The 69,225-nt window shown below is 40.1% G+C and overlaps 2 protein-coding genes and 1 pseudogene across 8 annotated transcripts in view; 1 reads left to right on the top strand and 2 right to left on the bottom strand.

Moving 5' to 3' along the window:
• Nucleotides 1-8,522: 8,522 nt before the first annotated feature.
• Nucleotides 8,523-21,404, bottom strand: LOC127181646 (interferon-inducible GTPase 5). 5 transcript variants are annotated; one of them, XM_051136476.1, is made up of 4 exons: nucleotides 21,382-21,404; nucleotides 16,563-16,619; nucleotides 15,769-16,336; nucleotides 12,840-15,539 (listed from the first exon to the last, which is right to left on the bottom strand). In XM_051136476.1, the coding sequence occupies exons 3-4, from the start codon at nucleotides 16,334-16,336 to the stop codon at nucleotides 14,911-14,913; spliced, it is 1,197 nt and encodes a 398-aa protein (XP_050992433.1). In that variant the 5' UTR covers nucleotides 16,563-16,619; nucleotides 21,382-21,404; the 3' UTR covers nucleotides 12,840-14,910. The 5 variants fall into 5 exon arrangements, with proteins under 5 accessions (XP_050992431.1, XP_050992430.1, XP_050992433.1 ...); XM_051136475.1 differs by lacking the exon at nucleotides 21,382-21,404 and adding an exon at nucleotides 19,253-19,418; XM_051136477.1 differs by lacking the exons at nucleotides 16,563-16,619; nucleotides 21,382-21,404 and adding an exon at nucleotides 19,253-19,418.
• A 6,070-nt stretch (nucleotides 21,405-27,474) lies between these two features.
• On the bottom strand, nucleotides 27,475-38,756 carry LOC127181645 (interferon-inducible GTPase 5-like; annotated as a pseudogene).
• A 15,969-nt stretch (nucleotides 38,757-54,725) lies between these two features.
• The window catches only part of grb10a (growth factor receptor-bound protein 10a), a 71,425-nt gene continuing 56,925 nt past the window's right edge, over nucleotides 54,726-69,225 (top strand). Inside the window, exons 1-4 of one of the 3 annotated variants that reach the window (XM_051136349.1) lie at nucleotides 54,726-54,912; nucleotides 58,290-58,366; nucleotides 59,273-59,371; nucleotides 67,454-67,566. In XM_051136349.1, the coding sequence (XP_050992306.1) occupies nucleotides 67,516-67,566 (51 nt within the window). In that variant the 5' untranslated portion in view covers nucleotides 54,726-54,912; nucleotides 58,290-58,366; nucleotides 59,273-59,371; nucleotides 67,454-67,515. Of the gene's footprint in view, nucleotides 54,913-58,289; nucleotides 58,367-59,240; nucleotides 59,372-67,453; nucleotides 67,567-69,225 lie in introns of those variants that run through there. The other 2 variants (XM_051136348.1, XM_051136350.1) reach the window with 2 other exon arrangements.

The raw sequence follows: 69,225 nt of genomic DNA, 5'->3' as shown, positions 1-69,225 counted from the left end.
ACTTGTATGCTAGACCCTATTCCATCTAGGCTACTAAAAGACTTGCTTCCAGATCTCATAGATCCTCTGCTAAATATTATTAATTCATCACTGTCATTAGGATATGTCCCCAAAACCTTTAAACTGGCTGCTATTAAGCCTCTCATTAAAACAATCACTAAAACCATCACTGTCCGTGCCAGTCAAAAACCATGGATGACAGGGGAGGTCTACAGGCTGCTGAAAGCTCGGAACGTTGCCTTCAGAGCTGGAGATGAGGCGAGCCTGAAGACAGCTAGGGCCAACCTGTCCCGTGGCATCAGAAAGGCTAAGAGACAGTACTCCAGGGGAATATCACATCGCTTCAAAGACAGCAGAGACACACGGAGCCTGTGGCGGGGCATACAGACCATCACAGATTACAAGCCCCCACCACAGACCTGTGATAGCACCATCTCCCTGCTGAACAAGCTGAACACCTTCTTCGCTCGCTTTGAAGTGCAAAACACCACCACTGCACAAAAGACCCCACCCCCTCCTGGTGACCAGGTGATGACTCTGTCCCCAGACAGACGAGATCCCTCAGCAGGATCAACGCACGCAAAGCTCCAGGTCCTGACAACATTCCTGGACGCGTACTGAGAGACTGTGCAGTGGAACTCACTGATGTCTTCACAGACATCTTCAACATTTCTCTCAACCAGGCTGTCGTCCCGACTTGTTTCAAAGCCACCACCATCATTCCGGTCCCTAAAAAGTCATCTCCCTCCTGCTTTAATGACTACCGTCCTATTGCACTTACTCCCATCTTCATGAAGTGCTTTGAATGGCTAGTCATGCAGCGCATTAAGACTGTCCTGCCCCCCTCCCTGGACCCCTTCCAGTTTGCGTATCGGCCCAACGGCTCGACCGATGACGCCATCTCCACTGCACTCCATTCAGCACTCACACATCTGGACAAAAAAGACTATACGTCCGAATGCTGTTCATAGACTTCAGTTCAGCAATTAACACTATAATCCCCCAACAGCTCACTCAAAAACTGGTCCAGCTGGGGCTCAACACCTCACTGTGTAACTGGCTGTTGGACTTCCTCACCGGAAGACCACAAGTAGTACGGGTCGGCAGTAACACATCCAGCACCATCATTCTTAACACGGGGGCCCCTCAGGGATGTGTGCTGAGCCCCCTCCTCTTCACTCTGCTGACCCACGACTGCACACCATCACACAGCTCCAACCTCTTCATTAAGTTTGCAGACGACACGACTGTGATGGGTCTCATTAGCAAAAGGGATGAGACCGACTACAGAAGCGAGGTGAGCCACCTGGCTGCGTGGTGCAGAGACAACAGTCTCTCTCTGAACGTGGAGAAAACGAAGGAGATTATTGTTGACTTCAGGAGAGCGCACACTCAGCATGCTCCTCTGACCATCAACGGTGCGTCTGTGGAGAGAGTGAGCAGCACCAAGTTCCTGGGTGTGCACATCACTGAGGATCTCTCCTGGACGAACAACACCACTGCGTCTCTACTTCCTCCGCAAACTGAGAAGAGCAAGAGCACCGGCCCCCATCATGTACACCTTCTACAGAGGCACCATCGAGAGCATCCTGACGAGCTGCATCACTGTGTGGTTTGGAGCCTGCAATGCGTCCTGCCGAAAAACTCTCCAACGCATAGCGAGAGCAGCTGAGAGGATCATCAGTGTTCCTCTCCCCTCCCTCCAGGACATCTACAGCACCCGTCTCACCAAAAAAGCCCTCTGCATAGCAGCTGATCCCTCCCACCCTATGAAAAGCTTCTTCAGCCTGCTGCCATCAGGGAGGAGACTGCGGAGTCTCCAGGCCAGGACCAGCAGACTGAAGGACAGCTTCACCCATCAGGCTGTCAGGAAGCTAAACTCTCTCCCGGCTCTGCCCCCACTACCTTCTTCTGCCCCACGAACTTCCAGAACTGTGTCACACACACACACAAAAACACTCACGCACTAACACTTACACACACACCCACCGACCGGCACCAGTCACTTTGTGTAGTATTGGTGCTCTGCTAACTACCTCTTACTACCCTCAGACTACCTCTAAAGACTTTTGTCTGTTATTACTATGTCACTTTATTACACTCATAAGCTCTTTTTGCACAATATTTGTATTTTTTTATATACTGTATATATATGCATGTATAATTGTATTTATTTGCATTTCTAATTCTACCTTGTATTTAATGTTACGTGTATGCACCTAGGGTCTGAGAGTAACGAAATTTCAATTCTCTGTATGTCCGGCACATATGGCAGATTTGACAATAAAGTTGACTTTGACTTTGACTTTGACTTAAAAAACCACAACTTGACCCCAACAAATTAATTAATTACAGACCTATTTCGAATCTCCCATTTCTGTCTAAGATACTAGAAAAGGTTGTATTCTCACAATTATCTTCCTTCCTACAGAAAAATGATATCTGTGAGGATTTCCAGTCAGGTTTTAGACCATACCATAGTACTGAGACTGCTCTTATTAGAGTTACAAATGATCTGCTCCTATCATCCGATCGAGGTTGTATCTCTCTGTTAGTGCTGCTGGATCTTAGTGCTGCGTTCTGCATTTTTCCATCTCAAAAATATATCTGAAACATTAATTAATGCGTTTATGACCTCAAGATTAGATTACTGTAATGCTTTATTGGGTGGTTGTTCTGCTCACTTAATAAACAAACTCCAGCTGGGCCAAAATGCGGCAGCTAGAGTTCTTACTAAAACCAAAAAGTATGATCACATTAGCCCGGTTCTGTCAACACTGCACTGGCTCCCTATTAAACATCGTACAGATTTTAAAATCCTGCTAATTACTTATAAAGCCCTGAATGGTTTAGCTCCTCAGTACCTGAGCGAGCTCTTATCGCATTATAGTCCCTCACGTCCGCTGCGTTCTCAAAACTCTGGCATTTTGATAATACCTAGAATATCCAAATCAACCACGGGCGGCAGATCATTTTCTTATTTAGCACCCAAACTTTGGAACAATCTACCCAACACTGTTCGGGACGCAGACACACTCTGTCAGTTTAAATCTAGATTAAAGACCCATCTCTTTAACCTTGCTTACACATAACACATTAACACATTTCTATAATTCAAATCCGTTAAAGGATTGTTAGGCTGCACTAATTAGGTCAACCGGAACCGGGAACACTTCCCATAACACCCGATGTACTCAGTGCATCGTCAGGAGAATGGCATCTACGCTAATATTAGTCTGTTTCTTTCTTATGCCGAGGTCACCTTAACCACCAGATCCAGTCCGTATCCAGATCAGATGGTCACTTCAGTCCTCTGGATGCAGTCCGTTCCCAGCCCAGATGGTGGATCAGCACCTAGAGACGACCTCTACAGTCCTGAATGTCAGCGGAGACCACATCGACGATGAGCCCCAGAGACGGATCCCTAGTGAAGACCTCGTCACCTAGACGGCTGTCGGCACATGCAGGACCACGGGACCTGGCGAGTCCTCTGTGTCTGGCCAGAAGAGAACTGGCCCCCCCGACTGAGCCTGGTTTCTCCCAAGGTTTTTTTCTCAATTAATTATAGATTATTAATTTGAGTCAGTACATAACGAAAACAATACCTTTAATAAATGACACTAATAAATTACAAATTAATAAAGTACACTGGAGGACAGTGGCGGTTCTACACTGAATTGCTCCCTGGGCGAGACTCCCTCCGTCCCCCCTCCCCCTCAAAAAAAACCAAGACAAAACTTCACATTTTGTACACACCACACGTTTTATTGTAGTAATACTATCCCGTAACAGACCAATTTTTGCAAAAAAAAAAAAACAAAAAAAAAATGCTCATAACTTAAATAAATATACTGTGTACAAACAAATATTATTTAAGAAAAAATATTTTAAATTATTAAGAATAATATACAAATAAAATATAGAATAAATATAGAATAAATCACACTAAAGGAAATTAAATTATTTATTTCACTGCAGAACAGAAAACACAAACTGAAACTAAAATCTGACATTTCTGGCCTTTCTAGATGCAAAGTCATCAATAATGGCATCATATGAGATATGCTCCCCTACTGAATGATTAATGCTTATGACAGCAAGGCCAGTAAGCCGTTCCTGAGACATGGTTGACCTCAGGTATGTCTTGATTACCTTTAGTTTGGAAAAACTCCTCTCTGCTTGAGCTACAGTCACTGGCAGTGTAAGTGCAATCCTGAGAGCAGTCCAAAAGTTGGGGTAGATCTCAGATAGATCCTTATCGTGCATAAAAGTGATAAGCTCAAGGAGGCTCATGGTTTTTGATGGCAGGTGAGGGAAGTTCTTGATTTCCTGCAAAAGCTCTCTACTGTCCAAATCAGAATGCCCTTCAAAGTGCAGTGTGGTACCTAGTGCAAGACTTGGGAATTTTGTCAAAACCCCAAATTTGTTTTCCACATTTTCCAATGTGGTAAATCTCTCCGTGATGGCTGACAGGGCTGCATCAAGAACAACACTGAAGAATCCAATCTCCAAAATCCTAAGGGCATCACAGAAAGGCTCATCATGTGATTCATATGAGAAGTTGCGCTTTGTGGACCTTAGCCTTTTTTGTTTCAAAACAGCCTCCACATTCATTTCTTCCCAAATGTCTTTGGCCGCCATCTGTGCAGTCACAAAGCCACTTGCCCTGTAGCTCTGGAGACCTTGCTCAGTCTTCTTCAAAAGATTCACAGCTAGGTCGACATGCATATTTGGAGACTGCATGAATTTGCTGACATGCTGTATTGCAGATAGCACGTCATACCAAACAACCGTGCAGATGCTGAAGCGGTATGACCCCACCTCCTCAGACAAAGACTGGGCCACAGCTGCCCTGTGGACTCCTCTGCCTTCAAAAATCCCATAAAATGTTCCCTGATATGGGGCTTCTCCATCAGTGACACCACTCTAATGACCACTGACAACTGTTCTGTGTGGCTTATAACTGGAGAGCAGTCCGGAATTATTGAAAAAAACTTTGCCTGCTTGATGTCATCCACTATATCAGATATGATTTTGCTGCTCAACAAATCAATCAGCTCATTCTGCACATGATGCCCTAGGTAGAAGCAGAGGCAAAGATGTCTTCATCCTCAATATTAGATGTTTGTGGAGACATATGACTTGCTGAGGACACAGATGGTAGCTCATCTGAAGAGCAGAGACCATTCCAGCAGAGTCCTGTGTAGTGGGGGAGGTAGGTGCCTCATCCTGACAAGTGGCAGAGGATGCTCCAAAATATTTTAGAAGTGCCCCTGAAACAGGACGCAGTTGAAATTGACATCAAAAGACTGTTGGCTACAATATTACTCTTAAAAATTGCAAATTTAAATAAACATGCCCTAACATGCTAAATGTCTGTCATTAGACACTTTATTAATCTAATATAATCTAATCTAAGGGAGGAACAATTAGCTCCTTGGTTAATTTACTGCCTCAAATTATATGCTTTGTCACGTAACAGAGTTATAGCAAATGGAAAATGTTTGTCTTTTAAACTATCTACACATATGTAAATTACACTGGCTATTTACAGTATACTGTAAATATATTGTAAATATATTGGCTATAGCCAACATTAACATAAACAATGGAAATAAATAACTGTACTTGCAACAGTTTTGTTGCAAAGCATAATTGTGTGGTTAAATTTAATTAGATCTCATGTTGTATACACTGCTGAAAAAACAATAGAACCCTGCCCAAAAATAATAGAAAATGTGTCTGCTGGTATATGATGGATTCTATTGGTGGGTGGGATGGTAAATCCTATTGAAAAAGTGTCCAAAACACACTACAATAAGGAATTTTGTAGTAGTTTCACTGGAAAAAGTTAATGGTTCATAATGCTATTTAATAGAAACCATTAGAATTTCAGTGATGGTTTGTATATTAGGCTTTTATTGTGTTTTTTTAGCAAGGTAAGCATAGCAAGCATCATAAGCAAGAAGGCTAACAAACCTAAGAGTTAACGTTATACCACTAATTAACATAATGACATGAATACCTTAATCATACAGAGAGAACATTGTTGCATACCTTTATCTTTTGCCCCTTTCTCCTCATCTTCTTTTCTTTTTTTCCTAAATTAGGCAGCTGACAGCTTTGGCCTTTTTCTCTCCATCGCTGTGTTTATTTTGTAATCGACAGTCAACAGATTTCCCACCCCCAACGCTGTCACGACCAGAAGTCAAGACTAAACCAATTCACCTCCACATCATAATCGTTTTTTATTACCTATTTTTATTAGCAATTTGACACAATTAAACAAATAAAAAAGTGCAACTTATTGATCTGTGTTTATAATTTTTTTCTCTTTTTTTCCAAAGTAATATTTTGAATGAAATGTGCGTTATTTGTAATAAAGTCAGGTGTCACTGACATAGTTTAGCCCACTTCCTTGTCCGCTTCATTTGGGAGAGGTGAACTGTACCCTGTACAGCTCAGAATATGAATTAAGATAGGCTTATATGTTAAGCGTTTTCTCAGAAAATGCAGATCGTAGTTTCATATGTATCATGTCTGTGAGGTATGTATTCGCTGAGTTTCCGTTAATTTTTGTGAAGCGCTCCTGTTGAGGCAACAGAATGCGCATCATGTTTGTTTTCTTTATTTAATAAAAGCACCGTTTGCAGCGTTTTGTTGATATTGTGAGTGCACACAAACAAAAGACCCTTAACAGTTCCGAATGATGTATTATTATTATTACCTTTACGAGCAAAAATGACGGAACATTTTAAATTGTTTCCACTGAAAAAAATGCAAGTAATCGCGCTGGCGCCTCCATTTCCTACAATTGGGCTTTAGCTTCCACTCTCCGCACAAAGGATTGGGTATGCGTCTAATACCGCACATTTATCTGTTTAACGTTGAAACTAACATTGTTTCATACTTGAAATCTTTTAGGCCTATATCTATAGATCTTATTTTAGGCAAGTCGTGATTTGAGAAGGCAAAATTGATCAAACAGACTGTGCGTGTTTGATCAATGTGTCGGATCAGTCTTTCGATGACCACCTGGTCATTACTTTAAAAAACAAAAACTTAGCTTATATTTAATGAACAAAAATGCTCCAAATGTTTTTCTAAATTAACTTAACAAAAGAATGAAACGAAATATAATCAATTTGCCATTAAAACTGAACTATTTCAATAGATGAAACAGTAGTATAAGGTGTTTTGGGTGAAGACGGGCTCGGGCCGAGAATTCTGTCTGACAAGGGCTGGGCTAGGGCATATATGAGGCCCGTGCTGGGCTATAATGAACATTTATCCCAATACTTAAGTTATTATTTAATGTTTGCAACAAAGAAATGTAGCCTATACCTATACTGCTCGTGAAGCTTGTTTAAACATAAAGCTTAACTTACATGGCCAGAGCTCTCTCTGGATCAGCGGTGTCATCGGATCATTCCGATGTGATTGCGATTTCAAATGTTTTATAGACATGGCGAAGTCATCATCATAGCAATAAGATTGTGTGTGTTTGAATCGAGATCGCGAACTTTTAATGAATAATCCATATGGGTCTATAGCCTATGTATGTCATAATTTGTACCAGACCTCAAAAGTTACCCGGGCCCAGGCCTGGGCGGCCCCCCCGCTTCCGCGATCCATGAAAACACTGACATAAAAATGACTTTTGGTATGCAGTTTACTAATAAAATATTCTACGAACGGGAAAGCAGATAAGTTCAGGATATGAACGCAACGCGCATATCGAGGCAAACTATGGCAGAAAACAAAGACAATGGAACAAAGCAAAACCATGGCAAATAACAAAAAACAAGGCAATGAAAACAGGGAAACGCTTAGAGTCCGCTAGAGCAAAACAATACTTCGCAGCTTCCTCTTTGAAAATGGCCTCCTTTTATGGCCACCAAACAGGAAGTAACAAACGAAGCAGCAGAGGGAGCAGCAACAGTCAGTCTGTGGGTGAGGGCTCCCTCTGCTGGCGTGGCGTTACAGAATCCCCCCCCCGCCAGGAGCGACCCCTGGCGCTCAAACAACAACAACAGTCCAGGAGGGTGGGGGAACAGAGGCAAAACAGGGGGTGGGACGGAGGGCCAGGTCCATGTAGAGGAGGTGGGCCTGGATTGTGGAGCAGGGACAGACAGTGAAGCACTGGAGGACCTGGACCATGGAGCAGTGGCAGACAGTGAAGCACTGGAGGACCTGGACCGTGGATCAGTGGCAGACAGTGGAACCCTTGAAGACCTGGACTGTGGAGCTGTGGCAGACAGTGGAACCTTGGAGGACCTTGGCCGTGGAGCTGTGGCAGACAGTGGAACCTTGGAGGACCTGGGCCGTGGAGCTGTGGCAGACAGTGGAACCTTGGAGGACCTGGACTGTGGAGCTGTGGCGGACAGTGGAACACTGGAGGTCCTGGGCCGTGGAGCAATAGCAGACTGTGGAACCTTGGAGGACCTGGGCCGTGGAGCAGTAGCAGACCGTGAAACACTGGAGGGCCTGGGCCGTGGAGCAATGGCAGAGTAGGAATCAAATCAAATCAAATCACCTTTATTTATATACCGCCTTTAACAATACAGAATTGTGACAAGGCGGCTGTACAGTATTAAATAGGAAATAGTACATCAACAATGCAAAAGGCAACAGTAAACACTCAATTCTCAGGTAAAGGTAGTTAATCAAATACAACAAAATAAAATACAATATTGTGTGACGATAAAGTGAAGATAAAGTGTCCCCAACTAAGCAAGCCAAAGGCGACAGCGGCAAGGAACCAAAACTCCATCGGTGACAAATGGAGAAAAAAACCTTGGGAGAAACCAGGCTCAGTTGGGGGGCCAGTTCTCCTCTGGCCAGACACAGAGGACTCGCCAGCTCCCGTGGTCCTGTGCCGATAGCCGTCTAGGTGATGAGGTCTTCACTGGGGATCCGTCTCTGGGGCTCATCTAGTCGATGTGGTCTCCGCTGACATTCAGGGCTGTAGAGGTCGTCTCTAGGTGCTGATCCACCATCTGGGCTGGGTACGGACTGCATCCAGAGGACTGCAGTGACCATCTGATCTGGATACGGACTGGATCTGGTGGTTAAGGTGACCTCGGCATAAGAAAGAAACAGACTAATATTAGCGTAGATGCCATTCTTCTGACAATGCACTGAGTACATCGGGTGTTATGGGAAGTGTTCCCGGTTACGGTTGACCTAATTAGTGCAGCCTAACAATCCTTTAACGGATTTGAATAATAGAAATGTGTTAATGTGTTATGTGTAAGCAAGGTTAAAGAGATGGGTCTTTAATCTAGATTTAAACTGACAGAGTGTGTCTGGAAGCCATGGTGGAGTAGGTAGAGCAGGGAGCCATGGCGAGGCAGGCAGAGCAGGCATAACAGGGAGCCATTGCAGGGCAGGCAGAGCAGACAGGAGCAGAGATATCCACAGGGGAACTAGTAACATCCATAGCAGAGCGGTGTATTCCTGGACGATTTCCTTGGCCATGGCATAACAGGTAGAGAGTTCATTATTGGCCTTCTTGATCGTGACATGGCGATCAAGAGTCCATGATAGGCCTTCGTGGCTGTGACATGACAGGAGGGAGTTTATGATAGGCCTCCTGGGCCGTGGTATGATGGGTAGAAAGTTTATGGAAGGACGCCGCCCCCATTGGAGGATCTACAGCACATGCTGACACCTCAGGAGGCATGGGCGCAGATTCTTGGGCAGACGTGGCAGTGAGTTCATAAATGGACGCCACCTCCTTAGGAGGTCCTACAGCGTGAGCTGACACCTCAGGAGGTATAGGTGCAAACTCGTGGACAGATGAAGCCTCAGGAGCAGACTTGTGGTCAGGTGAGGCCTCTGGGGCAGACTCGCAGTCAGGCGAGGCCTCTGGAGCAGACTCGTGGATAGACGAGGCCTCTGGAGCAGATTCGTGGACAGACGAGGCCTCTGGAGCAGACTCGTGGATAGACAAGGCCTCTGGAGCAGACTCGTGGACAGGCAAGGCCTCTGGAGCAGACTCGTGGACAGACGAGGCCTCTGGAGCAGACTCGTGGACAGATGAGGCCTTTGGAGCAGATTCGTGGACAGATGAGGCCTCTAGAGCACAGTGTGCAGCCCACACACTGAAGATGGCGACAGCCATTACAGGCAGCACAGTAGATCGTGGGGTGTCTGTTGACCTTGAGGGTGCGGATGCTATGGACTTGTGGCTTGGGAGCGTGGGCTCTGCGTGGCTTGGGAGCGTGGGCTCTGCGGTTTCAGCTGATATGTGAGGTTCTGGTAAGACAGCCGTTTCTTGACTTGACTCAGGGAGGTCAGCTGTGGCTTGACTTGGCTCGGGAATAACAGCAGCAACTTGACTTGGCTCATGAAGATCTGCTGTAACTTGGCTTGGCTCATGAAGATCAACTGTGGTTTGGCTTGGCTTGTGAAGATCGGTAGTGACCTTGCTTGACTCAGGAACCACGGCTGTGACTTTGCTTGACTCAGGAACCACGGCTGTGACTTTGCTTGACTCAGGAACCACGGCTGTGACTTTGCTTGACTTGAGGGCTACAGCTATAGCTTTACTTGACACAGGAGCAATAGCTGTAACTTGATTGGACTTCGGAACAGCAGCTCTGACCTGACTTGACACAGGAAACACAGCTTTAACTTGACTTGACACTGGAACAACAGCTGCAGCTTGACTTGACACTGGAACAGCAGCTGTAGCTTGACTTGACTCTGGAACAACAGCCGCGACCTGACTGGACTCGGAAGCTTGACTCAGGAAACGCAGCTGCAACTTGACTTGACTTGGAAACTTGACTTGACTCGGGAAACACAGCTGCAACTTGACTTGACTCAGGAACAGCATGGCTTGACTCAGGAACAACATCTGTAACGTGACTTGACTCAGGAACAACATGGCTTGACTCAGAAACAACAGCTGTAACGTGACTTGACTCAGGAACAACAGCTGTAACATGACTTGACTCATGGGGAACAGCTGTGACTTGGCTTGACTCATGGGGCACAGCTCTGACTTGGCTTGACTCGTGGGGCACAGCTGTGACTTGGCTTGACTCGTGGGGCACAGCTGTGACTTGGCTTGACTCGTGGGGCACAGCTGTGACTTGGCTTGACTCCTGGAGAACAACAGCTATATCTTGACTTGACACAGAAAGTGTAGCACTGACTTGACTTGACACCGGAGGATCAGGCATCACTTGATTTACCTTGGATGTGGCAGAGATGATGGGATGAGATGCGGATGAGATGATTTTGGCTTGATGAGGCTCAGGCGTGGCAGCCATCTTGGCCAGGGACTCAGACGGGGCAGCCATCTTGTGAACAGGCTTGGGGATGGCGGCCATCTTGTGGACTGGCTCTGGGATGGCGGCCATCTTGTGGACTGGCTCTGGGATGGCAGCCATCTTGTGGGCTGGCTCTGGGATGGCGGCCATCTTGTGGGCTGGTTGTGGGAGGGCGGCCATCTTGTGAGCTGGATGTGGGAGGGCGGCCATCTTGTGAGCTGGTTGTGGGAGGGCGGCCATGACAGGTGCAGACTCTGGAGCGGCAGGCATGGCGTGAGCAGGCCCTGGAGCGGCAAGTATGGCGTGAGCAGGTTTTGGCTTGACAGACTTGGCATGAGATGGCTCTGGCTTAGTAGACTTGACGAGTGCAGGCTGTGGCTTGGCAGACGTGACGTGAGCAGGCTGTGGCTTGGCAGGATAGGCCTCTGACGTGACTTGAATAATTCCAGACATGATTGAAAAATTCACAGGTTTGGCTGATACTGGGGGATAGCAGCGTTCCTCATCAGCTACCCCCACAGTAAATGGCAATCCAGCCAACCGGAGGGGAAAGTCAATGTACTGTTCCAACGACCAGTGAATTTTCCCTCCAGGTAGGCCAGAACGAATCAGATCGTTTAATCCGTTGCGGAAAATGTCCTTAAGCGCCACGTCATTAAAAGTCACCAAACAGCACAGCTCACAAAAATCGACAACGTAATCCTCTATAGGTTGGTTACCTTGGCGGAGGCGGAAGAGGCGTGATGCTGGATCCATGGTTTGATCTGTGTCCTAAAAGCCGCTGGATCTTTGGTAGGCGAAGTATTCTGTACGATGGAGAAGATATAAACTCACAATGGAGAAGATATAAACTCACAAGTCTGACTTTTTTTTTTTTTTTTAATTAAACACACAACACACACACCTTACTGACTGGGAGAAAATGCCCATTATAATAAATGAAGAGGACAATGCACAATGAATTGTGATTTAATTGTTTTCTATAATAAAAAGATTAGTGAATGTGCTTTAGTTTAACTCTACGAGCTTGCTCTAAACTAGAGCAACATTCAGGAAAGTATTGTATTGTACTGTAAGTATTTGGGGAATTCAGGGAATTATCTCGAGATACTGTAGTTATTATATTTACAACTGGTAGTTGTTTGAATTGTCGATGATGAAGTTAGATTGGTATTGGGAATTTCCACGACATGCTGCTGCTTTGAAGAATCATGTGAACCAAATATAGCTTTTTTTATCTGTGGCAGCTGTCTTAACTCTAGTTAGAATGCGCACTAATATGCGTAGTTAACAAAATGATATACATTTAAAGCTGATGAGATAAGAATTCCCGCGTCAATCTGTTAGATCGAGTCCCTATGCCTATACAATTTAGATCCAGCGCCGGACGCCAGAACCCATCAGAAAATATCAGTTTGTCCGGTAACAGAACAAATAACCCTGTGCAGGATGTCTTGTCTGGTACCCAAAAATTCCCAAAAGGAACGTTTAACAGTCTTCTATCAGCCCAGAAGTTGTCTGAGGAAAGTCTGAGAAGAGCAGAAGCAGGAGACGAAGTGATGATTGTAAAAAAGGAGCAGTTTATTGTACAATCTTAGTTGCGTGTGTCTCAATGATCAAATTCAACAAGCAGTGTGTTATAACAAACACAACAACATCCCATAAACCTTGAATTTCCATACACATCCCTCTTATTCATACAGACAAAATAGTTCATGAAACCCCACAATCATGAGATTGAGCAACAATGAAAATGCATAAGCAAGAAAAATAATAAGAAATTTATAGAAGTGAATAGATGAGTAAATGATAAAATAATTAAAATTACATAAATGATATATGATAAAAATAATCAAATGATAAATTATATAAATGGCTAAAATACTAATGATTATATGATTTTATGAATAAATGATTACAAATGAATAAAAACAAGAAAAATAAAAGCACAAGGTATGATTGCTCTCTTGAAGCAAAACACATAATTGCATTTGAGGATCCTCAGATCCTTCATTCTCCCCTCTTAATCATATATGACAACATAAACGATTATTGCAAGCAAACTTTCATAATCTTTACAAAAACACACCCTTAAAAAGTTTGGATAACCAGTCCATACTTTTCCCTTCCACATGCTCTTAAAAGAACAGGTCACTTCTGTCATACTGCGTACCAGTGTCGATTGAGGGAGTGTGTCTAACACTGGGTGATGGCCTTGCGGCCTTGTGATGGTCAAGTGGTTGACAAGACAAATCAACACTCTTATAGCAATATACAAAAGTAAGATGTTAAACACTCCTGAAACTGTGACTAAAGCTTTTAAATGTATCCCAATATTGATCCAAACAATGTGTCCCGTGTTAAAGGACCATAGTCCTTAATCAAGTTTAGCTATATATTTATTCTTGCAGAACTCCAGATAAACCACTTTGTGATTTGGTACAATTGGAATTTCCAAAAACTCATTGTAAAAATATATTCTTTACCATTTCATATTGCCTGTGCTTTTACCTTTCTAACTTTAGCACCTTTGGCCATTTGTCATCTTTGGGATCATTAATGTTTCAGTGCCCTATTATTTTTTCTTCTTTCTATTCTTTTAAGGTTTAACCAAAATTACATTACTATGACCTTCTAGTTATGGATAAATCATTGAATCACATCATGTCATGTTTTGACCATATCTTGCAGCATGATAATAATAAACCACCCATGAATTGGCCTGATTGACTTTGTATGACAATGTATGTCTTAAAAATACCCCTGTATATGTGTTAAACACTAAAGCACATAACCTCAAAACAGCTAGATGAAAACATCTAAAATTCAGTGGTCATATAGCTTATCTCATGACAACAGTATAAAATGATTGATATCTCTTTTGTAGCTCAGAATGCCTCTATCCATGAAATGTCTCAATAGCCAGTTCTCGAGGAGTCGTCTCAGTAGTCTGCTCTTGAAGTGCCTTTGTAGCTTGTTCTTGAAATGTCTCTGTAGCTTGTTCTTCCAGAAGATCCATCTTGAGTTTGAAGATCGCAAAGTTCCATATCTCTTTCTCTGAAGTTCCTGTTATTCTGTTAGCTGTTGTTTGACGACACAAACTGTCGTCTTAATGATAAGGCTCAAACCTCTCAGCGAATTTCTCAAAGGTCACCGACAATAATCTGCGAAAACACAAAAACAACAGAACAGAAACAGAGACTGTTCTTTTTGAAAAACGAGATTGCTCAAACTTCTGAATTATTTTGACTCTATTATAACCTCAATAGATAAACAAAGACCATAGAAACCATTTGACTGGCGATTAAACTGTAGTCCGGTGAAAGCTAATCATTGTAGCCCCCCACCCGCCATATCTTCATCATGAGGTTGACTTTTTGACTATTGAGAATATATATTGATTTAGTAATAATTATTTTGTATCTAATATTTAGTATATTGCTTTTCTTAGGTCACTAATTTAAAATCAGTTAATACAGCATAAATAGTTATCATAATTTTCTGTTAAAAGTCTGTGTATAAAATGTGCCGGAACTATTGTGTTCTTTCCAAAATAATTAACTTTTAACTACTGAATGTTACACACCTTGCAACCACTTTAACTAGCTGGTACATTAAATCTGTCTGATTACACTTCAGTCTCCACCAAACTCATTAGCACATTCCTGGCATCTTCTGCTATGTCATTCAGAGCACTCTTCAGTGTTGATGACACAGCCCAAAAGGACATTGCTCCTGCTACTACAGTGCCTAAAAAGGGCACAAACCTAACAGCAGACTCAACAGCCTCTTCTGTAGCCAGAAAGGATACCTGTTTTAGTATGGTTATGAGTGAACCTGTGCATATTCCTTTATACCAAGCTGACTTAATCTGATCCTCGACAGTCTCTATTCTCTTCCCATATTTTTCACAGAGCTTCACCAAAGACTGCTTATCAAGACCAAAGGCGATGCGGTACTTCTGTATCTCAACTGCTATAATGGCTAAATCCACAGCGATTGAAAGACCAGGAAGAGGAATAGCAGCCATACAAGCAGACAGGATGGCAACCATTGCAATGTCCTTCTCTAGAGCTTTCTTCTTTTTCTCATTAATCTCCAGCGTGATATTCGGCAAAGCCAACATCAGCACTCGTCTCTTATGCTGTGGAAGCTCTTTCTCCATCCTCTCCTGCAGAGCATTTAAATCATACTTTCCGAGTTCCCAGCCAGAAATCAGAAACACGACAGGATCCTCTATACCGATCTTCCTCAGACCTATAAAAAAGAAAATAGTATTTAGAATTATGTAATCATTAAAGGATTATTGTATTATTTACATACAATAAGCCTATTACCATGAATTCTACAATCATGCATATTTATTAGTTTTAGACGGCCAAAGATATATCCACAAAAAAGCATAATGTTAATAACAGCCCTAAAAAATGTAACTGTAATTTTTTTTTGTCAACACATTGCCATTCCATTAACTGAATAAACCAACCATTTTCACAGTCCTCTCGTATGGACTTCAGTGTATTATTCAGGTCAAAGTTTTTCTTTCTTTTTTCAGCATCAATGCTCAAGTCAGTCTTGGAACGAACAAAATAAAATGTTTTCTTCATTTTCATGATCTCTTTGGCCAGCTGAGTGTGACATTCTCTGAACCGATCTGAACCAATGATGATGAAAAAATCATAGCGTTCAAACTGAACCAGTTCAAGGTACTCATCAGCTTTAAAGTTCGGTGTTCCAATGCCAGGAAGATCCCACACTTTTACATTTTTGTATTCTGGGTGAAGGTAAACCTCTGGCTCTGTAGTGGTCTCCACAACACCAATTTTAGCAGAGCCCTCTTCTTCATCTCCTAAACCCCTGAATGCATTGACAAATGTGGACTTTCCAGAACCAGACTCTCCAGTCACACCAATGTTTAGTTCTACAAGATCCTGCTTTTTAAGATATTCTTTGATTGCGTCTACAGCTGACGAGAGATCCCGAGTAGATATGGAATCTTTAATATCTTCCAAATCCTCCTGGGTTATTACACAATAATCTTCAGATGTAGCCATCTGAAAAAAAAGAAAAAGAAAAAAAAGAAACATGTCAACCATGTATGTTGAAATACAGTTTTTCATCTCATCTACAAAGTTATCAGCAGATGACATCTAAAAATGTCTTGGGATATACCAAATAAAAAATAAATAAATAAAAAGACTCATGATTGGATTATCTGGTAATTTGTATTTAACACACGTATACAAATATGTATCTTTTCATCAGAGACTTATTACTTACCGTTGTGCTTCTGGATCAAAAGCTTGAAGTTTAGTTGTTTCTTCAGGGGTGCTAATGCTATTTAAAGAAATATTCAGTTAGTGAATTACTAATGGGACCTATATACTGTATATCAGAGCTCCTCCAATCGCTTCACCGTTTGTCTCATGTATCACTCCTTTTGCCATATTTCTCACAGCCAGTGAGTGTCATAGTTTTAAGACATTTTCAGGCAAGAATGTACTTGTTTATAGTTCATATATGCAGTTAGTTAATAAAGATAACGTATATTCGAAAATTTGTGTCGACGTTGTCGGACATGTGAGCTCCAGGGCGTGAGCAGCCATTCAGTGTTTATGATCCCACCGAGAGCAGGCTTTCTTCGGTCAGATCTTCTGGAATTTACTGCAGGCTCTGATGTTTCTATAGTGGTTAAACGTGAGATTTGTTTTGTGTAAATCTAATAGGCAGTCCTTGGTCTCATTAAACCATTATTTGTTCCAGAGCAAATATTTTTGGCAAAATCTCATCATTGTTTATGTAAATTCAATGCTGCATATCAGAGAGCTGCCTGCCCTGGTGAAAAAACCAGCATATGCTGGTAGGTATGTTTTGATGCTGGTTTAAGCTGGTCCTTTGCTGGTTTATGTTGGTCATGTTGCTGGTCAAGGACCAGCATAAACCAGCAAATGACCAGCATAAACCAGCTAAGGACCAGCATAAACCAGCTAAGGACCAGCATAAACCAGCAAAGGACCAGCTTAAACCAGCATCAAAACATACCTAACCAGCATCCCAGCATCAAAACATACCAGCATATGCTGTTTTTTTCACCAGGGTCCGAACTTTGTTTCAAACATATTATCACGTTCCCACGATAATATGGCGTTCCTACAAATTAATATCTTGCGGCCACGACAAAACTAATGTTGCGTTCAAGTCCTCCTAGGATGTTCGTACTTACGAGCTGACAAGTCGCCATTACCACGTCAGGTGCATTCAAGTCACTTTGGTCGGAACAAGATGGCGATTTACCTTTTCTACATAAAATTCTACGATTTTTTAAACTCTGCATCTACAAACTGATGAGTAAAGGATGTGCATCATTGTGTTTTTGCTTTTTTCTGTTTTTATTCAATTTATGAAGGTGATGTAAACTGCATCATTATATGGTAGCCTAATATAATATTTTGTATATGTAACTTCTATAGTTCTATTGTACATTACAAAAAAGAATCATTTTATTAATTTCAACAAATTTACCGTCAATACAGACGCTGCATATCTATTGTCTTTGGTTGCATCCATTGCATCCCGCACTTTTTTTCACTGACACCCCCCCAACTTGGAAACTCAGGGCTTAAAGAAAATTTTGAGTTTCCCACTCGGAATAACAACTTTGTGGTGCTGTTCATGTACAACTATCTGACATGACTTGAAGGCACCAGTGAACCGAACATGTCCCCTCCTGGTCACTGTAAAAGTGGTCTAAACAAATGTGACCCTGATCTTAAGTAGCACAGGTATATTTTTAGCAAGAGCCAAAAATACACTGTATGGGTCAAAATTTTTCTTTTATGCCAAAAATCATTAGGATATTAAGTTTCATGAAGATATTTTGTAAATTTCCTACTGTAAATGTAACAAAACTTTTTATTAGTAATATGCAATGCTAAGAACTTAATTTAGACAACTTTAAAGGCTATTTTCTCAATATTTTAATTTTTTTGCGTGCTCAGATTCCAGATTTTCAAATAGTTGTATTTCAAAATAATATTGTCCTATCATAACAAATCATGCATCAATGGAAAGCTTTTTTATTTGGCTATTAGATGATGTATAAATCTCATTTTCAAAAAAGGGACCCTTATGACTGGTTTTGTGGTTCCAGGGTCACAAATTGTGAATTTTTATTCAAATTAAAAACTTGAAACATTAAACATGTTTTAATTTTTCTTGAAAAAAGCTTGCAGTGAAACTTGGTAAATGAAAATGTTTCAAGTCTTAATACTTTTTCTTTTGCTATACTGGGATAAATTATACTGAGATGTATAGGCCTACTAAAATTGTTGGATGTGGCGGTCCACTTAGAAAATTTTTCACCAGCTGTTTACTCTGTTGCCATTGTCCGATTTTCATCCGTGTTTGTCTCATGATAGTTCATTAGCCTGTTGTTACCCTGTGTATACTCCTGTATGTCAGTCTTTGTTTGTCGGTATGTTTTTGTTTATCGTATAGCTGTTGTGTGGTTTTGGTTTTTGTTGCTTTTAGTGTTCATTAAATACTGCTGCATTTAGATCCTTGACTCACCTCGCCCTTGCCCCACCATAACAACCCTGGTGTGGAAATAAGCCTTAAGATAACAATGCAATGGTATATTTGATAACTCAGAAAGGTTTTGAAAATAAATGTAACTGTATTTGTGCCCCTGGCATTTTTGTGTAGCTATTTAACTATATAGTAAACATGGATTATTGAGAGACAAATCTTACTCTTAACCTATACTTAAATATTCAACCAAGAAAGCCAGCTCTGTAGATTTCTGTACAGATTTGAAATTCACTGTTGAAATGCAAGTACATTAAATGAAGGTGAACAGCTAACCAGATAGCTCCCTATTTCAAAATAAATGGTTGCTATTGTGGTCCTGGATTATTCCTTTTAATCTGACTAAAAATTATAGGGCATTATGATAAAATATAAAGTCTTACCTTACTTCAATCCCACTATAAGCTTCTGAACACAAGACGAGAGAAAAAAATAGACCAAGAAGAGAAGTGTTGTAAGTTTTAAGCACAGTAGCCTGTATCTTTCTTTCTAATTTTTTTCTGAGGAATCCACACAGCAAGAATGTTCCTACAGCATATGAACTGAAATGATAACACTAAACATTTCCTCTGAACGGAAAACAGAACCGTGCTCCACCCAAGAAATAATTTCTTTTCACTGCAATTAATTGGCATAGTGACAAGAGTTAGAGGGACGCAAATATTTTAGAGGGACTATTTTATTTATTTGTTGATATTTGAGTATTGAACATTTACTAACAAAACGCATCAGAACACAATCTGGTACCGCGTGCACTTGTCTCTCGAAAACTAAGAACATACCCCATTTTTATTTGGTATGCATATGGCTGTGTATGCTTGCGAAAACAACAGGGTGACAATCAGACCTGAGAACAGCGGGGCTTTCTGGGATACTTCTTCTGGAAGGGGTGTTAAATGAGTAGGCTGTGGCAGGCTACCATACCCATACACTTCAAACTTAAGTATAAAAAGTAACAAAAATGGACAAAAATTGATTTTTTTTTTTTTATGTTGTAAGTGTAATTTAAGAATCACCAAAAATAAATTAAAGATTAATCTTTAAATTACAAAATCTATTCAATCAAGAGCAGTGAGTGAATTCCTTGTTGTTGCTTTTTAAATAAGAAAGTGCTGTCACTTTAAGAGAATGCACTGATCTAGTGAGCGAAAACACAAAAACAAGAGAATGGAAAACAGAGACTGTTTTTTTTTTTCTAAAAAAAAAAAGTTCTACTTTTCTTAAAGCAGAGTAGTCTGATACCCAAACCCTGTTGACAGGTGGTCTTGTCTGGTACCTAAAATACCCAAAACACTATAAACAGTCTTCTATCAGCCAAGAAGTTGACTGAGGAAAAAGCCAGTGAAAGTGAAGATCAGAAGCAGGAGACAAATTGATGAAAAAGGAGCAGAGTTTATTGAACTGTGATAAATAATTTTTATGAAATGTATCACGACTAGCAGTGGCAACTGAGACTGTGATGCTGCGTTATCTGTACAAAAGTAAACTTAATTAGAAAGAAAAGAGGACCAAAAGCAAAAAATTGTATTAGTATAAGAAATGTATAAATTAGTGGCAAAATTTGAGGAATTATACAACAAACAACAGTATATTGCAAATAACAATCCCAGGTTGCTATGGTTTGTTTACGAGAAAAGGATGTTGTTCCCGCAACATAGCATCTCGTGGCCACGACATAAGGATGTTCATTACCTCGACCTCACATGTGATTACATTCCCACAATAATATGACGTTCCCACAAATTAATATTTCATGGCCACGACATATTATCGCGTTCCCACGAGTTAATATGTGGCCAAGTGAACCAAACATGTCCCCTCCCGGTCACAGTAAAAATGGTCTAAACAAATGTAACATTTACCTTTTTTTCTCATAGTTTTTGCTGTTGCACTGTATACATTAATTGTGAATTTTTATTAAAATAAAAAAAAAATAATAAATTGTCTCAGTCTTGAACTTGGTAAAACAATTGCATTTAATGAAAATGTTTCAAGTCTTAATACTTTTATTTTTGTTATACTGAGATAAATCATACTGGGATGTATAATATTAGATGTGGCACCCACCTAGAAAATTTTTCACCAGCTGTGTTTTTTCCTGTGTTCAGGGCCTGTTTCCTCTGTTGCCATTGTCCGATTGTCACCCTTGTTTGTCTCATGGTAGTTTTCATACGCCTGTATTTCAGTTTTTATTTGTCGTTGTCTTCTCATTATATAGCTGTTGTGTGGTTTTGTTTTTTGTTGCTTGTAGTGTGTTTCTGCCTTTTGGTATTTTCTTTGTTTAGTGTTCATTAAATACTGCTACATTTAGATCCTTGACTCACTTCGTCCTTGCCCCACCATAACAACTGGCCCCTGGTGTGGAAATAAGCCTCAAGATGAACATCTAAATGTCCCGCTATACCAGTTAGCTCCCTATTTCAAAATAAATGGTTGCTATCATGGTACTGGAATTATTGCATTTAATCTGACTAAAAATCTGTGGGCATTATGATAAGATACAAAGTCTTACCTTACTTCAATCCCACTTTAAGCTTCCGAACACAAGACAAGAGAAAAAAAAAAAAAAAAAAAAAAACAAGAAGAAAGGTGTTGTAAGTTTTTAGCACAGCAGCCTGTATCTTTCTTACCAGATTTTTCTGAGCAATCCACAGCAAGAATGTTCCTACAGCATATGATCTAAAATGATAACACTAAACATTTCCTCTGAACAGAAAACAGAACCGTGGAGCGAGCTTCACCCAAGAAAAGCTTTTCACTGCAATTAATTGGCATAGTGACAAGAGTTAGAGGGACTATTTTATTTATTTTTCGATATCTGAGTATTGAACATTTACTAACCAAACGTAGCGGAACACAATCTGGTACAGTGTGCACTTCAAGCGTCTCTTCAAAACTAAGAACATACCCCATTTTATTTGGTGTGCATATAGCTGTGTATGCTTGCAAAAACAACATTCCTACAGGGTGCCGATCAGACCTGAGAACAACAGGGCATTCTGGGATGCTTCTTCTTGGAGGGGCTTCAAATGAGTAGGCTATCGCAGGCTGCCATACATATCCTTCATACTTCAGTACAAAAAGTAACAAATGGACAAAAATGGATGTTGTAATATGATTTAAGAATCTCTAAATCTCTCAATGAACCATTAAGTGTAACAGAATTTTTAAAGGCATTAGTTTCCTCATTGTGAAACTTTTAGTTTTTGAAGGGTAAACATATTGTCACGGTTCATGGGTTTACTTACTCTTCCTTGCTGTGTCTGTGTGTGTGAGTGTGGGCGTGGCTGGGCTTCGTTGACGAGCTGAGCAGGTTCAGCTGCGGCTCGTTAACACCGCTATTTAAGATCAGCTCTGTTTGTCTCCTGTTGTCAGATCGTCTGGTTGTTGTTGCTCTCCTTGGATGTACTTCCACTCTTCATGTCATCCGGTTTGGGATTCCGGTTCCCTTCCTCGTCGTCTCCTGCTCCAATCTGTCGGCGTTCGGTTGCCTGCTGCTCCCTGTGACGCCAGCCTCTCTCCACCCGTGCTCGACCAGCTTCCTGACCCACGTGTGGATTATAATCTAATTATTGTCAATAAACTGTTACTTTGCATCGTGCATTTGAATCCAGACTCGTTTGTTGTAACAGAACGATCTGACCGTCATTATGGATTCAGCAGATGCACCTACACTGCGGGACATTTTGACAGCCAACAAAGGACGAACAAATGATGGCTACCGGTCGAGCCGTACAAGCGTTGGTGTCACAGGTGTCCGAGCTCACTACCCAACTTCAACAACTGTGATCGCCCACTGCGCCCTCCCCACCACCGCCTCTCCCTTCTGTTCCAGAGAATTGCAACACTCACCACGAGCCTCGACTTCCCACGCCGGAGGTTTACGCTGGTGAGCCCAATCTTTGCAGAGCGTTTCTAACTAAATGTTCCATGTATTTCTCGCTGCAGCCGGTTACGTTTGCTTCAGAACGCTCGAAGGTGGCGTTGGTGATTACGCTGCTCTCTGGGCGTGCTGCTCAGTGGGGGACGGTGGTGTGGGAAAACCAACACCCGTGCTGTGCCTCGTTCCAATCGCTGTCGGAGGAGATGAGACGGGTATTCGATCGTGCTGTCTTGGGTCGCGAGGCAGCCAGCGTGATGGCGGATTTACGTCAGGGGGATCGTTCCATCTCAGATTATTCGATCGAGTTCCGCACACTGGCTGCCGAGTGCAAGTGGAACGAGGCGGCGCAGTGGGACATGTTCCTGCATGGGTTGGCTGACCGTGTTCAAAAGGAGATATTTGCTTTGGAATTACCTACTGATTTGGATGGACTGATTTCCTTAGCACTTCGAGTGGACTCCCGACTTCAGCGTCGCGATCAGCTGACTCATCTGTCCTCTGTATCAGAGTTTCCTGTGCATCCTGTTTGCGCAGTCAGTAACACGGTCAGTCCCGTTTTCGAACACGAACCCATGCAGGTGGGTAGAGCTCGGCTCTCCCGGGAGGAGAGGGAGAGAAGAAGATCAAGGGGCCTCTGTTTGTACTGTGGTGCTGCGGGCCATTTACTGGCTACCTGCCCGTTAAAAGATCGGGCCCGACAGTAGGACGAGGGTTACTGTCGGGCGGTCTATCTCGGAGCGACCCCCCGTCTACGACTCTCCTTCCGGTGAGACTGCAGTGGGCGACCGAACTCCACAGCTATAAGGCCTTATTGGACTCTGGGGCGGAAGGTAATTTTATGGACTGGACTTTTGCTCATCAATTGCACATACCCATAATTCCCCTCACCCTTCGGATTTCGGTCAACGCTTTAAACGGACAGTCGCTTCCTTCCATCACTCACACTACTGCTCCTATCACTATGATTACCTCCGGTAACCACAAGGAGGAGCTCACCTTCCTCCTCATTACTTCTCCCTTGGTTCCGGTCGTTTTGGGTCATCCTTGGCTGGTTCGTCACAATCCCAAAGTGGATTGGGGTCAAGACTCCATATCTTCATGGGGGGAGTTGTGTTTTTCTAACTGTCTTGTGTCTGCCTATCCTTCTGTGTCTCGTTCTCTGTTGCAGGAGGAGTCGGTGAACCTGTCAAACGTGCCTACGGAGTACCTCGAACTGAAGGAAGTGTTCAGTAAGTCCAGGGCTGCTTCTCTCCCTCCGCATCGTCCCTATGACTGTGCCATAGAGTTATTGCCAGGTATGTCTCCGCCTAAGGGCAAATTATACTCGCTTTCTGTTCCAGAAAGGGAGGCCATGGAGAAATACATTTCTGATTCTCTGACAGCCGGGCTCATTCGTCCTTCCTCTTCTCCCGCTGGGGCAGGTTTCTTTTTTGTTAAAAAGAAGGATGGCTCCTTGCGGCCTTGTATTGACTACCGAGGGCTGAACAGCATCACGGTTAAGAATACTTATCCTTTGCCGTTGATGTCTTCAGCTTTCGAGAGGTTGCAGGGAGCATCCGTTTTTTCCAAATTGGATTTGCGCAATGCCTATCATCTGGTTCGCATCAGGGAGGGGGATGAGTGGAAGACCGCTTTTAACACCCCCAGGGGGCACTTTGAATACCTGGTGATGCCCTTTGGGCTGTCCAATTTGCCCGCGGTCTTTCAGGCTCTCGTTAATGACGTGCTGAGAGATATGGTCGACCGTTTCATTTATGTCTACCTGGACGACATATTGATTTTTTCTTCTTCTCTCCAGGAACACGTTCAGCACGTCAGGCGAGTGCTCCAGAGGCTGCTAAAGAATGGGCTTTTTGTCAAGGCAGAGAAATGCGTTTTTCATGCACAGTCCGTTTCTTTTCTGGGGTATATTGTCTCGTCCGAGGGAATTCGCATGGATCCCGACAAGGTTAAGGCTGTGGTGGATTGGCCAACCCCTGATTCCCGCAAGGCCCTGCAGAGGTTTCTGGGGTTCGCTAATTTTTACCGGCGTTTTATTCGCAATTTCAGCCAACTAGCCGCTCCTCTGACTGCTTTAACCTCCTCCAGGACGACGTTCAGGTGGTCTGATGCCGCCAACGTTGCATTTTCCAACCTAAAGAGCCACTTCGTTTCGGCTCCCATTCTTGTTGCCCCTGATCCCACATGTCAGTTTGTGGTGGAGGTTGACGCATCAGAGGTGGGGGTAGGTGCGGTTCTTTCCCAGCGCTCTCCCTCGGACAACAAGATGCACCCTTGCGCGTTCTTTTCTCATCGTATGCCGTCTTCAGAGCGTAATTACGATATTGGTAACAGAGAGCTGTTGGCGGTTAAGCTAGCGTTGGAGGAATGGCGTCATTGGTTAGAGGGTTCGGGGGTGCCCTTCATCGTCTGGACCGATCATAAGAACCTCGAGTACATCAGGTCTGCCAAACGTCTTAACTCCAGACAGGCTCGGTGGGCCCTTTTTTCGGTCGTTTTGATTTTTCCATCTCTTATCGTCCGGGGTCTAAAAACATCAAGCCCGACGTACTTTCTCAAGTTTTCGATCGTTCGGAACGTTTTTCCACTCCCGAGCGCATCATTCCTGAGGGGCTGGTTATTTCTGCCCTCACTTGGGAGGTGGAAACTAAGGTCCGCGCAGCCTTAGAAGGGGTAACGCCCCCGTCCGGGTGCCCACCGAGTCGTTTGTTTGTGCCAGAGAATTTACGGTCCGACGTTATTCAATGGGCTCATTGTTCTAAGGTGGCTTGCCATTCCAGGAATTAATCGCACTAAGTTTCTGGTTAAACAACGGTTCTGGTGGTCTTCTTTGGCCCGCGACACTCGAGAGTTTGTTTTGGCTTGTTCAGTCTGTGCGCGTGCTAAGACTTCCAATCGCCCTCCGGAGGGGTTACTCCAGCCGTTGTCAGTCCCTTCGAGACCCTGGTCCCACATCGCTCTCGATTTCGTTTCCGGTCTCCCACCCTCCCAGGGTAATACGGTTGTTTTGACCGTTGTGGACCGGTTCTCGAAGGCGGCTCATTTTATTCCCTTGCCCAAATTACCTTCTGCCAAAGAGACAGCGGCTACTGTCGTTGATCACGTCTTTCGCATTCATGGCCTCCCGATGGACGTGGTCTCCGACAGGGGTCCCCAGTTTATTTCCAAGTTTTGAAGGGAGTTTTGTCGTCTGTTGGGGGCGAGTGTTAGTCTGTCCTCGGGTTTCCACCCTCAGAGCAATGGGCAGACTGAGAGAGCCAATCAGGATCTCGAAAGAGTGTTGAAGTGTTTGGTCTCCCAGAATCCGTCTTCCTGGAGCCAACAGCTCTCATGGGTTGAGTACGCACATAACTCGTTACCAGGTTCGTCCACGGGCCTCTCACCGTTTGAGTGTAGTTTAGGTTACCAGCCACCTATTTTTCCCAGTCTGAATTCCGAAGTCGCGGTCCCCTCCGCCCACGCCTTTGTCCAGAGGTGCCATCGCACTTGGAGAAGAGCCCGAGAGACTCTTCTCCAGGTGGGGGCGCACACCAAGGCTCAAGCCGATCGCCACCGGTCTGAGGCTCCCGTTTACGTTGTTGGTCAAAAAGTGTGGCTTTCTTCCAGGAACATTCCGCTTCGCTCCATCTGTAACAAACTAGCAACCAAATTCATAGGCCCTTTCACTGTCACTAAAATCATTAGTCCAGTGGCAGTCCGCCTCAAACTTCCTCCAGCGTACAGAAGAATTCATCCCGTTTTTCACGTTTCTAAAATCAAGCCCGTTTTTCGTTCTCCCATTAATCCGCCTGCCCCGGTTCCTCCACCGCCACGTCTCGTAGATGGGGAACTTACTTATTCGGTCCGTCGCATTCTGGACTCGAGGCGGAGGGGACGTGGAATTCAGTACTTGGTGGACTGGGAAGGTTACGGTCCAGAGGAGAGAAGTTGGGTTCTGGCCAGGGACATTCTGGATCACTCCCTTATTGATGATTACAATCTACGGGTGGGTTCCTCTGGGAGCGCCAGGAGGCGCTCCTAGGGGGAGGGGTACTGTCACGGTTCATGGGTTTACTTACTGTTCCTTGCAGTGTCTGTGTGTGTGAGTGTGGGCGTGGCTGGACTTCGTTGACGAGCTGAGCAGGTTCAGCTGCGGCTCGTTAACACCGCTATTTAAGATCAGCTCTGTTTGTCTCCTGTTGTCAGATCGTCTGGTTGTTGTCGCTCTCCTTGGATGTACTTCCACTCTTCGTGTCATCCGGTTTGGGATTCCGGTTCCCTTCCTGGTCGTCTCCTGCTCCAATCTGTCGGCGTTCGGTTGCCTGCTGCTCCCTGTGATGCCAGCCTCTCTCCACCCGTGCTCGACCAGCTTCCTGACCCACGTGTGGATTATAATCTAATTATTGTCAATAAACTGTTACTTTGCATCATGCATTTGAATCCAGACTCGTTTGTTGTAACACATATCACATTGAAAATTGCATTTAAATGTGATAATTCAGTCTTTTGAGCTTTTAAGTGCTGGAAAAAAACACTAGTACAGATTTTGCTCATTTTTGTACTAGATACACTCTTCCGAAAGTTCACCGCTATTACCCAAACTGAGGCAAAACCGACAAATATGACAACAGAGTAACAATGGATCAACCAAATAAAACTCTCTGTACATGTTAACTGTGCTGACCATATAAAACAACAGTTTTCCCTCAGTCAGTATGTTTTTTTTTTCACAACACAATTGCAGGTTTACATCTTGCAATTCTGACTTTATTTCTCACAATTGTGAGTTTATATCTCACAATTCTGACTTTATAACTCACAATAGCGACTCTATATGGTATATTGAGGCAGTTGGGACAGTAGGTGTGTTTCCATTACAGATTTGTGCAAAACTTTGGTGATATTTTATAAATGTTGATTAAAAAATGGTGTTTCCATTAACCGATGTTATGCAACTAAAACTTAATTTTTCCTCTTGCGATAAGTCATGGCAACGGATTTTGGCTATATTTAATCGAAGGAGGCATATGCGTGTATCTGTACAGAAGGCCGATTTAATATGCATGCGTTCAGCTCCGGTGGCCACGTCAGAGCTGCAGACGTGTGCAGATAATTCAGCATTGTACAATTCAATAACAGTTCAACAGTTTTACATTTGCTGTGTATGAAGCACTGACATGTGCTGTTTACATTATGCTTGAAAACAAGCAACACGTTTGTTTCAGCAGTTCTGTGCAGTGTTCTTATAAAAGTCATTAATAATTCAGTTATTTTTGAGGCTGCTTCTTTGGTATTAATTTAGTATCTATTATTCACTATCTAATATTTAGCATATTGCTTTTCTTAGGTCACTTATTTAAAATAAAAACCAATATAACAAACATGAAATGCCAGATATTCTTTCCAAAACAATTAACTATTAAGTATTGAATATGATAAACTTTTCAACCACTGTCTGATTACACTTCAGTCTCCAGCAAACTCATTAGCACATTCCTGGCATCTTCTGCTATGTCATTCAGAGCACTCTTCAGCATTGTTGACGCAGCCCAAAAGGACATTGCTCCTGCTGCTACAGTGCCTAAAAGGGGCACAAACCTGACAATAGACTCAACAGCATCTTCTGTTATCAGAAAAGATATCTTTCGTAGTATGGTTATGAGTGAACCTGTGCATAGTTTTTTATACCAAGCTGACTGAATCAGAACCTCGACAGTCTCTATTCTCTTCCCAAATCTTTCACAGAGCTTCTCCAAAAACTGCTTATTAAGACCAAAGGCGATGCAGTACTTCTCTATCTAAACTGCTATGATGGCTAAATTCACATAGATTGAAAGACCAGGAATAGGAACAGCAGCCAAACAAGCAGACAAGAAGGCAACTTTTTCAATGTTTTCCTCTAGAGCTTTCTTCTTTTTCTCATTAATCTCCAGCGTAATATTTGGCAAAGCCAACATCAGCACACGCCTCTTATGCTGTGGAAGCTCTTTCTCCATCCTCTCCTGCAGAGCATTTAAATCATACTTTTCAAGCTCCCAGCCAGAGGTCAGGAACACAATAGGATCCTCTATACCGATCTTCCTCAGACCTATAAAAAAGAATTATCATGAATTCTACAATCATGTATATTAAGTCAGTTTTAGATGGCCAAAGATATATATACACAAGAAAGCAAAAAGTTACTAACAACCTCAAAAATGTAACCGTAATTGTGTTTGTCAAAACGTTGTCATTCCATTAACTGAATAAACCAACCATTTTCACAATCCTTGCGGATGATATCCAGTGTCTTTTTCAGGTCAAAGTTTTTCTTTCTCTTTTCAGCCTCAATGCTCAAGTCAGTCTTGGAACGAACAAAATAAAATGTTTTTCTCATCCTTATGATCTCTTTGGCCAGCTGAGTGTGGCATTCTCTGAACCGATCTGAAGCAATGATTATGAAAAAATCATAGCGTTCAAACTGAACCAGTTCGAGGTACTCATCAGCTTTGAAGCTTTGCGTTCCAATGCCAGGAAGATCCCACACTTTTACATTTTTGTATTTTGGGTGAAGGTAAACCTCAGGCTCTGTAGTGGTCTCCACTACACCAGTTTTAGCAGACCCCTCTTCTTCATCTCCTAAACCCCTGAACGCGTTGACAAACGTGGACTTTCCAGAACCAGACTCTCCAGTGACACCAATGTTTAGTTCTACAAGATCCTGCTTTTTAAGGTATTCTTTGATCGTGTTTATCGCTGTTGGGAGATCCTGAGTAGATATGGAATCTTTAATATCTTCCAAATCCTTCTGGGTTATTACACAATAATCTTCAAGTGTAGCCATCTAAAAAAAAAAAAAAAGAAACATGTCAACAGTGTGTGTTAAAATATCTTGAGCAGAAGTAATTTCTTGGAGTTTTTGCAACTTGTCTACAAAGTTATCAGCAGATGACATAAAAAATGTGTTGGCATATACACATAAAAGACGTGCCTAAAAGATCTGCTATGCTGCTACTGTGGCAGAGCAAGTACTGAGACTTCCTACTGCCAGTATATCGACAAACATGCGGCCTTTTTGGTATAACATATAGGTGAACATGGCATGAGAGGACCTGCACTCATTAAAAAGACTGTAGACTAAATTTTTTTTTTCTTTTCTCTAATTAATTCATTTTCATGGTTCTCTCCAGCTGGAGGGTCTGGAAGGTTTGCAAGTGACACATTTAAAAGCTGCGACACAGAGGAAAGTTAAATATGTGATGGCTATGCAAAGGATAGGACAAAGATGTAAAATGTTTACAGTAATCATGCATCTGTGAGAGCGTGAAGTCAACATCCTGATTTGGATTTGATCTTTGTCTTGGATTTGTTTGTCTTTATCTTGGAAATAAGGTACATGGGGTGATCATCTGATTAAAATGACCAATGTAAAATGTTATACAAGCCCGTTTGTTTTTGTCACACTCTCACACATCACATGGACTTTGTTTTTAGTTTGCACCGTATTTCCTTGGTTAGTTTGTTGTCATGGATGTTAACTGATCACTCATTTTGTTCAGCTGTGCACTTCTCATTACTGCCCCTATATTTAAGTTTATGCTTTATTGTTTTTCATTATTTGGTATTGTTGATGTCAGATGTCGGACAGATATTGCATTTTGGTTGAGAATGAAAACTGGGTTGATGTCAGTATTTGATGTCAATTTGACGTTGACTTAACATTGGTTTTTGGTTACACAACCTAAAAACAACAAAATATCAACATAATATTAACACTGAAAACAGACATTGAATTGACATTGAACTTTGGTCGCCTGGCTTCGCAACTGAACTTTAACCAAATATCAACGTTTTACGACGTCTGCTGGTTACGTTGTGCCTGCTGGGATACTAGCCACAAACGTGTGACAGTTTTCAGTTTAAATAAAGTGAGCTGGTAAGATGCAAAAGCAAGTGAAAATTGTTTAATTCATTACTTGTACATGTGAAACTAGAGGACATTCAAGGATGAGACAAAATATTAGATTACGAAAATCTTGCACATCACAAATAGCAGTGGCAACATAAAATGGTGGGAAGAAATGTAAACTTTGAGCATACAGTTGCAATCAAAATTATTCAACCCCCCAGAGACTGTAGTACTTTATAAATACAAGTTTTCTGAAGATCCAGGACTTTGTAAATTGCATCTACATATCAAAAGTGATACTGTCAGTATATAATGTAATGCTTTTGAGTTATAGGACTTTTTTAATAACACAGCTGTCATAATTATTCAGCCCCCTGTTTTAAGTCACTTGTTTTGAGAACAAAATTGTCTTAAAACACAAATAAGCCTTTAGAAACTCTATTTAAAAAAACTGAATTAATTTGGGGTGTTACACATACATACATTTAGCCCATGCATGTGCTGAAGTTGAGTAGCAAATATGGTCAACAGAGCTCTCACAAAAGAAGAAGAGAAGGAAAATTTTATTATTTTCAAAAGTCTAAGGCTTTTTTAAGATTTCTAAGACATTAAAAGTTCCTACAGACCCAGCTGGCAACCTTAGCCCTGTTCATACTACAAGCGACAGGCAGCGACATTAATTTCAATGGAGAGCTGGCAATTTCAGGCAAAGACAAGATGACCTGACAAAGGAAAAAAACAATTTCAATGCTGTGAATAAGAAGAACACTAGAAAAGTATGGCCTTCATGTGGCGTGTCCAGCGACCAAGTGAACAAAGTTCAGAATCCCCTAATTTATGCAAATGAAGAGTGACTTTTTATGGTGAGCAACTTGTGATGCCAATAGGAAAGAAGAAGGTAAAGCTCATGTGATCATTTCCCTGTCAGCCGTAGATAAACATAGGCAATGGAAAAAAAAGTAGGCTCTGCTTCTCATTCGTTTTTGTTTGTATGTACAGATTTTATTTATATTTATATTATATTTAGTCTTTTGCCTCCAAAATGTTTGTATTTAGCGGCAAGAAACCTTATTCGCTATCAAGGAAGCTTTTTTAGGTGAGGAATGGGCCAAGGTTGCAGTGGAGAGGTGACAGAAGCTTCTAAGCACTTCCAAGCAGCGTTTATTGGTGGTTTTAAAGAATAAAAGTTTCTGCACCAAATGTTACTTTTGGGGGTTGAATAGTTTTAAACATGAACGTTAAGAGACAGTTTGATTTTTTTTTCATTATCCATCAACTTATGGTCTCAGAATTACTCAAATGTGAATTAAAAAAAACTTTCTCCAATAGTTTATGGATGGCTTTGTTAAACTGTTTTCACAAAATTGTGTTCCCTGCAGTAAAATGTCTTGCAGGCCAAGGGGGTTGAATAAATTCAAGTGCAACTGTATATGCAACAAAAAGCATTAGTGTATTGCAGACAACAGTAACTCAAGTTATTTCTCCAAATGTTGCACTTATTATTCCATCAAATCTTAAACATTTAATCATTTGTTTGTATTTTTTCTCAAATGTAAGTTTTTTGGATTAAAGTAACTGTTAGAAAATACATGTAAACATAAATCTATATCATAAGTGTCTATTAAACATGACATGGAATATTATTGCCATTTTTTACAGTTACACTTCGGTCTCCAATGAAGCTATCAACACATTCCTAGCATCATCAGCTATGTCATTCAGAGCTCTTTTCAGCATTCTTGAGACAGTCAGATAAGACAATCCACCTGCCACCAAAGAGCCAACAATGGGTATGAAGCTCACAAGTAATTCAATAGCATCTTCTGATATCAGAAGGGATGCAGCACCCAGCAAGGTTAATATTGAGCTTGGGTTAATCCCTTGATGCAGAGGAGACTTCATCAGACTCTTCAATTCCTCTACGGTCTTCCCAGATCTTTCACAGAGCCTCTGTAGGGATGGATCATCTAGACCAAATGCACTGTAGTACTTTCTCAGCTCATCTGCTATGATGGCTAAATCTGCAGTGATTGAAAGACCAGGAAGAGGAATAGCTGCCACACAAGCAGACAGGAAGGCAACTTTTCCAATGTTTTCCTCTAGAGCTTTCTTCTTTTTCTCATTAATCTCTAGCGTGATATTCGGCAAAGCCAACATCAGCACTCGTCTCTTATGCTGTGGAAGCTCTTTCTCCATCCTCTCTTCAGAGCATTTAAATCATACTTTCCAAGTTCCCATCCAGATATCAGGAACACGACAGGATCCTCTATACCGATCTTCCTCAGCCCTGGACAGTAACAGGATAAAAAAGGTTAATTACATATATTTTAATGATAATATTTAATGTATATTAATGAATATACATGGCTATCACTATATATGACAAAAATATATTTCTTCAATATCATAATTTTAAACACAATATTTAAATTGCTTTGTTGCTCAAAATGTTGTCAGGAGCATTTAATAACTAACCATTTTCACTGTCCTCTCGGATAATATCCAGAGTCTTTTTCTCATCAAAGTTCTTCTTCTTCTTCTCAGCAGTAATGCAAAAGTCAATCTTGGAACGAACAAAATAAAACTTTTTCCCCATCCTTATGATCTCCTTGGCCAGGTGAGTGTGGCATTCTCTGAACCGCTCTGAGGCAATGATGATGAAAAAATCATAGCGCTTAAACTCAACTTGTTCAAGGTACTCATCAGCTTTAAAGTTTGGTGTTCCGATGCCAGGAAGATCCCACACTTTCACATTTTTGTATTTTGGGTGAAGATAAACTTCAGGCTCCATTGTGGTTTCTACTGGGCCAGTTTTAGCAGAGCCCTCTTCTTCATCTCCTAAACCCCTGAATGCATTGACAAACGTGGACTTTCCAGAACCAGACTCTCCCGTCACACCAATGTTTAGTTCTACAAGATCCTGCTGTCTGAGGTATTCTTTGATCGTGTTTATCGCTGATGGAAGATCCTGAGTAGATATGGAATCTTTAATATCCTCCAAATCCTCCTGGGTTATTACACAATAATCTTCAAATGACATCTAAAAAAAAAAACATGTCAACAGTCTTATAAAAAGTATTGTAATGTTATAAATCGGCCTTACAAATGCAAAAATGAGGTAAGAACCTTTTTTTTATGAAGTAAAAATATTTTTCATTTTCTTTTTATTATTATTTCCAAGGTATATGCATCCTTTCCCTTCTACACTGTAAAAAACAACTTAAAAAAAGTTGTTTCAGCTTTAAAAAGTAAGCATTGCCTTAAAATGTTAAGTTTACTCTACTCAAATATCCACGTTTTCATGTAGTACAACATAACATTTAATGTTGACTAAACCTAAAATTTTAAGGCAGCACGAACACTTACTTTTTTTTAAGAAACAGCTTTTTTTTTTTTTTTACAGTGTACATGTCTGCAATTCTGAAAGTGTCCCGATCATGCAGACTAAATTATATCACATTATTTTCATTATCATCTGAACAGTTTTAATGTTACATGTTAACTGATCCATTTTTACTGAAACTCCTATTTTAGTTGATGGGAGAATTCTTTTTTTATTTTTATTTTGTGACCATGAAACCTTACTTTAAGACATTTGGTATGAATTAATAAATTATACATTAAGTTTTGTAAAATGATTTACCCTATCCACTTTCACAAACTCCAATCATATCAGTTTCATGTCCGTTATTACTGTGCCAATAGTTTAAAGTTTGTAGTGACTAAAGAGTTGAAGAATTTGTAAAGACCTTTGACACTCTATCTTTATCTGACTGGCCTATTTATAATGCCCCACTTCACCAGTTATCACCCTATTTCAAAACAAATGCTTTTGCAATCCTTAAATTATTGCATTTAATGACTAAAGCCAAAGGACACATTATGATAAAACAGAAAAATCTTACCTTATCTCGAGATGCAAGAGAATTAATGAAGGATTAAACAAGGAGAAGCGCTGTATTTCCTCCACAGATGTGAAATTCACTGCTGTACAAATAGAAGATTATTAAATATATTTACACTCGATAAACGTTTGTACTCTGCCGACTCACACCTCCGGGCAGGGGCGTTTCTAGGATTTTAAAACATCCGGGGCTGATACCAAAACATCAGGGGCTAGTGGTGTTTGGTGGGAGCTCACGTCATGCTCACATAATATTTTGTTAGACACAGGTGGTTGAACGTGGATGGGGTCTGGGGCATTAAACTAAAGGTTAAAGACTATGTCACACTATTAACAATAGTAAATAGTAATCACTGCAAAAAGCAAATATTTTTTCCCAAATTTTTTTTTTTTTTTTTTTTAAATTCTGTTTGTAATTAATCATGTGTAATTAATTAAAACCATGAATCTTATACGATTTACCGTCAGTCTCAAATTTGAATTTGAATTTATCTAAAGTTAATAAAAAATACATGTTTAGGACCCCATGAAGTGTTTTATTTTTTTTTTTTTTTACCTTACGTTTTATTGTTACCAAATATGTTTTAGCATGTCTGTTTATTTGAATGCATAAAAACAACTTTTATTTATTTTTACATTTATTTATTTATTTTAAATGGAATTCTGTGTTGTGTATTTTTCTGGTTATCAAATGAAGGTATAAAATATTAAATAAATTGATCTTCTAATGAAAATTATATTTTATTTTTGACAAATAAAAGGGATTTACTATTCAAATTTAAAACATGGAAGAAATATTGTGTGAAAAAAAAAATGTATAAATTTTTATTAATTAATAGTAGTAGTCCTAGTAGTAGGCACGTACATTATTGAATGGTTAATAAAGTTAAACCGAATTTTTACTTTGACGGGTTGCCGTGAATATCTGTAAATTTCTGTGTGTATATTTGACGCTTGTTTTACTCAAATGAAACAGTGAAATGCTCATGAAGTGACTCTCAGAGCAGTTCTGGAGATGTTGTTAATGTATTTATGTCCTCATTTAGTGAAACGGCAGACGCTGAAATCACGAGCCTCACACGCGCATCAGTATTACATGTAAAGAAACCGCGCGCCCGCCCCGTTCATTTATAAAAAGACAAGCAGAACATGCAGGATTCATATTTAAATAGTCTTTTGCAGCATAATATTTACAGATACTAGTCCATATCGCGACTTGATTTAAGTGTAATGACCAACTTTTGATTAATTCATTCAAACTTTGACAAAATCCGTGGAAATCACAGGGCTATACAAAAAAAAAAAAAAAAAAAAAAAAAAAAAAATCAGCCCTAGCGACGCCCCTGAGTTGATAGTATAAAATATTGTACCAGAAATTCAGATTATTGCTGTCCATAACCAGAAGTATTCTACTATAAAGAGTACAGATGCATCGCAATGGAGAAAAGTAGCCTGTGTTTTTCTTACCAAACTCTTCTGAGCAATCCACACAGCACGAATGTCCCTACAGCATCTGAAATGATAATTTATGAAATGATAATGATAATCGCGCAAATCCACTTTTCCACTGGACGGAAAATCAGAACGAAAAGTCGAGCGATCGAGCTCCACCCAATAAATACGTTCACTTTAAGACACATAAATTTAGACACCTAAATATTTACCACAGTTAATTTGTTGATATCTGAACATTGATATCATTTAATAATCAAACGCAACGCAACACATGAACACAATAAGGAACTGCAAGTTTGCACTTATCTTCAAATCTAAGAACATACCTTGTATTTTTATGACTTCCGCGATTTTAGACGACAATGGTAGAGTGCCAATAATGTTCCTGCACAGCCGGAGGCTGCACTTTCAGGACCGCAGTTCCAGGACCGCATTTCTAGCACCCTATTTTTTTGTGACAGCGCCATCTAAAGGAGATCTGATTCAAACATAAAGCAAAAACTATTCATTTTTAATCTTTCCATCTTATTTTAAATGAAAGAGCTGGTGTGAACTTGTGTTGGAGGCGTGTCGGCAATCTCCATTAAGTTTATTTAGCCGTGCAAAACAGATCATTGTTCTGCTGAATGTTATAAACTAACATTTATATTTAAATAAAATTACATTTATTAATGTACTAATAAACACGGTCATTTGTAGTGCAATTGTTTTCCGTTTATTGCACTTTATGCGTGTCACTCATCAGATGTAAATCACTGGGCTGCGGCTAATGAACTGAAGTATGCAAAAATACAAGTCTTTCTTTACAAGAAAATGGAATTTAACACCAGAACAAATATAGAATATATTGAAATAAATTAGGTTAAATATTTCAAACGGGTTACCAATGGGTATGTCAAGGGTTAGGAGTCGGTTAAGACAATAATTAAGCATATACAATTAAACAACTACATATTTCTTTAAAAAAATAATAATAATATACAGAATTGAATAGCAAGTGCTATTAAATAGTATGAGACGCTAATACATACATATATCCAATAAATAAATAAAATAAAAATAATACAAAAAACAAACAAACAAACAAAAAAAAAAACTACAGGGTCCTAGAAATGCGGTCCTGAAACTGCAGCCTCCGGTTGTGCAGGAACACCCTTCTCATAGAGTGGGGGAAAACGCCCCCTTGGGGTAAAACGCCTCTACTGTTTCTCCCCAAAAAAAAAAACACTAGATACCAGATTTTTTTATTATAACTATGGACTACGTTGACAAGAGTTATTTAAAAATATTCACCATGAAGCTTACACTGGTGACGTATCTGAGAAAAAAAAAACATTTTCACAGTAAATCTCATTTTCAGCAGTAAGAAAAAAATAGTTTAAAAGCTTGTTTTGTAGAACTTTCAGATAGGAATATGATATAAGGCCTGTAGATAGGGAGTACGTGTTATTTAAGGGGAAAAAAACATTTCAGAATTCATAGTCTTGTGGGGTAAAACGCCCTGTTGAAAAAAAAAAACAGCATATCCTGGTTAGGTAGGTTTTGATGCTGGGATGCTGGTTTTAGCTGGTTTATGCTGGCTCTTTGCTGGTCCGTAGCTGGTTTAAGCTCATGACCAGCACATGACCAGCTAAGGACCAGCATAAACCAGCAATAGACCAGAATAAACCAGCAAAGGACCAGCATAAACCAGCTAAAATCAGCATCAAAACCTAGCTAACCAGCATAAGCTGTTTTTTTCAACAGGGGGGCATGGCTTAATTACTGTAGTTACTCTGTTTGGAACATCAAATCCTTTGTTTTTCCATCAAATGTATTCTAACTAATTGGTTGAATACAAATTTTTGGACTTTATATTTAAAAATTACCTCAAGTTAGCATCAGGTAGCTAGGTAGCGATAGGTAGCCAGTTAGCATAAACTAACAATTCAATAGCTATCATTTTGTAATTCATAATTATTGATTATATTTGTTTTAATTTTAAGCTTAAACTGCCTGTACTCTGATTTTGCTGCAAATGTATAAATCAAATCGCTTTCAGACTCAGGGGCATTTTACCCCACCCATGGGGGCATTTTGTGGGGCAAAACGCATGCAAAATCTCCAACTCACGCATACAGTGAAACAGTGCAGTGTGGACAGCAGTATGCAGTGGAATTAGAACCTGTGTAGATTTGTCTTTCCTAAATAGGCCTAGAAATGGCACCTGAGGTCATTAGTCCTACTGTTCGAAAGGGGAAAGTAAATTAGACAGGAGAAAGGGTCAAAATCAAACACTATCTTTATATCCAGTGCAACTACACTTTTTTGTTGAAAAAAATTAAACAAAAAAAAAAGTACAAAATGAAAGAAATGCAAGATCGTGTTTATTGACAGAAATCTGCAACAAAGTGACTAATTTTGTCAAACTTTAAGTATTACCTTTCCCCCAAATGTAGGATGCTTTAAATAAAAGCAGCTGATTACATACAAACAAAATTACATCAAAATAAGAAATCCACCCATATACTTTAAATTTCAAAGCCACTGAATCAGTCAGAAAGTGCTGTTACAGGCAGCAAGCAAGTAGTTGTAGTCAATTTGTTTATATCCGCGCATAAACACTTCACCAACTCAACGCGACACAATCTTTCACAAATCAAAGACAATCAAAACACATACCTTGTACATTCACGACTGTCGTAATTCTTTTAAAGAATATCTTATTACAACAGTATTATGGTTAAGGGATTTGTCGTCTATATATCAATATTTGTCAACTTTTACTGTCAATCTCCGCGTCCATTTTGCTCTTTAATATACATGAGGAGCGGTCCAATTATAATTCAGTAACCTTTCATGGTTTCACTGTTCTGGGCATCTACATGATTACATTCTAAATATAATCTGTTCGACCTAACCTACTACCAAAATGAACGTCCGTCTTCTTAATAATGCTTTGACGTAAAGATATTGCTGTAAAGATATTATTAAGGTTTCACAGAGCTAACATTTTCACCATATTTGAGAGCAAAAACACAATTTGTTTATAAAGATTAAATGTTTATAAATAACTAAATAATAAATAAATAAAGTTACTAGATACATATAGTTTAATTTCCCTATACATTGGTTGAGTTTGAATTATAAAAATCTAAGTGTGCATTAATGCAATGCTTCTGGACGTCATGAATATGTCTAAACTTTCCACTAGAGGTCTCTGTCGCATTACTGATTTTCTGTGACTTCCTATCTAAACGGTCTCGAACACTTTAGACCTCTTAATTTGCTTTTTGCATTGGCGTGTTATTAGGCTCAGGTGGTGTTGCATTTACAGCAAAGATGACACGATGGCCTTTACTGAAAAGCTTCTGTTAAATGGAGAGTCTGACAATAAATTAGTGTGAGGGAGGAGAAATGGGGTCATAACCTGTGACTACCTCACTGAAAGAAATTTGTGAAACAGATGTGACCGTTTTATTCCAAGGTAAAGATCATCGTGAGTTCTGGATCTATTCGGACAACTGCTTTCCTATGTGCTGGCCTCAGGAAATAATGTAGCCTTCAAGCTAAAGAAAACAGATTATGTAAAAGGTTTCTGTTGCATGGTTTTGACCAGGTGTATAGGCAATGAGACATCTATTTGACATCTGTATTTACATCTGGAAGACTTTCTTAGAGGATTGTGTTTGCTCATTTGCAATACATCTATGAGACATTTCCTATCAGATGTCAAATAGACGTCTATTAGATGTCTTTAAGATGTTTATGATTTAGAACGCATGTGAATCTGACATCTTACAGACGTCTGTCAGATGTTAGTACACAGCAGATGCCTTCCAGATTAAGTGATCTTTAACAGACATCTTGCAGACGTACATGTGCTATCTGGGTAGACTACACTAAAATATTTGGTTAAATGGCTGACATTAAAACACTGTGACATCCAGTTCATTTTGCTTATAACATCCAGATAATAGTTTCCTGAAAGATATTTACGTTTGATTAACTAATACAGACAAATACATCTTTATCTCTGTCTCATTACCTTTTAGGAAGAATGTTTTTCTGACTGAATTCCAAGCAACTGTGCTGCTGTTAACAGTGTGATGCATTTCAGATGATGAGAAGAACAAGGAGTGAAATGAGGAAACTATAATCAGCGTAGCTTCGTCAGCATAGTCCTTATCTGGCATTTCTGTTTACTGAACCTCTGTCCATTATTTTCAACCCCCCCGTTGAGATTTGCTAGTGCGTGTGCTTGTTTCATTGTGTCGACTGTTAGGAGTTTTATTTTGAAACCCTATAACTTTTGTTTAGGGAGTGTTAAGGGATTGCTGGGGATAGATATCTCACTAGAACAACTTTGAAAGCCTATCTCTCTCACTTAATACACAAGCACACTAACACACACACACACATTTGTACATTGTGTTCTGAGAAAGACACGTCTAGCTCTTTAGAATGTTCTGTCCTGCCTCGGCACTATTTCCCAACTACGTGTGCTGCGTGACACACGTAATATGACATCCTATACATCTCAGAAAGATCAGTTACATTTGCAGCAGCAGCTGTAATGTACCTACCATACACGCAATGTATTTGCAAGTGGATAATAGTAGTTTCAGTATAATACACAGACTCATACACACATTTATTATTATTATTAGCAGTAGTTGTAGCCTAGTATTATACAACCTAACCAAAAATAATTGTAAAAAAAAATACTAAACAATGTATAATATTGTACTACTACTACTAGCCTGCTAATAATTATTACCCTGATAGCACACATACATCTTGGAGACGTCTATTTGATGTCTGCATTCACATCTGCAAAATTTATTTTTAAGATTGTTTGCTCATCTGCAATACGTGTATTGGACATTTCCTATGTCATATTCAAATGTCTTTAAGATTTAGAATGTATGTAAAACTGACATCTTACAGACGTCTGTCAGATGTTTGAATACAGCAGATGCTTTCCAGATCAAGTGATCTTTAACAGACATCTTGCAGACGTACGTGTGCTATCTGAAATTATATTGTTACTGTTGTAACCCTGATAGCACACGTACATCACGGAGACATCTATTTGACGTCTGCATTTACATCTGCAAGACATATTTTTTAGTGTTTGCTCATTTGCAGTACGTCTATTGTTTTCCACTCAGGTGTCAAATAGACATCTATTAGATGTCTTTAAGATGTTTATGATTTAGAACGTACGTAAAAATTAGATCTGAAAGATGTCTGGCAGACGTTTACACAGCAGATGCTTTCCAGATTAAGAGATCTTTAAGAGACTTGCAGAGAAATGAGTGCTATCTGGGAATCCACCTTAATTTTAACGTAATAGTGGGCAGGCCATTTGTAAATTGAATGGGTCTGACTTCCAGTGCCATGCTTCTAGCTATTTTTAGCTGTACAAGACAGCATGTTTTACTGCTTAATTTTGCAAATTGGTGTGTCATACCATATTATTTTAATGTATTATCTTAATTATGAACACACTGGTGCACACAGTTTTACCATTTACTGCACTTTGTTATTCTTCTCATTATTTCCTTACATCGGCTAATGAACCGGAAGTCTTGCACATGCCCAGTAGCCAGAGCTGTATCCCTTCTAGTCTAAACCGAGTTTAGCTCCAACCCTGATCAAACACACCTGTCTGTAATTATCAAGTGCTTCTTCAGATCCTAATTAGTTGGTTTAGGTGTCTTTGATCAGGGTTGGAGCTGAATTCTGCAGGAAGGTAGATGCTTGCTTACTTCCCAGTGAATATCTCCCTGAATATCCAGTGAATACCGATTTGCGAATGAATCCCTAATCAGTCAAATGGCTTGGAAAAAATGTTAAAAAGGCTAAAAGCATTTGTGCATTTGACCATAGAGAGGCGCTATTGCCGTCCATACTGAAATGTCTTTTGTAAAAATCCTGATGAACCAATCACAATACTAAATTAACAGTTGTTTGAAGCATTCTTTTTTTATTAAAATGCATTGTAAGTCAGATACAGGGCTTATATAATTAATGTTGTTGATGTGTGCTCATTGAATGATGTGGTTTACAGGATGTCTCAGAGTTGGTCAGCACACCAGGCCAAAGGATCAGGCACAGCAAGAGCTGGTGGAGGAGAACAAGGAAATAACAGGCGATGACCTTCTATCCTGTGCTTATGTGAATGACGTGAGAAAGTTCATGCAAAGTCACACTTATTCACTTCCCGATAACCTCTGAGTGAGCTGTGAGGAAGGAACAGGAAACCTCCTGTGTGAAATCGCCAGCTGAAGAGTTTCTGGAAAAGCGTATGACGCTTGTTTGTCACAGATATGCACAAATCAGACATCTAGGTGACACAATCTATAAACACTTTCTCAAACTAGAGTTTCACTCGATGAATGGACACAGTGTGATATTTGCCTTTAGTTTTACTTAGGTAAAATACAATCTAATTCATTTTCTGGTGAAGCAAATGCATGGCATCAACTGTTTATTTTTTATAATAATTTTAAAAATAAATACAATCATTTATATTATAATAATAATATATATATTTCTTTATTATATATTAGTTGCAGAAAAATACATGGATCAAAAATACTACTTGTACTCCTACTTCTACTTTTCAGAATAATATGAAAAATAATAATTCATCCATCCATTTTTTAAATAACCTGACCTACATAGAATGCAGCAGTCTTTCGCAGCATCCCTGGCTCAAAAAAGTAAAATAAAATCAAATTTATATGATTTCTACATAAAAATATTCATCATGACCTTTCTAGGATCAGATCAAAGCACAACAGTTTTGTGAATATTGTTGTAATATAATTTCCATGTGCATAATAAAAACCATAATGTGGAGGAGTATTTTGATGATCCAAAAATGAAATATGCTTACATAGTTTATGAGTTAAGTTATTTATGTCCTATGATAAATATGATTACTTGGCTTGGATTAAATGTATAAAATAACAGCCAGAACTCCAACAAAGCCTGCCATAAATCCTCATTGTGAAACTTCAAAGATGGATAATATGTCACCAGCAAAAAATTAGTCTTGGAGACGGTAATACATGGAGGAATTTCCTTTCGGGTGAAAATTAAATTCCTGAACTGATTATTGCACAAGTCTCTCTCTCTTTTTTATTATGGCATCTTTTTCAGCTGTGTTGTGAAATGACTTGCAGGTGCAAGAGAAAGTGTGTTGTGTTATTTTACAGTCCTGTCAGAAAACCAGTGATGGTGTTCTTGTGTTTCTCAGTACTCTATTCTTAAAGGCCCTGTTTAGCCAGATGGCAGGCAGGGTGGTGCAGTGTCTCCCTTTCACAAGCCAAATCAAACACTGGCCTTGGCCGTTCAGCTCTCCATTTCTGCGGGCCTCGCGCCCCGAGCACGAGAACAATGTGGGTTTGAAGCCTCCTGAGTTTCCCTCTGCCAGACACCAGCTGGAATGAGAAGAATTTGAAGTTATTAGAGAGAGAAAGATCATGTTCTGAGGATTAGCGGAACGGGTAAAAATACTTTGATCTCCTAACGGACTCCAAGTAGTTTTGTATCTTGGAGGAAACGCTGTATACCGCACATTTTTAAGCCCATAAACTTTAGTGGAGGGGGAAGAATTTTGGAGAGCGATCAGTCTGGAGCTGGGTGGCCAGAAAGCAGATAGAAACCTCTTTGTGTGTCAGCACACGCTGATATGGGATTTTGAGATGCAGCACAGTTAGCGTTACTCACTAACTTGCATCCAAGTCCTCCGGACTTCTAATGTCTAATAAAAACTTGGACAAAGAGATTATATTAGGCTGTTACAGATTATTCTCCTGATTAAAGTCAGTGGTGCGTGCTTGCATTACCTTTTGATTGTAGGCAGCACCGAATCTTTACAGCTAATCACCTCTCTGCTTGAGTTTAGTGCTGTATAATCAAATGGTGTGTTCAAATCACAAGATGTACCTTTTCTATGAAAAAAACAGCAATATTTTTGAACTCCACTTCTACAAAATGATACATAAAGCAATCATAAAGCAATTTTTTGTTTTTAGGTTATTTTTGAAAGTGCTGTAAACTGAATCATATTTTTAATTGTGTAATACTATCGTATTTTGTACATGCAGCTTTATTTTTTACAATAAATTAATAAATTAATAATACTCATAAATTGCGGCTGCCATATTTTTTCACTGACGTGCCCACAACTCGGAAACTCAGGGCTATAGGCGTAAAACACGGGGCAGACAGAGGGTTGTCCCCCCTAGAAATATCATTACAAGCGACTCTGTGTATTGTAAATAATATAATGGACATATACTTAAAATAACTGTGTAAGTAGTAAAACAATATAAACGTTTTAAGTTAAGAAATGTTTGAAGTCCCCCCTCCCTTGCTTAACAGTGGTTTGGTCCACTGCCTGCTTTCCCCTCCTTTACTCATACACACACACGAGTCTGGTGGGAGAGCACAAAGTTTTTTAGAAGTTATGTGGAAGTAACTTAGGCTGTCAAGGCTGTTTTATTCACTTTAAACACTGGGTGAAGTGATTATTTCTCTTCAATACAGATGATGCTGGATCATTAATAAATTAGTCATGACAAAAAATGATGATATCCCGATGTATTTTTCTATGAGCGATTATAAGGTTACTAAGTTTACCGAAGCTAACTAAAATGGCGATAAGCCTGTGTATGAGCTGATATTAGGCTAATATTGCAGACCTACCGAAGTGTTAGGTGTTGCTCAATATGATCAATATGATGTAAGAGTTGTCCTCAGTCCCAGACGAAACCTAAAATACTATGTGGAGGACACAAAATAAGTCAATAATTATATTATGACCGCGTGATGAACCTATGAACCGAACTCATATTTAAACAGCATTCTATGTACTAGGGGTGTAACAATACTTGTATTCGTACCTAACCGTCACATGTATTTTCAGTATTAGTATTTTAGTATAGTATTTTCACATGTAGGTGGAAAAAAAATGTAATTTGTACTACTGTCTGTTAAAAATAAATGAAAAGAAATCTAGCACAGTAGATTTTTTGTTTATGTTGTACCAAAATTGTATCGAACCGTGACCCCCGAACCGAGGTACGTACCAAACCGTAACATCTGTGTACCGTTACACCCCCACTATGTACACATGCTAGTACAGTTTTGGTTGTATTATTTGTGTCCCCCTTCAAAAATTGCTCTTAAGAAATTTTGTTTATTGTCCCCCGCTACTGTTAGATGAAATTTACGCCCTTGCTCAGGGCTAAAAGAAATGGTGAGTTGAACACACATGAATGCCACCACAAATTCGTATTACAAGCAGTAAACTATGACCTTTCTTTAAAGGAATAATGTTAGTTCATCCAAAAATCATAATTCGCCAAAAATTCACTCTCAGGACATCTAAGTGTCAGGATTGTGTTCTGTTTGGTCTTGGTTTTCCTAGTGTTTTTCCCTTGTGTTTCTTGTGTATTTGGTTTAGTCTAGGTTTTCCCCCCTTAGGTTTTAGTTCATTTGGTTTAGTCCTGCCCATATTTGTACTTCCCCTCATTATCTCGTTTGTGACCACTCCCCTGTTTCCATGTATTTATAGTCTGTGTCTGCTTACTCCCATTGTCTGTTGTTAACGTTACTTCGTGTTTTGGTTTGCTCCTGGTTTTTGTGTTTGCTTTTCGTTAAATAAAGTGTTTTGTTTGCGCTTCCGTTTCCTGGCCTCTCCCTGGATCTACAACCACACCATTTGCATACGAGCGTGACAGAACGACGGACCTACACTATGGATCGGGCTGAGGAAAGACTGTGGAGACTGCGGCAGGGCGATCGGGAGTTGGAGCGGTATGTGGAGGAATTCATTGAGCTAGCTGATCAGGTGGGTTGGCCAGATTCCTCTCTCGGCGCTGTGTTTCTGATGGGGCTGAGTGACGAGACAATTCGTTGCGATTCTCCCTCCTGTAATTACTCCTTAAGTGAACTTCTCAATCTTATTCTTTATTTAAATGGCTCAGATTTTGAAATAGAGGAAGTAAAGAGTATTGGTGGGTCTCGTCGTTCAGTCCCCTCTGAAACACAGTATATCGAGCCAGCTCATAGTGAGCCAAGAGCCCCCACATACCGTACCTACGACTCAAGACGCCTGCCCAGTCCCAAATCTCCTATCCTCCTCCGAAGTTCCGCTGCTGTCCTCAGCCCGATGTGGCCGGCCTTCTCCCCGCGCTCTAGTCTGCCGGCCTCCTCCCCGCGCTCTAGTCTGCTGTCCGCCGGCTGCTTCGTTGCGCTCAAGCCCGCCTGCCGCCACGCCAGAGTCTGCACGCAAGATGGCTGCCGCCACGCCAGAGTCTGCACGCAAGATGGCTGCCGCCACGCCAGAGTCTGCACGCAAGATGGCTGCCGCCACGCCAGAGTCTGCACGCAAGATGGCTGCCGCCACGCCAGAGTCTGCACGCAAGATGGCTGCCGCCACGCCTGAGTCTGCACGCAAGATGGCCTCCGTACCTGAGCCCCCGGCCAAGATGGCCTCCGTTCCTGAATCCCCGGCCAAGATGGCCTCCGTTCCTGAATTCCCGGCCAAGATGGCCGCCAAGACTGAGCCCCCGGCCAAGATGGCCGCCTCACCCGAGCTCACAGTCCCGTCAGAGCGCCCTCAAGCGGCTGAGTCAAGTCAAGTCAAGCGGCTGAGTCAAGTCAAGCGGCTGAGTCAAGTCAAGCGGCTGAGTCAAGCCTAGCTGCGGCTGTGTTCCCCGAGTCAAGCCAAGCTGCGGCTGTGCTCCCCGAGTCAAGCCAAGCTGCGGCTGTGCTCCCCGAGTCAGGCCAAGCTGCGGCTGTGCTCCCCGAGTCAGGCCAAGCTGCGGCAGTGTTCCCCGAGTCAAGCCAAGCTGCGGCAGTGTTCCCCGAGTCAAGCCAAGCTGCGGCTGTGTTCCCCGAGTCAAGCCAAGCTGCTGCTGTGTTCCCCGAGTCAAGCCAAGCTGCTGCTGTGTTCCCCGAGTCAAGCCAAGCTGCTGCTGTGTTCCCCGAGTCAAGCCAAGCTGCGGCAGTGTTCCCCGAGTCAAGCCTAGCTGCGGCTGTGTTCCCCGAGTCAAGCCAAGCTGCTGCTGTGTTCCCTGAGTCAAGTCAAATTGCAGCTGCTTCTCCTGAATCAAGTCAAGTTTCTGAGTCAGGTCAAGTTACAGCTGTGATTCCTAAGCTATATACCACTGTAGCTGCGTCAGCTAAGTCAAGTTCGTGGTGCAGCTCATGAGCCCGAACATCCTCTTGCGCACCCTCCAGGGACAGAGCTCACATCGGCTGTCAAGGCCGATCCAGAGACCACATCTGCCGGAGAAGCCGCGCCTATGCCCCCAGAGGTGTCAGCTCCGGCTGTAGAACCTCCTATGGGGGCGGCGTTCTCTCTTAAATTCTCTGCTTCTCCCTCTTTTTGGTCCCCTTCTTCTGTCCCTGTTCTCCCCAGGTCCCAGGCCGTGGCGCAGTTGTCCTCGCTGCCCTGGAGGGCTCCAGAGTCTGCGCGCCCTCCAGAGTCTGCGCGCCCTCCAGAGTCTGCGCGCCCTCCAGAGTCTGCGCGCCCTCCAGAGTCTGCGCGCCCTCCAGAGTCTGCGCGCCCTCCAGAGTCTGCGCGCCCTCCAGAGTCTGCCCTCCAGCCCTCCAGAGTCCAGCGCTGCCCCCTCCTGAGTCTGCGCGCCCTCCAGAGTCTGCGCGCCCTCCAGAGTCTGCGCGCCCTCCTGAGTCTGCGCGCCCTCCTGAGTCTGCGCGCCCTCCTGAGTCTGCGCGCCCTCCTGAGTCTGCGCGCCCTCCTGAGTCTGCGCGCCCTCCTGAGTCTGCGCGCCCTCCTGAGTCTGCGCGCCCTCCTGAGTCTGCGCGCCCTCCTGAGTCTGCGCGCCCTCCTGAGTCTGCACTGAACTGTTCACCTGGCCATGGCTTCCTGAACCCCTGGATCCGCCATGGCCACAAGGACTGTGTGCTTGGCCATGGCCCCCTAAGTCCTCAGACCCGCCATGGGCCCCTGAGCTCCCTGATCCGCCCTGGAGGCCGTCCCCATATCCGGTGTCTCCTGTGTCCCTGCCTACCGACCTCCAGAGCACCCACCCTCCCACCCTAGTGTGTGTTACGGCGCGAGTCGCGCCTTGTAAGGGGGGGGGTAATGTCAGGATTGTGTTCTGTTTGGTCTTGGTTTTCCTAGTGTTTTTCCCTTGTGTTTCTTGTGTATTTGGTTTAGTCTAGGTTTTCCCCCCTTAGGTTTTAGTTCATTTGGTTTAGTCCTGCCCATATTTGTACTTCCCCTCATTATCTCGTTTGTGACCACTCCCCTGTTTCCATGTATTTATAGTCTGTGTCTGCTTACTCCCATTGTCCGTCGTTAACGTTACTTCGTGTTTTGGTTTGCTCCTGGTTTTTGTGTTTGCTTTTCGTTAAATAAAGTGTTTTGTTTGCACTTCCGTTTCCTGGCCTCTCCCTGGATCTACAACCACACCATTTGCATACGAGCGTGACACTAAGATGTAGATGAGTTTGTTTCTTCGTCAAAACAGATTTGTAGAAACTTCGCCATTAGATAATTTGCAGTGAATGGGTGCCGGCAGAGTCCAAACAGCTAATAAAAGCATCACAGTAATTCACAGGTAATCCACATGACTCCAGTCCATCAATTTATGCCATGTGAAGTGAAAAACAGATCCATCATTAAGACATTTTAACTCTAAACAAGTCAATAATCTATAATAACGCTTCCTATAGTGAAAAAGTGTTCTAACATCAAAAACTATTTCCAACATATTTCTTAAGAGCAGTTTCGGACTGTCACGCGTGCTTGTAAATGGTGCTTGATCAGTGCATGTTTCTCTCCTGATTCAGACTTTTTCACTGGAGGAAGTAATATTATGGATATAGGATTTATATTTTAGCTGTCTGGATGGATTTGTTTCTTACAAACACACAGCTTTTCACTTACAAGATGTTAATTGATAAACTAAAGGTATGTGGATTACTTGTAAATTATTGTGATGTTTTTATCACCTGCTGGGACTCTAATTCTGACTCCAAATCTGATGATAAAGAAACAAGTCATTTGCATCTTAGAGAAAAGTTTGAGTAATTATGACTTTGTAGTGGCATTCATGTGTGTTCAGCTTGTAAATTATGACTTGAATGCTTCAAGTATTAGCACACTAGAACGAAGAATTGAAAACCTTCAACTGAGATGTCAACCACTAAATTCATAGGAGCACACGTCACCAGCATGCCAATATTTGGCTGAAGGCTGGCCTTTGTAACAGCTGTTGCTAGTAACAAATAGCAACACACTTGGTATGTTTCATTCCGTGACATCCATATGTGCATGCATACCTCACTGTTTTCTGTGGGTCATCGACCACCCCAAATAACTTGAATAGCTCTGGTAATGCACTGCCCTTTGTGGCTTCCCAGTCAACGTATTTGAGAAAGTTAGAGTAGTGCAAATGTTTTCTTGTCAGACCCTTAAGCATGGCTAATGTGTAATTTGTGTTTACAGGGGAGGTTAAGTGTGGCTCTCCTCTGCGGTAATACTGAAAGTCACTCGCTTTAAGTTTTCTCTGATTCCCGCAGAAGAGAAAAAGAGAACCGGGGTTCACAAGACATCTGTATCCTCCAAACATTTGTCAAATGTAACCAGTGGAATTTTTACATAACGTGGCTTCCCAGTGTAGGAAATGAGTGTGTTTATGTGGTTAAACCATTTTCATTGGAGATTTTCAGTGGGAAATTTCAATTTAGAGAACTTTCAATGACTCTTTATGTTAGGGATGAGTAAAACCGCATTTTATTTTCAATCCAATACCAAACCAGTTATTTCTTATATCGATACCTCTATTAAATGCACTGTTTTCTGTGATCTCCAAAGATAAAATGGATATCGCCCTTATAGCACTTAAAAGCCATTTTTAAGACAGGCCTAACATGTAAATGAATATGCAGTGTGTTCAAAAATGCCTTTGACCTTTGACCTTGATTTATGATGGTGTTCAGATGAGTAAAATGAAAATGTTATTGTACAAAACAAAAAGATTGAGCCACTCATCATGACTCAGTTTCACTCAAAATGATGTCTGATATCTGATGTCACTGACCAAAACAAGATCTCCATGAAAACATCTTTAAATAGCTTGCCTATATGAGGCTTCACAAGGCAGAAGAGATGCTGTCCATCTGAATTATGCAATCTCAGTGTTCAGTATCAGTCCCATAGGAGCATCTTATAACCACTTCTCCTGGAATTCCAGAGGCGTGTCCCACCAGGTTTGGCCGAGGGCCACGTTTCATGAGACGGCTATGTAATCCCAGGCAAACCCTCCCGCCCTGATCCTGTCAACACCCAGTGTCCATCGCTCCTGGAACTGCTTTCCTGGTCTCCATTGTGTGATGCTTCAGTTTCTGGAAGCGATGAAAGCCTCAGATGGATTCTGTACTGTATAGCAATTTCAGAGAGATAGCAGATGTTTAGAAATATGTAACCTGATTACTAGGCAATATCATAAATCATCAGATGTAATCTAGGTCTCATGTGCTGTAATACATGGACAGAAGGTACGGGTGATGGAATGTAATGGGAATTTGAGTTCAAAGAGAGAATATGAAGCCATATCACTTACACACTGAATGTGTCCTGTACAGTGCTCTGGTTCACCTTACATGTTTATAGACCTTAGTCAGATTAGACACTGAATTTCACACAGAGACTGAGAGCGATAGACTTATAGTCGTTTTAATGATATGCACTGTATAAAGGTCACAGATTGCACAATTTTTGCCAACTTTTAAAGGTTTTTGTCTACTTTTCAGTGTCTTCAACTAAACCTTATGAAAATGAACATGGTTAAACATGGTTTTGCTACACTAACCAAAGTTTAACCATGGTATTCTTAGCACATCTGTGGTTATACAAATGGTAATCAATACACCAAAAAAACAACTACACTTCTACTATAATAAAACCATGGTTAATTTTCGTAAGGGGAACAATTGCTATGTTGTTAAAAAACAGTACAATCCATTGAACGCACTGTACTTCTATCCTCACAGCCATGTTTTCATTCCCGTCAAAAATTTAACATGGTGCCATTCTGTGGGAGGAAGGTTGTCTCTAAATAAACAAAAAATGGATATGTATTTCATTCATTTATTTTTAGAAAATACTGCATGTTTTGATTTAGTCATTATATACACATACTGTAGTTGTAAGCTTGTCTTGTTCTCTTGTTTGATTCAAGAGAACCGACTTTTGATTTGTTAGGGAATTAGTCTAGGCTACGCTGTCATTTGTCGGGAATCAGACTACACTGATTGTGTGGTTGTGCTACATGTTTTTAGAGTAATGCGTTATAGAATCAGACTTTTGATTAACTAAAAAAACTGACCAATAAGGGTGATTCATTTCTTCGTCAGTAGTGTTCGATTGGTTAGAAAGAACTGATTTACAAGAGTCATTGTTCAGGAATCGGACTACACAGGTTGTGCTACATGCTAGTTTTTAACACACACACACACACACACACACACACACAAACCATAACAGAGTCATGCATTCTAGAATGGGACTTTTCGCTGACTGATAAGATTGATTAATTTCTTTGAGAGTCGCGTTTTATTTCCCTGGTGAAAAAAACAGCATATGCTGGTAGGTATGTTTTGATGCTGGGATGCTGGTTTTGTATGTTTTGATGCTGGTTCAAGCTGGTCCTTAGCTGGTTTATGCTGGTCATTTGCTGATTTATGCTGGTCCTTGACCACCAACATGACCAGCATAAACCAGCTAAGGTCAAAACATACCTACCAGCATATGCTGTTTTTTTTCACTAGGGTGTTAGAAAGAATTGATTCATAAGAGTCATTCATTCGGGAAACTCACTACACCGTTTGTGCTACATGTTAGTTTTTATTGCACGAAAAATAACCACCTAATAGAGTAATCCCTGGTGAAAAAACAGCATATGCTGGTAGGTATGTTTTGATGCTGGAATGCTGGTTAGGTAGGTTTTGATGCTGGTTTAAGCTGGTCCTTTGCTGGATTTTGCTGGTCATGTTGCTGGTCAAGGACCAGCATAAACCAGCAAAGCACCAGCATAAACCAGCAAAGGACCAGCTTAAACCAGCATCAGAACCTACCTAACCAGCATATGCTGGTTTTTTCACCAGGGTTCTACAATCGGACTTTTTTCCATATGTTCTTGATTAACTAAAAAAAATGGACTAATAAGAGTGATTCATTTCGTCGACAGCCGTGTTTGATTTGTTAGAAAGAACCGATTTACAAGAGTCATTCGTTAAAGAATCGGACTACACCGGTTGTGCTACATGCTAGTTGTTAATACACACTAGGGATGAGACGAGATCTCGTGACAATATCCGCGCAAAAAAATTGCAGTGTTTACATTAGAGCTGCACGATTAATCCTTAAAATATCGGGATTTGGATTCAAACACCCGCACGATCTTATTCCTGCATGACAACGATTTTTCTATGTCTATTACGATTGCTTCACATCGCGGCTGTCAGTGGAGCGTGAGAAACACCTTTTTTCGCTGCCCACGTTAATGAATCAGAGGGTAAATGTGAACGCAGAAAGAGCAACGCAAACAGTCTTTTCAACCACATTATAATCATTATTTCTGTGTTACAGACATTTAAATAACAGAAGTACTGGGATAAAAGTTTATAGTTTGGGTATAAACACTTTTTGTCTACAGTAGCGATCAAAACGAAAGTATTTTAACACTTGTATGTATAGGAACGCTTATCCTCTTCCGCCAGGAGGTGGCGACAACTGCCCGTTTTAAAAAAGTATGTCATTGAATCATTCATTCAGGAGATTTCAATAGTCAGACAAGTCTTGATGAAGTAAGAGCCTGACTCCTTCACTTAATGTTTTTTTTTTTTTTTTTAATTTTGTTTAAATGAATATATGTTTTTAAAAGACTTAAGTGATGAACAGTTTGTCAGAGCCACTAGTAAATTACATTATTTTGTTTAGTTTTCTAAGCTTTTTTCTCCAGAATCGTGAGAGAATCATGGTCTCCAATTTATTAAAAACAACTAGGATTCTTAATTTATCCAAAATCGTGAAGCTCTTGTTTAAATGTTGTTTATTACTGCATATAATTCATTAAAATGGAAGTTTAATTTCATAAAGTTCAAAATGCACCTTCATTTTTTTTTTTTTTTTTTTGCATTTTGTCTTTTTCAGTTGAATAAAAGACTATTTTCCCTATATATTTTATCATTGAGGATTTCTTAAGAAAAGTTTAAAAATCTTGTCTCGTGTCTCCTCTGGTCTTGTGGGATAAGTGTCTCGTCACACCCCTAACACACACACACACACACACAAAATAACCGTCTAATAGAATCATGCATTCTAGAATCAGACTTTCTGTTGTATGTTTTCGATTAACTAAAAAAAAAATTACTTATAAGAGTGATTAATTTTTTTTGGTAGTCGTGATTCATTAGAAAGAACCGATTCACAAGAGTTATTCTTTCAGTAAATCGGACTACAGTGGTTGTGCTGCATGCTACTTTTTAATACAAGAAAAATAAAAATCTAATAGAATCATGCATTCAAGAAATGGTGTTTTAAGAGTGATTAATTCTTGGACAGTCGTGTTTGATTCGTTAGAAATAACCGATTCACATGAGTCATTCGTCTGGGAATCGGACTATAAAGTCAACATTTCCCTGGTGAAAAAAACAGCATATGCTGGTAGGTATGTTTTGATGCTGGGATGCTGGTTAGGTAGGTTTTGATGCTGGTTTAAGCTGGTCCTTTGCTGGTTCATGCTGGTCCTTGACCAGCAACATGACCAGCAAAAACCAGCAAAGGACCAGCTTAAACCAGCATCAAAACCTACCTAACCAGCATCCCAGCATCAAAACATATACCAGCATATGCTGTTTTTTCACCAGGGTTGAAGTGGATCAAAAAAGTTCATCAACGTGTCCTAAGACAAGAACGGGTATTGTTGTAGATTTAGAACAACTTTGATTAAAAGTTTTGATCCACTTAAAATGTTGACTACTGTACACCGTTTGTGCTACATTTTAGTATTTAATACACGAAAAATAACAATATAGGGTCATGCGTACTAGAATCAGACTTTTCGTTGTATGTTTTTGATGAACTAAAAATAGACTAATAAGAGCGACTTATTTATTGGACCGTCGTGTTTGATTCGTTAGAAAGAACTAATTCATAAGAGTCATTCGTTCGGGTACCGGACTCGATAGGTCGCACGGTAAATTTAGTAGGTCAGGGGTGCCCAACCCTGTTGGTTCAGTTGTGTTTGATCAGGGTTGGATCTGAACTCTGCAGGAAGGAAGGTCTACAGGAATAGGGTTGAGCAGTTGGTAGTAGGTGGACGTGCACGAGGTCCACTGTGCACGCTGAAGAATGCACGTGCGAAGACTAAAAATAGTCCTTCTAATTTTGAGAATTTAGGGGAGTCCACACGCTAGTAAATATATCCTTGGAATCACTTTTAGAACAATTTTCCAGTAGATGAACGATTAAAAAAGTGCTACCTATGTTTTTTTCACTGTTATAGGTGGTAATGAGCTCCTATTGAGAATATGTTCTAATCATAGTGTGAAGCTCATAGAACAGATAAAACAGCCAGTCGTAGGTCATCCTGAAGGTTTACGCCTGAATTTTAAAACAATGGGTTAAAATAGGCGGGTTGTAACTAAGGAGGTGTGTCTTGTGCGTAAAGGGGGCGGGACTTGAAGAGTTCCTCACCCTCGTGTGTTTGAAGCAGTCAGCTGAGCCCAACTTGTGCGGACGCGGCTCCAACCTCGTACAACATGCAGGATCACAAGGAGCACGTTTAACCCTGTGCACTGTTTGTCATTCCAGCGTTTACAGAAAACAATCCAGTTAAACACCCTCTCCTTTATTCCACTTCGCCGTTCTTTCCCCGTGAAGAATACCGATTTTGAGGTGAGTATCCAGACTGTTTGGATGGATGGGGGGCTGTGTGAAAACATATGGTTTCGTGCTCATGCTAGATATGCGGATATAATTTAGGAACATGCATTTATTAAGTGTTTTGTAATGTAATTTACTGCCAAAACATACCCGAGTAACTCACAAATTTCACAATAGACTGGATTTAAGATATACTTGCAATTTATGAATGAGAGATGCATGCATGCATGCATGCATACGAGTTTTAGGAGTGAAACTAGTCTCGATCATAGAGTCAGCATTGCAGCCAATATACCGGTAACTTTGCGCACGCGTGTTTACAAACAACTTGAAGAGTGTATGTATTTTTGGATCATATTTATAGATTCACTTCTAGGTCGCGCAATTACTATGAAGACATATTTTCTTCAGGGTTGGCAATCGAGAACCGGTTCCTTTTTTTTTTTTTTTAAACAAAATTGGAACCAAAAAATTCATATGATGTGATTTTCATGATCTGTTATGCTGAACGATTCGCACCGTACTGAACTACTGACCGTTTTAACGCACTATTACTAATTAAAACACTGCTACTGGGTAAACAGCACCTTAACGTACAGTGAAAAACACACACCCGACCATGTAGTTTGGTTAGATAAATGAATGACTCTTGCGAGCCGGTTCTTTTTAGTGAGTCAGAAACATTCAGTGTTCAACGAATGATTCTTAAGACTCGGTTCTTTGTAACGAGTCGGCATCATAGATCGCCACTGTGTAGTCCGATTCCAGAGCGAATGACTCTAATGACTCGGTTCTTTGTAATGATTCTGAATCAACCAGAGCGGTTATTGATTTATTTATCGACTTATTAAACGGAGTTACTTTTGTCGTGTCTGAAGAGAAGCAAGGATGGTTACTGTGTTATGGTAGGTACTTGTGAAAGTGTTAATGACTAGTTGTTTATTTGACAATAGCTAAAAATGTACATTGAGTTTTATTGCAGGCTAATTGGTAGCTTGATAAATTAAATGTTACGACGTTTGTTTAGTATTTTTATTTGTTTGCGTTTATGCCACCTGTAAAAAAGTCTATGTAAACAGATCTTCTGATAGAATTGTATTACATTTATTTCTAATTTGAGTTATACTGAAATCTGACAGGCTTTCTGGAAAAGTCCTAGGATTCCCGTTTCATTCATGCACTTTTGGACTTAACTTTGTGTTTACATGTGTTTTGGACCTTAAATATCTCATTTGAGAGTGTAATGCTTGATCTTGATGTTCTACAGTGTGATATTAGACTATAAACTGCAACATTATCTTACATTATGGGATTGTGCAAGTGTTTGATTTACATGTGTCATAAATGCAAATGAGCTGTTTTTCATTTCAAACAGTTGTCCAAAGAAATTGTCCAGAAAAGTTATGTAATATTCTTGAGCGAGAACTCTCTCTTTCTCACTCTCACACACGTACAGTAACACAAAGGAGGTGTATCTGTTTTCTTTTGTCAAGGAAGGAAGGGAAGTTGTTCGGTGGTTCTCTAACAATAGACTGGCCGAGTGCAGGGGTTGGATTTTTAAAGGCATGTTCAGGCACACATATGTGAGTTTGTCATTCTCCCTCTCTCACACACGCATCTCAACTAGAAATGTGTGGGTTTTATTTGGCAGAGATTCTGCAAAAAGCAATGAAGCAAAACGACAACTCCAAATTGCTGCCTCCAGGGCTAGAGAGTTCAATTTAATGTCATTTCATATATCTAGTGTTCACTAAGAGAGGTAAGAATAAGGAGAAACTTGATAACATCATACACGTCAACATATTCTGGTAGATGGCACAGATTGTACCTTATTTCACTTATCCCCATATTTCTGGGCACTGGTTTTATCTTTATGCTAAGATGACACGTTAGATTAGTTATATGTATAGTTGTGTAATTAGTTGTATAGTTCGGTGTTTGAGATGTTTCTTGATGTGACGTTAAGGAATTTGCGGCAACAAAACAGCCAAACGTTTTCATTTTTATTGCATATTTTGGAAGATAAAGTGATATCAGTTACCTTCTTTCCCCTTCTTTCTCTGATGCTGCAAGTTCTCTTCCACCATCCTACTTTATCTGGCTATGTTCCCTCAATCTGCAGCACCAAATGTAAGCGTTCATCCTAAAAATAAACAAATCAGCATGCACTCTACAGTCCTGTGAAACAGCAGTTAGCTTGCTAAAAAAAAAAAAAAAAAGAGCTAGAGAGAGAAAGAAATGATGTGAGAGAGTTGAGTAATAATAATGCACTATTATTAGCGTTGGCCACATGGAGTCTTGGGGGGGGGAAAGACAGAATAAGCAAAAGTGCAAAGATTTTGACTGAGAGAGTAGTGTTACATGTGCTCTTAATTTAACTGTTGGTGACTGATCCAAGACCCATTGTGTTTGTTTTGGTCAGACTTGCTGAAGTCTATACAAAAGTGGTTTCGGTCAATCCAAAGCTGGTTTATTTAAAGCAGGAGTTCACTAAAACTACACATGGACTGTCATAACCCATCAAACTCCGCTGGCTTGCAGAGACAGTTAGTGGGAACTCGTGTCAGTTTGCGTTGCGCTTCAGACTCTGTCTCCAGTCCGATTTTTCTTTTTCTCGCTAGCTCTATTGTTTGTGTGTGGTCACACGGGTGGTCCATGTTTGATAGATTCTGACCTGATTTTGGAGTCTTGGAACACACACATGCCCAGCTGCCTCCGATGGACCGTCAGTCCGTCACAGGGCAGTAGTTCTTTTGATCTCCCCACCGTACCACTGCTGGCTTGCAAAGCTTAAAGACCTTCCATGCAATCCAATACTGCACAATGCACCACTCATCTCTATTGTCCACTATATTCTTCTGTGGCTCAGTGTTATGAACAGATCAGTTCTGATGGTTGCTAGTCTAACATTCTAACTTTTTTTCATTCACAGCAAAAGCTTAACTTTTTGTATAACTTCTATCCTTTGAATTAGTTCATGTTGACCTTTGACCTGATTCACCCTGTTAGCCAGGATTACTGTTTAAATGTAGAAAACAATTAAATATCAAGTATCAATGATAAATATGCAACATTGAAAAAAACAAAATCAACAAAAAAAATAAAAATAAATAAAAAACGACCAATAACCTATATAGCTTGATGTGTAAAAATTGGACCTTGTCTTCAGGCAACATTCCTTTAAAGTTTTGGGTGGAGTGAAAGACTTTGGAAGTCTTGGAAGGTTCTGAGAATTTCTGCCTGTCAGATTGAACTAAGTTGTATTGGAATTTTTACTTGGGTATGTAGTGGTATAAGAAATTTATCCATGCCTTGGGCTTCATCCACACTGAGACGTGTTTAGCTGTATACGTAAAAATTGTGTAACATATGACCGTTTCATCCAAAAGGACCCAGCGTTTCTGGAACCTGAAACTGCTATTTTTCGAAACCGGGTCCCTGAGTGGATAAACCGTAATTATTTGAGGTAAAACTATAAATTATTAAAATTTATATTATTTACTTTTTTGTTGTTGTTGCTTTTTTGTGCTGAATATTTTTGGTTGTCAAAATACAGTGCATGCCTATCGGAAATGTTTGAACCACTGATGTTATATTAATTATTTTAACAGTGTCATTACTACCCTTCTGTTCCTTGATATTAGTAGTTCCATTGCTGTATATGAAAGCTCAGAAAGCTCTCGGATTTGAACAAAAATATCACAATTTGAATTCCAAAGATAAACGAAAATCTTACAGGTTTGGAAGGACTTGAGGGAGAGTAATTAATGACAGAATTTTTTATTTTTAGTGAACTATCCCTTTAAAGATAAACTAAAGTTAAAGGGTTAGTTCACCCAAAAATGAAAATTAGCCCATAATTTACTCACCCTCTAGACAATCTAGGTGTATATGACTTCCTTCTTTCAGACAAATCTAATTGGAGTTATATGAAAAATGATCCTGACATTTCCAAGCTTTATCAATGCATCATTGGTTTCTCCTAATCAGTCCAAAACAAGTCCAATATTGGGACTTCGGACAATATTCAACATTGGGGGCATCTAAGTTATTTGCTTGCTTTTTTTTTTTTTTTTAAATAAGTAACACAGTTACTTTCCCTGGTAAATAGTTTTATAATGATGTAACTCAGTTACTGTTTGTCAGAAGTAACTAGTAACTGTAACTACACTGACAAAAATTATAAACGCAACACTTTTGTTTTTGCCCCCATTTTTCCTCAGCTGAACTCAAAGATCTAAGACTTTTTCTATGTATACCGGGGGGTCCGAAAACCAGTCATTATCTGGTGTGACCACCATTTGCATGACATCTCCTTCGCATAGAGTTGATCAGGTTGTTGATTGTGGAATGTTGGTTCACTCCTCTTCAGTGGCTGTGCGAAGTTGCTGGATATTGGCAGGAACTGGAACACGCTGTCGTATGTGCCGATCCAGAGCATCCCAAACATGCTCAATGGGTGACATGTCCGGTGAGTATGCTGGCCATGCAAGAACAGGGATGTTTTCAGCTTCCATAGGGCGGTGCATTATCATGCTGCAACATGAGGTGATGGTTGTGGATGAATGGCACAACAATGGGTCACAGGATCTCGTCATGGTATCTCTGTGCATTCAAAATGCCATCAATAAAATGCACCTGTGTTCATTGTCCATAACATCCGCCTGTCTGTACCATAACCCCACTGCCACCATGGGCCACCTGATCCTGACATCAGCAAACCACTCACCCACACGACGCCATACACGCTGTCTGCCGTGTGCCCTGTACAGTGAAAACCGTGATTCATCCGTGAAGAGAACACCTCTCCAAAGTGCCAGATGCCATCAAATGTGAGCATTTTCCCACTCAAATCAGTTACAAGGACGCACTGCAGTCAGATCGAGACCCCGATGAGGACGACAAGCATGCAGATGAACTTCCCTGAGACGGTTTCTGACCGTTTGTGCAGAAATTCTTTGGTTATGATTGTTGCAGCAGCTGTCCGGGTGGCTGGTCTCAAACGATCTTGGAGGTGAAGATGCTGGATGTGGTGGTTCTGGGCTGGTGTGGTTACACGTGGTCTGCGGTTGTGAGGCCAGTTGGATGTACTGCCAAATTGTCTGAAATGCCTTTGGAGACGGCTTATGGTAGAGAAATGAACATTCAATTCACGGGCAACAGCTCTGGTGGACATTCCTGCAGTTAGCATGCTGACTGCACGCTCCCTCGAAACTTGCGACATCTGTGGCATTGTGCTGTGTGATAAAACTGCACATTTTAGAGTGGCCTTTTATTGTGGCCAGCCTAAGGCACACCTGTGAAATAATTATGCTGTCTAATCAGTATCTTGATATGCCTGTGAGGTAGATGGATTATCTTGGCAAAGGAGAAGTGCTCACTAACACAGATTTAGACAGATTTGTAAACAATATTTGAGAGAAACAGGCCTTTTGTGTACATAGAAAAAGTCGTAGATCTTTGAGTTCAGCTCATGAAAAATGGGGGCAAAAACAAAAGTTTATAATTTTAGTAAGTGTAAATACTTTTTAAACGGAACATATCCATCACTGGTGAAATGTACCTGTAGCATTTAAAATAGAGGTCTCCAACACTGCTCCTGGAGAGCTACCATCCTGTAGAGCTCAACTCTAACCTTAGTCAAACTCACCTGAACCAGCTAATCAAGGTGTTCAGGGTTGCTTAAATTACAAGCAGGTGTGTTGGAGCACGGTTGGAACTGAAGTCTGCAGGAATGTAGCTCTGCAAGAGCAGAGTTGAAGACCTCAGAACAATTAATTTTAGACTTTAATGTTTTGTTTTTTATTTATTCAGACCAAAGATCTGTTATCGATTATTGGCTAATTGGTGTTGGCCAGAATTTTAGTCCATGTGTTGGGCATTACATAACAAACAGTTACACTACAAATACAGCTGAAAAGACTTCTGTGTTTCCTCCTGAGGCATTATCATCCACGTGGATATTGAAGTCTCCGAATTCTACACATGTGTACCACTTTTCACGCCAACATATTGATTAGCCCAGCTCCAACCCAGTACAATACGATGTAAAGAGGAGCTGGATGAGGCATTCTGGCATTCCACAGCATACATTACAGTTCTTGTTTGCATTTAAATTAGCCAAAGTTGCAGTAGACGTGAAGCTCAAGTTACTTTTATCTTGTTGTTTTTGGATCCATTTGACCTGGCTGTCCTTGCAAAGGCAATACCCATAATGCCAGTTTTTTCTCTTGAGGTTACTTTCTTCCATCCATTGGTGCTGGGTAACTCCTGATGTAAATAAAAGATTTCAGACTAAGTGGTTGTCTTGTTAACCTAATTGAGCGTTCCAGAAAGAATGGTATGACTCTATTATGAAGGAAAGAGGGCCACTTGACCTGTGTTTATGTACGTACTAAAGGGAGGACGAGGACGGGACACTCTTGGAATGATCATCTAGGCCTTGAAATTCCTAAGAAGACATAAGAGGCAGTGGTGGGATCTGTTCACCCTGTTAAATTTCCTCCCCGATAAGACCGTGGTACATCACGCATTTCACCCATCTCTAAACAATGAGTTTCCACTCATAACAGCTTTGTGTATATTTCTCATCATCAAGTCTAGTTGTGCTTTGCTGTATACACAGCGGTTCTTGTCGGTTCTTGTGCGGAGCGCTACCCAAAACACTGGTGGACCATATCGGTATGTGGCAGCTTTATGTAGTGTCTGATATCTTAACAATAACAGGTTGGATTACATAACCGACAACAATAGAGCCTCTGTCAATCAGCACTCAAAACTATGGGAGGTGAAGATAAATGAACTGGAACCACTTGAACTTGGAAAGACTTTCTCCTTTTTTTTTTTTTTTTTTTTTTTTTGTGGATTTCAACATCATGTTAGGGCCTCTGTCCCTTTTTATTCTTCGAATCACCAGAAGATGCTGAGAATGAACCCTGGTGAATCTAAAAAGCACAGAGGCAGTTACGGAAAGTCAATTCGTCATGCATCTGGACTTCACGCAGGCTTTAAAACCTCAACCATAACGATTTCACAAGTTTCATCAGTATTTTCTGTTAAGAATGACTTCATTGTTGTCAACCAGGCACATGTGGTTTTCAGATTATGACATATGAGTTTAGCGTGTGGTGTTTAGTATATACAGAAGTTTTAGACAATACTATGCTCTTTGAACACATGCAGGGCTTCTTTTCAAGTAGAGATGGTTGACAATCTGTTGCGCTTTGACAGTGTGCATTGGAAATTCATCTGTTTTAAAGTCCCACTGCAACCAAACACATTCAGATGGATGTATTTGGTCTATGAGCTGCGTCTTACACTATTTATGATGTTATATTAATACATTTTGGGAGGAGAATGTTCGTATAATCAACTCAATTAGCATGATAGTAAATATATATGCAGGCAACTTACCTTTGTCCCATGACAGTTTTCTGGCATCCCCCTAAACCATAACTCTTCACTTCTAACTATTGCTATCCCAGCTCGGGATATGGGGGAGTTCTCTGGATTCAGGCTAAATTCCAAGCTCAGCACCCTTCCCTAAGAAAGCACACCAAATGTGCATAATATTTGCTCAATCTGATTATATGTAAGTGCGAACTCGTGAATTTCATTCATTAGTCTATTTGTGAACACAAGAACCTGTCTTATTTGGCTACTAAACCTAATTTTACAGGCTTTCTTAAAGGGGTAGTTCACCCAAAAATGAAAATTCTGTCATTAATTACTCACCCATATTTTGGATGAAAACCAGGAGGTTTGAAAATGTCCCATTGACTGCCAGGTAAATACCACTGTAAAGCCCAGAAAAATATGAAAGACGACGTAAAAATAGTCCATCTACCATCAGTGGTTTAACCTTAATTTTATGAAGCGACGAGAATGTTTTTTGTATGCGAAGAAAATAAAAATAACGACTTCATTCAACAATTAGTCTCAGTGCATCAGCGTAGCGCCATTTTGGGTAGTGTCCCCTGTACGTGTGACGCAGCTGATAGAGAACAGCGTACGCTGTTTGTGTACAGGGGATACTATCCAAAATGGCACTCACAAGATGCAGATGAGACAAATTGTTGAATAGTCGTTATTTTTATTTTCTTTGCATACAAAAAGTATTCTCGTCACTTCATAAAATTCAGGTTGAACCACTGATGGCAGATGGACTATTTTGACGATGCCTTTCTTACATTTTTTAGGGCTTGACAGAGGTATTTACCTGGCAGTTAATGGGACAGTCAAAATCCAAAATAAAGTTTTAATCCAAAATATCTGAAATTGTGACACAATTTTCATTTTGGGGTGGAGTAACCATTGAAATGCCTGCAGAGGGTGCGAACGGCCTGAAGATTGTTTACACTTTACTGTGTGATCTAATCCGTGTTTAACTTTGACTCATAAACATTTAATTCAAGTGGACAATTAATCCTTTTTTACATTTATTTATTTATTTTTACTTTTTGGCCTTTTTATGCCTTTTTATTGTGATAGGACAGTAGAGAGATGAGAGATGACAGGAAAGAGCTGGGAGAAGAGAGGGAAGCGGGATCGGCAAAGGACCTTGAGACAGGATTCGAACTTGGGTAGCCGTGAGCGCAGTTGCGCTATTTGTCGATGCACTAACCACGAGGCTATTGTTGCCGATGACTTCATCTTTAATATTTGGACATTTCTTTACGATAGAAAAGCTACAGCCACTGTAATTTCTAGATTGTATGGACATCAAAACGTGTAAATGCAGCGTGAGGGGTTTAAACTGTTGAACAGTTAGCATATTAAGGAAAGATATTGATGTATTCTCCTGTGTTTAATATGTATAATTCGCCACTTACTCGACAAGGGCAAAATGCAATTGAGAATTCTTAAAAATCGAATACTCGAATAGAATTGAGGAATCGTTGCAGCCCCCGTTTCTGACCCTGCATAAACGGCAAATCAGCTGTCACGTTCAAGGTCCAGAAAGGTAGTAAGGATATTAAAATAGTCCATGTGACGTCAATTGTTCAATCTTAATTTTATGAAGCTAAGAGAATACTTTTTGTGTGCGAAGAAACCAAAAATAATGACTTTATTCAACAATTTCTTCTCTTTGGTGTCTTCGACACACATTCATGAGAGTACCACAGCATTTTTTGTTATTTTTGTTTTCTTTTTCACAAAGTTTTCTCATCGCTTCATAAAATTACGGTTGAACCGCTGATGTCACATGGACGATTTTAACAATGTACTTTACTACCTTTCTAGGCCTTAAAAGTGTCAGTTGCATTGCTGTCTATGCAGGGCCAGAAAGCTCTCAGATTTCATCAAAAAAATCTTAATTGTGTTCCGTAGATGAACAAATGTCTTATGGGTTTGGAATGCCATGAGGGTGAGTAATTAAGGCAGAATTTTCATTTTTCGGTAAACTGTCCCTTTAAGGGTTATCTATTAGTCTTTCAGGGAACCCTCTGACTAGTCATTTTTAAACTTAATGCACCTGACTGAACCATCTTTGGTGACCTAACAGACATAACCTAAGAGTGCGGTCTCAATCATCAGCAAGAATCGCTGTGTATGTGCGCGAATGTGTGTCGCTTTTCTTCTCTGTCAGTATAATGAGCTTGGCCATTGATGCGTAGCGGGCCTGAACGGTCTTTCAATGTTGGATGTTAATTTGAAATTTTGGTGCTGTGCTCATGCTGTTCAGCTGCTCCAGGGTTGAGCCTTGAATCCAGCATTGAGCACCACACATTTGGGCTTACTGATCCTCAGTTTGTACTTTCATGCACTGCTAAAGTACCCTGTCAGAAAGTGCTTTGGTGCTTCCAAGCACGTTTGGTCAAAATGTTCTGGGATGGAAATCAAAACTCTATTTCAGTTTACACTTTTTGTCTTTCTCCAGCTTGTTCTTTCATTCTTTCCCAATCAGTTTTGTTCCTGCACATTTTTAAAGCCCTACCGCAGCACAGCCCCCATCTCCCAGCTCTCTCAAGATAAGTTTGAAATGGTGAAGTGCTATTTTAAGTAGTGGATTCTGTCATGTAGCATGCTGTGTCAAACAAGCTGGGTGTCAAAGTGCTACAGCGGACAAAGTATTACAGTCACAAACTGCCCATACCAGTATCAGTGCTTGATTGTTTTACCACATGCACTGATTAGTATATCTATAGCAGTATACTTATAAGTTGCCTTGCGCAAGAATAGGAATGAGTTGAGAAGCAACTTTGAAAAGAAAAAAAAAAAAAAAAGAAGAAAATTTCATTGCTTTTGCTGGAGTACAAAAAGCTCATTGCTCATGCTGGAGTACATGATGATCTGGTTTTAAACAAATTTGTGGAGTTCATACAGCTTGAGTGCTGCTTTTATTACAGGGGTCATGAACTGAGAAATCAAATTTCCCTTAATCTTTTGATATATAGCAGGTCAGTGTACTATAAACATCTGTAAGTTTCAAAACTCAAAACTTTTCCTGTTAGTTTAAAAACAGTTTTTGTTGAAACCATGCTTAAAAAATGTCTTGTTTTGGAATGTGCCACTTTATGGCATAATAATGAGGCGAAAGCCCACCTCTGTAGGAGAAAATTAATGCCTGCTTCAACATCACTACCTGTTTAGCCCCGCCCACTGATACGCATTTGTAGGAAATACTATAGAGACGCAAACACAGGACTACTCCATTAACAGAACCATACAGATGTCATTATAAGATTAAAGTTGTGAAAAATAGTCTTTGAATTACCTTCCTTGTACTCCTAACACCGTATTGCAAAAGCTTGGAGTATGTCTCAAATAGAACGGGACCTGTTTACTATCGGGGATTTGTTCTGTCAGTCTGTGCCGCATCCAGTGTAACAGATGTAAACACAGGGTCAAATTAGGAAGGAGCTCCTGATCACGAGTGAAACACTGTTTGTTTGTTTGCTTTACTTTACTACGCATTCATTTATATACAAGACAGTATGATGCAGGCTGTATAGAGAGACTGAAAGTAAAAGATCCATCCATCTGTTATTTTTCTAAGGAAAGCTGTTAGCCGATCATATCAGTGGGCGTTTGTGAATCTTGAACGTGCCTCGCCTATAAAAACAAACCGTTCGGGAGAAAACAAAATAGAAAATACTCTGTTCCCTCTATATTATGATGTCTTTTTTTTTAATGTAAAGTCACACTAAAATTATAAATTAACCTCAGAAAACAAAATAAAAAAAATGCTGTTGACCCCTTTAAAGCTACAAATGTTTTAAATTAATACTAATCATTTTGCAATTTTCACTTCGGCATAAAATAAAAATTCACCCTTCCTGTTTTTAAATGTCATAATTCAATTCTTCTGAAATAACACACACACAAAAGTTGTTTATATATTAAAAGTATTTATATATAATGCCAATTATATGACATAAATTGGGCTGTCAAACAATTAGTCGCAATGAAGTGCATCCAAAATAAAAGTTTGTTTACATAATATATATGTGTGTGTACCGTGTATTTTATGTAAATATAAATACACGTGCATGTATATATTTCAGAAAATTGTTGTTTAAATATTTATGTATAATATAAATATGAATATAAATATATACAAGTAAATACATATAAATATTTTCAAACTATATACTGTATGTGTACATAATAAATTGTATATATACATAATAAATATACACAGTACAAGCACATATGTTATGCAAACAAAAACTCTTATTTTTAATGTGTACTGTATGTGTGTATTTACATGTACATAATTACTATACAGTATACACATGATATAAACAACTTTTATTTTGGATGTGATTAATCGTGATTAATCGTTTGAGAGCACTAAAGTATATACATGTAAATATTTTCAAACTATATATTGTATGTATGTGTATTTATAAATGCATAACAAAAATATACACAATACACACATATGATGTAAACAACAACTCTAATTTTGGTTGCGATTAATTGTTTGACAGCACTTATATATATATTTTTTTAATTTTCGATATCTGTTTTACTCAAATTAACATCATAGTACAGAAGAAATGAAGTTGGTATTGCTGTTTTTTCTGCGACTTTAAAATACTATGCATATAATATAAATTGTAAAGAAAACATAATCGTGTTGTATCATAAAAATGCAAAACAAAAGCATTTTGGTTTATCATAAGTCAGGGTTTACTAACACATTTAGCATTAAAGTAGTAGGGGTTTTTGAATCTCTTCACCAAAAAGATTTGTTTGGTTTAGTTTCTCATTCTGCATGTTACATTGTTAGACCAAAAAGGTGGTGACAAGTGAGTCATTTGTTCTACTAGTGACTCATCATTCACTTAACTGACTTGTTCAAAGATTCCTCACTGATTCAGTTTGTTTACATATTGGTTCAGTAAGTCCAACTAATAAAAGTGTCCTTTACAACACTTAAATCCATGAAAACAGGAAAGCTGTCACAAGCTTCAAAGAAAGCGAGACCAAAAATATGAGTTTGAGTCATTCCCTTAAATGATTCATTTAAAAAACACGGATTTGCTCACAAACAAAATACCACTTTCTAAACATAAAGTTTAATCTCTCTCTGTTTTTCTCTCAGTCTGTTGCGCAGGACGTCGGAGGTGCATGTGACAGCTCACACCAGTTGCGGGGACTCTGAGTATGGCCTTAGCTGGATGTCCAGACTATTTCCTCCACCATCCAAACTACCAGGTAAACCATAGTGTAGCAGTATCTGCATTGCTCCCTCTGAAGCAATGGAGTCTACAGAGCTTTGAAGTTCAGCAGGGCACTGTGTCAGTGTTTCCTGACCGTGCCGTAATGACTCCTCAAGCGGAATATGCACGGAAAACCTGAACGCTCACATGTGCAAATCTTCCTGAACCAGCATGAGGAGACGCATCGTTTCAGCACAGCAGTTCCCAAGGGTTCTGTGGCATGTCAGCATGCCTTTCGTCGCCATGGCGTTGCCATGGTGCCACACAGCTGACATGCTGACATGCAAAGTGGCGGCTGTTGCTATTTATACCCGGGCTACGCAGTCAGCCCTCTCTCTGTATTTGACTCTCCTTGTCTTCTCGCTCTAATATGATTCCTTTGGTTTAACTTTTATAAACGATCTAACACTTTCAGAGGCTGTTTCTTTCTCAGACCCTCCCCCCCTCTTCCCTACCCCCACCCGGGTTGTCTATGCAAGTGGCTGGTGCTTGTGAACGTGGCAGAGCTTGAGTGTATACAGTGAAGGCAGGGGTGTGGGCCGCCCTCTGTCTGTGGCCGTATATAACTCTGCAGGGGGTTTCTCAGAGCCACAGGCACCTGGCCTGGATCTTCCCAAACAGGGGGGGCAACACAGCCCAAATATTCACTTTAGGCATACACAACTCAAGCACCCTGGCTTGCACTGTGGTTCTGCTCTTTTTCTCTTTGAAGCATTAAAGGGGCCATATTCTACTGGAGCATTTATTTATTTATTTATTGCAAATCATGCATCATCTCTCTGTGAAGGGCTAACTTAATTCAAATTTAAATCAAATTGTAAAATAAATAATTCAATTCTTAATAAAACCAGAAATCCAGTGACTTTAGATTAAAATGAATACAAAGATATAATAAAAAAGTGATGCAAACTATTGCTACAGTGAAATACAACATAGTTTTATTCATGCATTTGATACTTCAATAATTAATTTAATAATTATGGGTTTATTAACAATTTAGTCATGTATTTAACAATGTATTTACATATTTGTGCAATGATTTCATTTTGAGAAATTAAAGATTTAAGATATTTTTTATGGATTTATTTTTAAAAGATTTGTCAGTATTGTTGAAATTGTGGATGCTTGTATATTTTTGTATAATGTTTTATGTTTTATAATAATATCAATCAATCAGTGTATAATATTTTATATAATGGTGGTTAAAATCAAATGAATTTACTTTTTAGGGTTATTTGTATATTTAGATTATTATAAATTTAGTTTAATATTTATGTATTTATTATTAATTATTTCAGAGATTTATCATTAAAGTTATATATTTAAGCATGCACAGTTTCAACAATACAAGTACACTGAAAAGTAATAAATGAATGAATAAACTTAAAAAAAAAATTATTTAAATATAATAATATTCTTTTTATGTTTCAGAGTTAATCTTTAAAAACACTGTTAAAAGTAATTAGCAAATCTCAATTTGTATATGCATTTTTGTATATGCATTTCATACATATATATATATGCATATTATCATGCCATATGATATCATATTATGATGTCATATATAGCTAATTTTGCACATATATAATTATACTTAAATTAAAATTAATTTACTTTTTAGGTTAATTAATTTATTTAGATGATTATGAATTTA

The sequence above is a fragment of the Labeo rohita genome, chromosome 19 (assembly GCF_022985175.1).
Source record: "Labeo rohita strain BAU-BD-2019 chromosome 19, IGBB_LRoh.1.0, whole genome shotgun sequence".
NCBI lineage: Eukaryota > Metazoa > Chordata > Actinopteri > Cypriniformes > Cyprinidae > Labeo > Labeo rohita.
The sequence above is the reverse complement of the archived record's forward strand: the minus strand, read 5'-3'. Positions and strand labels throughout refer to the sequence as shown.

What these genes read in the sequence shown, in the direction of transcription:
- LOC127181646 (XM_051136474.1), bottom strand. Translation starts at nt 10,996, where the DNA reads ATGAGTCAAGCCAAGTCACAGCTGTTCCCCATGAGTCAAGTCATGTTA.